Raw genomic sequence first — 72,089 nt, 5'->3', positions numbered from 1 at the left:
AGAGTCCTGTATAAATAATTAAATGTATCTAACTAATATAATAAAATTTTAACTTAAAATAAATATATATAACGTCTTAATAAGAGAAATAGAAGCCAATATAATAATTTTTCAAAATGTTGCATCTGTCTGTTTGTTTTTAGGTATGTTTGTTCTGACATCGCGCAACAAATACTGCACCAAATCGAGTGCAGTTTTGTATTCCTGTAAGTTTAACTTAAAAACTAGTATGTGTTTTATCTTGATACGTTATCTAGAAATGGTCCGTTTAATTGATTTTCCCACTTCTGAAATCCTTGCGTACAAAGTAGCACGCAAAATTCTAATTAATAATAATAATGTTACTGACCTTTTAAATTGTTACATTTATTGCGTAACATGATAAAGAGTGTAATTATTAAATAATTACAATCCATTTGTTTTAATCGTAATGCACTGTTAATTGTAAGCGGAGAAAATTCACCCAACTAGTCAATTTACAGAGTAATTATGAATAGTAATAATTACTAAGTAATGATAGAGGACTGGGTTTGATTAAAACACCGCCTATATCGTGTGTTCAATTTTATAAACGGTGTTATACTTTGAACGTAAAGAATATTTTATATAGATGTTAAATAATCAATTTAATTTACAACGTTAATTTTCCAGAAATCGATGTCACATCCACCGTTTTCACCAAAATACATATCAGAAACATAATTTATTTTGTGGCATGCAAGTAACACATGCCAGAAACATGTTGTTCCACTAAAAGTGAATACAGGTCAAATATGACGTGATAAAGTCATCAATCGAGTTACTCTAGTAAGGGAAAAGAGAGGGGCGAATCGGATTATTTCGGATCTAGTGACCAAGACATTACGGATTTATAAAACGGCTCATATTGCGTAGTTTGTTAGGATTCAGATATAGTAACAAATATAGGTACTATTCCCAACTGATAGGAAGTATTGAAATATGACTTTTTCATGTATATTATACGAATACCTAAACTATTAAAACCTGGGGGAAAGGGATTGCTAATAATAGAGTCTAACAGTCCTATTGCTAGCAATATATTTTATCAGTTCGACCTCCACGCGTTTCCGCCTAAAAGCCATCATGGTTGTTTATTGTTAAATTCGTTATGTGGGACCAATTATCCTGCTTTTATACTCTATCATTACTCACTGGTGGCTTGCCAGCGTATACCGATAGCGCAAGCGGAGTAACCAATCCATTTTCAGCCATAAAAAAATCCTATCTAAACCAAGAACTTTGTAATGTATGCTTTTGTGATTTCAACGTCTCACAAATCTTGAGTTTTACTTTATTATAATAATAATTTCATTTACAGTAAACCACGTTTTTGAAGTAAAGATTACATAAGTTATCCTTTTGCGTTCATACACCTGGCAATTTTGGTTAATTAATAAAAAATAAATAGTTAAATTAACCATTACACGATCCATTTATTATTAAAGATTAAACCATCTTTTTGATATTACAAATGCTCTTTGGGAAACTTGGCTTGATAAACCAATAACACCTTATATAATAAAAATATCCAAAGAATAATATTTATTTATATCAAGGGTACTCGGTAAGGAAGACCGACTAAGCGAGTAATGGACAATCCAAAAATAGGACCAGAAGCGACCATCCGATAGAGCATCGCCGTTCAGAAGCTGAATCGTTCCAACATTTTACCGGTGAAATATTCTCATATGTAGCTTTGCTGTAAGTCGTATTGGTAATGTATTCCGGGGGATATCTACCACTATTTTATGTTTTATTACTTTGCAATGGTTGCTTGTAGCAATATACTACTATATAACTACTTTTTAAAATGCATACTTTTACAAAATGTTTTTTCTGCAAACACTTGTAATACTTATACGGACATAATAAATGCATTGCAGACTCAGAAAAAACCTCTTTGCTTCTTAAAAGAATGTATATATTATATGGAAAAACCTCGGCAGACAGCACAGCGGGAAATATTATAAAAACTTAATTATTATAGAAATTAATAATAATAAGTATTTTTCTACCAACTTCAAAAAGAAGAAGGTTTTTAATTCGGTTGTTGTCGGTTAGTTGATATTTGTTACTTCATAACGTCGTAGTAGTACAAGTTGTAAACCGATTTGGATTTTTTTTTATCTGAGAGGATATTCTTATAGATTGGCCCCATAGAAATTGTATGGTTCTGTAGTTTAGATATTTATATCAAAATAACTGGTTAGCCACAATTGATGACGGTTTCCTTTTGTGGAACATAATTTAATTAATTTAATTATTGGTAATACATAGAAAATTGCATCTATTTTTTTAAATTAATATTATAAAATATTATTATTTCCATAATTCTATAATATTCTAAGCACATGTGACTAAATAAAAATAAGACATTGTGATACCCCATGGTGAAGGAATAACGTAAACGAATAATATGCCTAAACATATTTGGATATTTATTTGTTGCCAACTCACGTTAAAACGGCGGCATGGATTTCAACTATAATCATAGAAGAATAATAACCTGCATATACAGTGCACACACATAATGCACATAGGCAGATTAAAGCTAGTACATAAATATTTGTTAATCAGTTGAGTGTGAGGTTATCTGAACATTCAATGTAAAAAAGCAAAATATCGCTGTGGTGAACATTTCAGTAAACCGGGCACGTACACATCTTTGAACGTCAACGTTGGGGAAGACGTGACGGGGTCAGTGAGCATATTACGGACTTATGAATAAAATTATTGCATGCCGACCACATATATATAAAATATATCTATCTCTATATTAATAGAGTTAGTATGCTAAATAAAATTTTTAACACATATTACCACAATATTGTATAACATATGAAATTTGCTTCATTACTTACTTAATCTGAGCTTTACGTTATAGAAAAATGCATTAACTACACTCCTCGCAAAAATTAAGGGAACATAAAAATTTTTGAAATTTTTGGGTGATTTTCAACAGGCTGTATTTCAGTGAAAAATAATCGTACAGGAAATTTAAAAAAAGGGTTTTGAAGCTTGAAAACTCTAGTTTTCAGATTTTTTGGTGAAAAAATTTTTTGAGCTCCGGTTTCCATGCAATTCTTAAACAAAGCTGAAAATAATTTTTTTTCTAACTCTATGGGCATGGAAAAATTTTTTCGAGCTACTCCATTATAGGTCTCTTAGCGTGTTTATTCAGCTTCAAAAATCGCTTTGGATGGCTCAATTACGACCATTTGTCTCCGAGATATCGAACTTTGAATGCAAAAGCATCCTTTTCCATTCAACTGCTAATATCTCTGGACTTATCTGCATAAAATTTCCAATTAAGCACAGTCAAGAGTTAGTGAAGAAAAAATTTTTTTCCACCTTAACATTGAATTGAAGAAAGTGGAAAAAAGTGACTTTTTCTAACTTGGCTGTATCTTCGCTAATATGGGCAGGAAAGCTAAGGTTTGAGGAAAATTTTACAGTCTATTGTATATTTTTCCCGGACCAATTGATTGAAATTTTGGAAAAAATAAGGGAACAAGGTTTTTGTCCCTTAAACTCACCCTAATCCATTCAAAAATCAATAATTTCATTTGTTTTTCACTTTTTACTCAATTTTTTGTTTTTTAAAAATTATCAAAAAAAAATCGAAAAAAATCAAGAAAATGTTTAAGAAAAATTTTTTTTTGAAAAGTCGAAAAAACTTTACAAAAAAAATTTTTTTTTTCGTTTTTAAGGAAATCAAAGTTTTTGACAAAAACTTTGATTGATGATCGATTTACCGCCGGCATTAGCGTTACCCAAAGCATACCACGTGGAGGTTGCACGGTCGGATTTACGTGCGTAAGCACAAAAGAAGCGTAAAAAACAAAAAATTGAGTAAAAAGTGAAAAACAAATGAAATTATTGATTTTTGAATGGATTAGGGTGAGTTTAAGGGACAAAAACCTTGTTCCCTTATTTTTTCCAAAATTTCAATCAATATATCGCTCCAGGGATTTAGGGGTTCTTTAAGGAACAATAAAAAATTTTCCTCAAACCTTAGCTTTCCCGCCCATATTAGCGAAGATACAGCCAAGTAACCAAAAAAGGAGAAAAAGTCACTTTTTTCCACTTTTTTCAATTCAATGTTAGAGGTGGAAAAAAATTTTTCTTCACTAACTCTTGACTGTGCTTAATTGGAAATTTTATGCAGATAAAGAAACTCGGCGCCCGCTTGCTGTGCGACCAGTAGTTCCAGAGATATTAGCAGTTGAATGGAAAAGGATGCTTTTGCATTCAAAGTTCGATATCTCGGAGAAAAATGGTCGTAATTGAGCCATCCAAAGCGATTTTTGAAGCTGAATAAACACGCTAAGAGACCTATATATATTTTTAGAAAAAAATTATTTTCAGCTTTGTTTAAGAACTGCATGGAAACCGGAGCTCAAAAAATTTTTTCACTAAAAAATCTGAAAACTAGAGTTTTCAAGCTTCAAAACCCTTTTTTTAAATTTCCTGTACGATTATTTTTCACTGAAATACAGCCTGTTGAAAATCACCCAAAAATTTCAAAAAAATTTATGTTCCCTTAATTTTTGCGAGGAGTGTAGATGGTAAATCCCCCTTTTGTTAAGCCATGCCCAGTAGCAGGTTAGTTATGACCATGGCTTTACCTAGGATCTCAATCTCGACTACATTTTGTTGTATATTAGAAAAATCATAAAAAATAAAATATATAAGTGGTAAATAAGCTTGGAGTAAAGCCGCTTTGGCTTACGGATGTAACCCAGGTCAAGCCAGATTCAATTGGGTATATATTTCATTTTTCAAGATATTTTCAAATAATATTGGGCAGTCAGATAAATTGGCCATAGTATTATCTGCCTATATTTCACTGAATATTTTCAAAATATTTTCAAAATTATTATTATTGGGGAGTAAGTAGATAATAAAACCTGATAGTCGAAAAAAAATAATATGTATGCCTCCATACGCTTGACACGATAGGTCTTGCTGATATTTTTATATGTAAGGCTTTGTTATTTGTATATAAACTTTTTGTTATTTTTTGTATCATCTTTATATAAAAAAATGTTCCATTTCACTGATAAAACACTTCCTTAAAATGGTAATACTCGATAACTAGACTTTTTAAATCAAACCAGGAAACCACTGGGTTATATTGCATTTTAAAATGGATTTCTGTTCAATAGAAAAAATTGCAGAGTACGGAGGCATAAAATAGTCTTACCGCATGACGGGGAATATGGGCATCACAGTGTTTTCTAAAATATCCATGTTACTACTGTTCAAGTGAAAGTGTAAAAAATAAAATAAAATTTGTTTCAGTCACTAGCGACATCTCGTTAGTGACATGTCAACATCACGGTCCGCGTCCCGCCGTGAAACGTGATGTAACATCGTTTACGTTTCAACGCAACAGGTGAGTTGTTTGTAGTCGAGACAGGGACGAGGCATTGTGGTCTGTCCACCCACGTTTTTAGGATTATCAATTGTAACTGATCAATCAAATAGACTGACTTGATAAATTTTATTAATGATATATAATTTTTACTGGGTATTATTTAGTTTATCTTTAATTGTACGGTTATTACCCTTATACATTCTACAGTTTTCTTTCAGCTTCTCAAAGGATGACTGTAAGAGATCCCTTTATGGGATAAGTCCACCATTGTATATTAAATCATTTATCAGTATTCAATGTGAATTATGTACAATAAAGATTTTACAATATAATACAATACAATATTTTTCTACACTTAATTAAGAAATGTGGACATGGAGGAGAATGGAAAGGATAAGCTGGACAGAAAAACTAACGAACGAGGAAGTCCTAAAAAAAGTAAACGAGAAGAGAACATTGATTAAAATAATAAAGAATAGAAGAGGCAAAATGCTGGGCCACCTTATACGACATGACGATTTTTTTAAGAGCATAATAGAAGAAAAGATAGAGGGCAAAAGAGGAAGAGGAAGACCGAGGATTAACTACATGGGACAGATAAAGGAAACACTAGGCGTCAAGTCGTATAGGGAGATAAAGGATATGGCCTGGGATAGAGCTGGCTGGAGGAAGATGCATGAATTAGTTGCACCGACAAGAGGAAACTCTTAAATGAAAATGAATTAAGAATTGGGCACTCTACAAGATCGTACACAGCGGAAATACATTGCTTTCGAACCTGTGCAACTACTTCCAGGTAGTCTCAGCTTAGACCGGTTAATAGAGTGACCGGGTCTTTTAAAAGATATGTTATAGAGTAGTATAAATCTAACAATATCTACACTCTTCTATTTACAAGCGTTATAGTGAATTTACTTAGCACAAAGGCATTTTAGTCTTCAGGAAATATAATAGATGTGAAGTATCATAGGCGTCGCAGTGTACTATGTGTGCTATTATTGTCTATATGCGATGGTTATCGCTTATGATTAGATAGTTTTCAGTTAGTTTATTTGTTACCTTAAAAAATTAAAAAATAATTATATACATATGTATTTATTTATTTATTTTTTGGGTATGTACCAATATATGTTGTTATTTATTTACTGTAAGTAACGCAAATAAAGACAAATTGATGATCGAATTTTTGACCATTGATTTCAGTATCTGATCATACTATAATTTTACATACATCTTTGTTTAAAAAATAAATTATAAAATTACGAGGGCTAAATAAAACAATAATTATTGATTAACATAAAGCCAGATTTATAATGAGTGCTCTTTTACATTTAAATAACAGACACACGCAGGTGAATACACAAAGAAATATATATTTTTTTAATTTTTTAATAAAACCATGCTTATTTTTTGCATTTTATATTTTTCCTTTCATTTATTAAAATTTGCCTATATTTTGTTTTATTATAATGGAATAATTCTGAAAATGTTGTTTGCTCATCGAAATTTAATTATAACCATTTAAGCTGATTTTTAAGTATCACATTCTAAATTTATCTCGGAAATTTTACATTATAATTATATAATTATTCAAATTGTTTCTAAAATTATTACTAACTTACTTTACATTGCAGATTTACTTACTTGAATTAAAATAAAACATACTGTATATATCTGGGATATAATCTACCTGCTGACTTTTCATTTAATTGTATTCAGCAATATATACATTATTATGCAACAAATATCCAAACAAGTACATATTCGTTTTTATAAATTTTCTCATTTATATTATAATATTAATAGGTATGGTACTATATTGCACTTAACCAATTTTCTTTGCACTCCATACAGAGTGCGTAGACAGATTTGGCAATCAGACGAAGGCGTCGAATAAAATTGACAATTCAATCTCAACTGAATTCTCCCCTGTAAATTATTATAAGTAACTCCAAATGTGCGTAAATACTTAAATTTATCTAAGCACATTATAATAATTTGAATTAAAGTATTTAAAAAAATATTTTATTGAATTTTATTATTATTAATTAGAAATATATATTATATATAAAGCTAAAAGTCGACTTCTTTCTCTACAATAAAAGTCATCAAAAACTAAGTGTCAAAGTAAAATATTTAGATATAAGCTTTAGATTAAAACATAGCCGAGGATTACCTAGGAGGAGGATGAAAATCGGTAATATAAGGTATAAACTCGATTAGATATAATTTTGTTTCAATATAGTTAATAATAATAATAATATAGTTTAAACCGTGCGAAGCCGAACGAGATCGCTAGTATTACATAAATAGAATTTATCATCATATTTTTATATATATAATATCATATTTTTAATTATATATAATTAATCGCACGAGTAGACCGAATTTTCGAAAATTATATATATATATATATATAGACATATTACTTGCTGATAATGTAGCTTTCTAGTAGATAATAGAATTTTAAAATCGGATGAATAATTTTTGAGGTTACGTATTACAGACTACGGTATATATGTCAAAATTAAAAATGTAAGATTAAATCTGAACGCATTTATTATTATTTTAAATGAAATTTAATGTTTTTGCGTACTTGTGTTACATTTCAACATCCAGTATTTATGTTGTTTTTAATCGAAGCCGCTTCAAAAAGAAAAACTCAACAAAGCAGCAGCTCTCTTTACATGTACTTTTTTCTTTATATATATCATGTGATATTTTCATTATCTAAAAATCGATATTAATAAATCTTTTGGAATCGACAGAATTAACATCCATATTACTCCTATATTAATTTTATTGCTTTAAAAATTTATCTTAAACAAAATCTTGATTATTATTTACAATAAATCAATAAACTTAAAATTATTTTACAGCTTTCGAATTATCCTCAGTAAGCTATAAAATCTACTATAGCCCCTAAACGTGAATTCGTGACACAAGATATACTTAAAGGTAATTTTGCTGAAGATGAGAGCGCGCCGTTGACAAGATCCAACAAACAAGTCAAGGAAAAACCGTTACTCTAACAAATATATATTTAAGTTTTAGCTGATTGTTTAGGTATCTTATATTATCCTTACTAGTACATAATTGAAATGTAAAAGTGATATTATTTGTTACCTCTTGGTGTCTTAAGAGCTCAACCAATTGTAAAGAAATTTTATATGCATTTTTTTTTTTTTAATGTACAAGGACACAGGCTACTAAATATTATTATCATTCAGACGTTAACTGTGCACTACTGTACATAAGCCTTCCCCATTAGGAGGATTTGCCAGTAGTTGCTACGCTTGGCAGACGAGTTGGCAACCACAGTTAGGTTTTTAAAGATGTTTAAAGAGGGGCGTTACTGCCCATCCCTCACCCTCCCTTAGTCGCCTCTTACGACACTCTCGGGAAAGGAAAGGGTGGCCCATTCTATGCCGAGGCACACACGGGCAACTACTAACTATGGTCTAGTTTAAATGTTACTGGTTTCATATAGAAAAAATATTTTATCTTCCAAACTGATTGACTTAGTATTGTGATTTACTTCAACTTTTCTTGGTCTTTTTTGGGATAAAATACTTTGTTCCTCCAGTTTCCTCTTATGATATCATAGAAAGGAGATGAAGTATATTTGTATTCTTTCTCGAACGTCTACATGATTATAAAATATTTCAAACTAGACGACCCAGTGATCTTCGTATCAACTACAATGTCCTCTATTAAAAGTACTCCAGAGCAGCGACTCCTATACAAAATTATCTACTTTTATTTTTAACCTTTCTGTTGAACTTTAGGGATTTTCGACTTTTTTTTCTTTGAATCAATCTCTGTATTATATTGAACGCAATAAAAAATAAAAACATTTAAATCAGTCAAGTTCTTTTAGCGAGTCTAGTATATATGATCAATTGTTATTAATTTTTAATAAGAATTTTGTTTGGGCTAGTTTAATGATGATAATCCGATACCGGTTGCATCGTACGGCTTAAAGATCGTTTTACCACACAAGATAGTGTCGCATCGCACCTGAGCGTCACTATGTTCAGATTGATAAAAAGAAAAAAAAGTAATATGGCGTTGGCGCGAAAAAGTGATGATGTGTTATTAGCAGTATACGCTCTGTTTTGTGTATTTATTTTATAATAAAGGACATATAATTTAAATTCATAGTTTACTACGACGTGGTTTTGTGTGCAACTTGTTATATTTCATAATAAGACTAAGTTTCTATTAATGGAAAAATTTATATGTGTATCATGGACATGTGAAGTACCCGACATCACGCCACCCTATTCAAATACAACATTTGTGCGTGCTCCGAAACCCGTGAGGATCCATAGCTGCGCCGTGGAGAAAGACAACAAACCCAGGAGGCAGGTGAACCAGCACATCAAAGAGGTACGATTAATTTAAGTTGTTGCGAACGGCATACCGGTCTAGGAAAGTCATTGTTAACCGCCCTCTCTGCCGACCCTTGGACTTTTAGTTTTTCGCCCATACAAATATAACAAAAATGCATTTAGAAATCATCGTTCTTATTAAAACTTTTTAATATTTAAAAATTTTACAGCATTCCTGCGAAAATTGTTTAGTGTAAAAGTGCTTTCATAATACAATAAACTTATTATATGTAAAATGTAATAAAATAAAAAATCTAAAAAATAAATAATAAACTATTTTATTACGTTTTATATATAATAAGTATATTGATCAATACTGTAAGTTACATACAAAGTTTCAAAAAGCGGTAAATATTTTCTAGAATACGACTGTGAAACCGGAGGGTATTCGTGTCCGACTCCTATCCATAAATTTCCGTCACCTCCATACGATCGGATTATATATGATCATGTTTTCCCACTCACAAATAAAGCGTAGACTTCGTATTAACGAGAACCCTCTAATGGTACATTCAATTTAATTATGGAAGAAGATATAAACGAAATTTAATAAGCCAGTTGTAAATTAATAGTAGAACCAGCATAGAATGGACCACCCCTTTGTTTCCCGTGGGCGTCGTAAGAGATGATTAAGAGAGCCTAATGGCCGAGGGATGAGCAGCAGTGCCCCTTTTGAAACATCACCAAAAGCCTAACTGCAGTTGTCAACCCGCCTGCCAAGCGTGACTATTACTAGCAAGACCCTAATGATGACTATATTCAACAAAGTACAGATAACAGCTGATATAATTATGATGAAATTAACATTAGGAAATTAAAAATTAATACCAGAGGTGTCGCTCTCTGGTATTAATCTTTAGGACAGTGTTTCAGATGACAGCTTTACATGGTTTCAACAAATTTTCCACCGAAATCGATTAGTCTTTTTGCAATCGAAAGATCATAGGATCATAATTAATTGTGACAAAATTGAATTTGAATTGAAGTGAAATTTTTATAATTTTTATTATTTAAAGCGTTTTTTGTTTGTGCAAAAATCTTAATATTTGAACCGAATGCGTATATCGTTACTGAATCTATGTATGTTGAAATTTTATTTTTATAATTTATCATTGATAATAATTATGGACACTATAAAAAGGACAACATGATAACCTAAAAGTATAAGGAATCAACAAGTGGCTCTAAACTTATTCATATCTATAGACAAAAACCTTCTGCTAACCTATTACAATAAACATGCCTTGCTCCGTTCTTGTATATTACAAATTTACCCTAAAAAAAAGACAAAACATGTCATAGCTTAAATAAATTTATTAGATGTTTATTTAGATATTTATAAATAAGGTAATCATGACAGGACTATACTCTGTAGGAAAATATGAAGAAAACTAATTCTCGTGCTATAGAGGGCGTTAAAGGGTTAAAGGACTCTAATAATTGAATTCCCTCTAGTTATCTTGAGTACACTTAAAATGTAATGACACTGTAATCTTTTATGTTTATTGTCTGAACGCAAAACGCAAAAGTTATAAAACGGTTTTGTAATCCCCACCATATGTCATTTTATACAGCGTAATTATTGTTGTTAGATTTAATAAAGCTGTATATTTTATCGCATTGTACCTACTCGGAAATAGAAAAGGCAAGCGGCTGTGTGTAATTATCGTTTCAAATTCAGCTTACATTTCGCCCGTTTCTATATTTAACCAAAGTTTAACTCATGTGCATATACATACTGCCATGTTAGTATTAAATGCTGTATTCTAATGAATTAAATAAATATATAAATAAAAGTTAAGTATTGATAGTTTTAAAAAACTATAGTATCATTTTATCATATTATTACACAATTTTATCTGATTGTAAATATATTACAATTTTAAATAATTTACATAATTTACGATTTTTTTTATTGTTAGGATATTATTTAATAAAATTAGAAAAAAATACAACTTCAGTCTTTCCAATTATATAGATATTAATTCCTGAATGATACCAGAATGACGCAAACCGTTCATACCTTTAAAGCTCAAACAAAAACATTTTACAATACACTCGACAGTCGAATACTTATATATATATATATATATATATATATATATATATATATATATATATATATATATATATATATATATATATATATATATATATATATTTACTTATATATATCTTCTGCATACTTATTCAATTAATAATTATATAACGATCAATTATAATTTATTATTTATCATAGCATAGAAACCCTATAGATACTTTCTACTTTCGGGTTCTAAAGATTATACGGAAGAAATCTCTTCAAAGAATAAGTCAGCTCGTGTACATTTTCATCTTCTTTATAACTTGATATCCGTATTAAATGTGAATATACAATAAAAATTATATAAACGAAATTCCTAAATGTTTGGTTAGACTTCCAACTTAACTGACTACTTGTCAGATTTCGGATGTGTTGGGATATTAGATATGTAAATTCAAAGACGAGCAACTTGACAGGTAAAAGAATCATATATGTATATCAATATACGTACATAAGAATAATGCATATTTCTGTATATAAGTATAAGTCTATGGCTTAGTATTAATTGTAGTGTGCATTATATAAGTACTTACCAAGCTAACTGCCAATTAAATGTCTTTAATTTCAAACTCGCTTATAAAGCAAACGTAGATAAAGAATACGATCTGTATCCACGGGAATACAACAGAAAATACAACATTATTCATAATCATACATAATCCCATAGGATAAATTGAAATTGTTATGAACAATGAACAAATTACGCTGGCATTATTTATGAAAATTTTGTTTGATAAAAGTTTCATTTCAAATCCCTTAATATAGCAATGATGACTTTAAGCATAAAGGGGCGAAAATAGATTTCATTCCCTTTTTTGAAAAAAGTGCTCGCTTAATCAGAGAACATTATTCTCAAAGAAGTTTGTGACAATAAAATGACAATAAAATATTAGTATAGGACTCATTATACATGCATTTATAAATGCATGTTTGTTTGCGAAAAATATTTACTTTCACTAGAAAAATGTTCGATTAAAATAAAATTTATGATTTACGTTATCTCCTAGCATATTTGTTCAGTTCAAATTCAATAAATATTTAAGAAGACACTCGAGTCTATTTTCCCATCATCTCCAAAGCCCTTATATCACGGTAGCCACATGTTGCTTCCGCGCGGCAGCGTTTATAGATGCATTTGAAAGTTGGAACGGTGCAGATCGAGATTGGGCGGGCGGCGGGCGACTGGGAGATCGGAGGCTGCGGCGCCGCGGCCCGCCCAGTGGCTGTTCGACCGCCGAGCTGAGCGCACGCCGCGCCGCGCACTCACACCACGCACCCGCCGGTACGCGACACGCTCACAAACACAAGCATGCAGCCTCGCAACCCGCACCCCACACCGCGCACACACAAGCCCCCTCCCCCCTCCTGCCGACACCCCTCCACCAAACCTCGCGACCTCCAGGTGGATACTTATTGCGCGTTGCACAGTCATCTATTAACACTTGCAAACAAACGAGTTTACACCAAGAAAAATTTAATTTAAAATATTAATGAAATTTTTTTAAACTTTCATTAAGAAGTAAATTACTTAAACTTTTATTATCGCAATATGTATTCACTGTAGGCCTACATGTCGTTGTTGTTAATTGCATGTATGTGTTTTGTATCAAAGATATATTTATGTAAACATATTTGTTATTGTTTTTGTAGTGAAATACTATAATTCTTATTATTTACTATTCCAAGTAAATATCTATAGTAATGTGAATTGATTAATAATAAAACCATCGCGTCTGTTCATGATAGCTTGACACTCGAGACTCAATTCTAAATACTGTTTTATTATTCAGTATACACGCTTCAGCTTTTCGAAACGTAAACCGTTCCTAGCTTAGTTTATTATTCATAAGGAGGATTTTTTTTATTATTTATTTTGAAATACTTTTATAATAAAATTAGCATCTAATAAAAATTCTGATTACACTTAAAACTTTACCTCAGTGTTGCATAAATAAGCCTCCGATCAAAATATCTAAAAACAAATATTTCCTTAACACCTCCCATTTTAATAGGAATATTAATTTATAATTATTTCTCATCGTTAAAATAAGAAATATAATTAGAAAAATTCTAAATATACAATATCATAATTTCGATTTGGAATCAGAAAATTTCCGATCATCGTTATCTTTGTCTGTAAATGTCAAAAGTTACCTAGCTAATGAATTATGAATTATTTATTACTAGACAGCTATTTACTTTCACTCAAATCCTATCTACAGTACCTTGTGGGCCACAAGGCTGTGGTCGACCTTGAAATTTTATAACCTATAAAAAAGACAAATTTTAATATAATTTGTCTCAACCATAACATTGAGATCTTTTGTAAGTCGTTTCCTAGAGAAATTAATAATATACAAGTATATATCTATTATTCTATTCCTGGAATAGCAAATTCAATTAACGAATATTTGAAAAAAATGCTTTACATTCCGGGAAAAATAAAAGATTCTTATTTGATTCTTAATTAATAGAAATTGTACTATCCTAGATTAATAATGAATATGTAGATCTAAATTATATGCCTATATAAAATCGCCGCCGGCGGGAAGCACTTTTCATTTCCTTCCTCAACCACAAAATTGATAGTCCTAAAATTGTTACTCGACTGAGTATTAAAACAGTTATTAATTTATCTAATTTATTTTGCTGGAATAATCCTAATATAAGTTACCGTTTTATTATTTATACTTTATATTTTTATTTTTATTAATGTTAAAGATATAAACGTAGTGAAGATAGACATATCAAATAAATATTTAATCTAAATAAAATGTATTAATAATTGAATACTTACGTATATCAGTGTCAACTTGTGTTATGAGAAACAGTGTAACGAAGATCTTAGGGGCGTAACCCAGAAAAATAAAACTGGTTTTTGTCTATGCAACTTAGAATGGCAAACAAGCAGACAGCCCACCTGATGGAAAATGCTAACCGTCGCCTATATACATGAATAGTATCATGGACATAATAGAGTATACAGTTTGGTTTATATTTGAGAATACGGATAAAAAATTAAACCGATGGCAAAAATATACCTTTATAATTTTATACTGCGTTTCATAAAAGATTAAATTCACAATCTTCCCTAAAATTAATAAATTCCTTTTGATTAAAAAAAATAATAATAAATTCTGTTAAGAATTAACTAGAATATAAATTAAATTGTGAATCAAATCGTGGCTCTTGATTTCTTGCTGGTATTATTTGTTAAATATATTATAAGAATAAGAATTATTAAGAGATATTACGGTCGATTACTATAACAAAATTAACATGAAGAAATCATATATAAACAAGTGTTATAAGATATTTTGATCATACCAGAGGGAGATTTTGTACAAAAGTCGTTTGGAAAAGTCGTTTCGCTTGGACACCTCTATCCGCGTCGTGTTTCTACCGTGAAGCTTTCTACCGTGTTTGCTTGGCTGTGTTTCGGTTTGAAGGGTGAGATATGGCAGTGCATTTACAGGGTACAGAGGAATAACACCCCAGTCCTCAGGAATGGCAACGTATGGGGGTATCATGAGGTATCATGGGCGAAACAGTATACTCTGTCATGTCCATAATACTGCATGTACATGGTATAATCAATATAAACCTATTCCTTATTAATTTCTTTTCAAGCCAACAATTATTCAGTTACCTAATTGATGTCGAAACAATTTTAACATTTTTCTTATATGACTCTAAGATACACGTATTTAGATACACATCATCTCATACCTCAAATATTGTAATATGGTATTATCATGGTTATGGCAGTGAAATTGCAAGCTACAGAGGCACCATAGTCCTTAGGAATGGCAACGCATAAGATCTGTCATGGGTGATACAGTTTACTCTGTTATGTCTATGGCACTGTTTATGTCTATAGGCGACAGTTACCACTTTCCATCAGGTTGGCCGTCAGTTTATTTGCATAAAAATGAAATAAAAAAGCATGATACACAATATCATGTTTTTCTGCACAGGTTTTTAACTTCAAGAGAAGTAAGTTCTCACATTTTAAGTATTTTATGAGTATATTTTGTCAGTTCTGTACTGGATTCAATAATTGTTTTTTTATTTTAATAATCAATAGGTTTTACTAACGTTTTGGTCCCATATTAATTTTATCTTAAGAAAGTGTTTTTATTTATACAGCAAAATCTTACATTTTGGTCAAAATCTTTCAATAATTCATACATCATCTATGTACTTATAAATGTATATATAGACCTTATGTAATGCCACTTACATGAGTACTTATTATATTATTTATACACTTAAACACACTATATTGTACATAACTATAGTTAATACATAATTTTGATTAAAAATGGCTAACTTAAAAAAAAATAGGAAAATAATAGCTAACATTTTAATTAAAAACAAAACGAATCTTTTTATTGACCAATTATATTATTAGAAAATTTCTTACGACAATTTTATTAAAAGCCGCAATTATTATGTTAAATCAAATGACGATATTTAAATTTCGCGATTAAGAGCGGGCAAAATTAGTTTCCGATATACTTGTAATTAATGGTCTTGTTTAATGAACAGTAAGTAGATTAAATTATGATTTTAAAGCTGTAATAAATTATTTTAAATTATTACCTAATATATACTATAATCTTATACTTACTGTACGTATATAGGACTGTAAATAGGCCTGTAAATATTACATGACTAGTTGACTCGTCAAACGTTGTTCTGTCAAAAGCTATCTTAAAATGTGACAATCCGTTTACAAACAATTTGTAAATTGTTAGTTTTGCATTTTTTTCAAATTTTTCCAACTTTTCTCTTTATAAGACTTTTTCTCAACGTTCAATAAAAAAGAATTATCATAATCGATTCGGAATTTATTAAGATAATATATACAATGGTAATACAGTATAAAGATATATATATATATATATGCTGTCATCGTTCCTAATGTCACGCATGACCACCACAAAATATCAGCGCTGTAGCAATTAATTCGCTGCGGCACATGCTGAATGGCGGCCACGTTGCCAATAACAAATGTAAAGTTTATTTTCTATTGATAATTAATGTAACTCTTTTTATTGTTGGCAATAAATGTTTTCTTTCTTTCTATATTAATATAATAAAATATAATATTGATCCCTTTTTTATTTTTGAAATAGCTTAAAAATAGTATTTCTAAGCTACTTTCTAAGCTACTTTTTCTCATTTGAAATAATAAATTAATAAAAGACAAGTTGTACCCGTGACTTCATCGGAGTAACCGAAACAATTGTTTGACCGGGATAAAGTCAATATATATCCTTCTCTATGTCAAATAGGCAATTAAGTTCCATGACGAAAGCATCAAACAAACATCCTTACTTCCTTAACAACCTCTTATCTCATACCACTATATGTATCGTATTTATTGCTTATGTTCTCTTATATTTTACTTTGTATGAATAACGCAAATAATAGTATTTTTTATGAAACTTAAAACGGCAAACAATTTGACGGCCTATCTGATAGTAAGTGGTAACCGTCACCTATAGACATTACAGAATACTCTGCGATGCCCATGGCATCCTCATGCGTTGCCATTCTTAATGTTATGCCTCTCTATAATTTCACTGCCATATACCCTTTCAACTAATACAATCCTGCAAGCACACCTGCTTCACGGGAGATACATGGATGGGATGGAGATACCCATTCAGATGACTTTTGTACAAAGTCTCCCGCTAGTATCTCTTCCTCCTCTGTCTTTTTTCCCTTTAGTATACTTATTTTTTAATCAATTTTTTAACCAAAACTGTCGGGCATCCATAAAAAGATAGCTCTTACTATAACGCTGGTCAGGTAACTTCAAATAGGGTTTTATTTAGACTTTTACTTCTGCACTGATATGCAAATCACAACCTTACTATTCTATTCATCATCATATCAGCCTTTAACTGTCCACTGCTGGACATAGACTTCCCCTTTGGAGGGGTTTTGGCTATAGTCACCACGCTTGGCAGGCGAATTGGCAATCGTAGTTAGGCTTTGTTTGGAGATGTTTTAAGAGGGACGTTGCTGCCCATCCCTCGCTCTCCCTTAGTCGCCTGTTACGATAGCCACGGAAAAGGAAGGGGTGGCCTATTCTATGCCGGGACCACACAGCAACTACACACTACTCTATTACTTACACGCTTATTTATTGCACGCTACTACGTACGCGGTAAATTTGGAAGTAGATAACCACTTGTAGATAGAGTATCAAGATAAAATATACACGAAATATTAAATTAGATCTTAAGAAATACAACTGTCAAATCTGTATTCGATTTGAGCCAGTAATTTTGTATAATTCCAGAAAAAAAAACACTGATTTAAAACTCTAAAAATTATAGTTTCTGCTTCTATTAGCTATATCAAACTCCCTCATGTAATTTATTTTTAAATATCTTCTATATACAGAAATCAACTTCTTGAAATTTCTGTAAGTACTTATTATACTGTATTACTTCTCATAATGATTATAATATAATCCGATATGTTTAAATGTGTAAATCATTATCGGTTTATCGATTTCATGTTTTGAGAATTAATGGACTTAATTATGCTTAAATTGTTATGATTACATTTCTATAACACATTCATGGGTAAGATGGCGGCTATAAATCCAAATCATGTTAGCGAAATGAAAAATTATATTTTAAACCGTACAACGCAGGCTGAGAAATATGTCCATTATAAGGATTGTGAAAATATGATATTCTCTGCCTCTACCCTACCTAATGTTAATGATTATTTAAGGCCTTTAATTTTGAAAATTAAATATTTATTTTGGGTAGTCCTTTCATTTTTTATCATTTTTCGCGTTTCATCGTGAAAAATATTAGTTACTAGCTTTTACCCACGATTTCATTCACATAACCGGGATATGTTTAGATACAGATCGAAATAAAAAGTAGCCTATATGCTTCTCCATCCCATATAGTACGGGTGACCCAAATTTCATAGCAATTGGTTAAACAGTTCAGAACACTATAAGGCAACAAATAAACAAACACACTTAATAGTATAAAGTATAAAAAATATTAACTAAATCTTAAATACAACATCGTCTAAATGTTTATTACTTACATAAATTAAGAATTAATTTTAAAACCACATTACGTTTTAGTTTCATTGTATTCAAAATAAATCCAGAATTAGGATTTTTTGTAACTTTTATAAAATTTTGTCCGTGTTATTTAGAAATTATTACCGATTAACGATCCTTTTGTAATTATTGCTTGTTATTGCATATTATTACTTTATGTCTATTTTACATTTTAAATGACTAAATGCACTAAAAAGATATACTAGGATTGTTTATTAAATACACCAAGTATACAAAAACAGATGATATTTAGTTTTGTTAATCGAAAACCTATATTTATACGTACGGTGAGAACATCCATAAGCAGATAATAATAGAAAACTAACAACTGGAACACCCAGTTTCCAATTTGAGGCCGAGAAATACACTTAACCTACTCTAAATAGCTTTTGTTTATGTTAAGTATAATAACAAAAAGTTTAAATTTGGTAATGTTGCTTTGATAACTGCAAACTAAGTACAGACTTTGGATTGATATTTGTTTTTAAAACGTATAATATAATGAGCATATTATAAACAGGAATAATTTATTTTTTTTGTTTGTAATGGAAAAACACAAAAAATACTTACCCGATTAAAAAAAATCTTTCACATTTAAAAAGCTACATTATCAGTAAGTAGCATGATATTTTTTCAAAAAAAATGTACAACGCTGTAGCGGGTCGCTAGTACATATTTAATGGAAATGTATACTTTCACCTAAAATATAAGGAATAGTTTTTAAAGTAGTTTTATCGCATTAAGTAATTCTTACATTTTATATAAGATATAATCTAAGTATAATAAACAGTATAGAATACTGTTCTATAATTTAACAATTCTTTTGTTTCAAAATCTAGTAAAATAGTTAAGGTTTTTGCCCAACAGAAAAAAATCATTAGCGTTTTGAATATTGTAAATTTATATATATATATATATATTTATATGTGTGTGTGTAAAACAATTATGTATATAAAAAAAATAATATAGGTGAATTATATTATTATATTATTTCCATATTTAGAACTAAAAAATTTTTCATCGAGCTGCCTCCCAACCAAACTGTTTATAATTTCTATCCAAAGTTATTAGGTAGATTTGATGCTGGATTCAATATAGCAACATTGTTAAAAATAGTCTTTTTTATGTTTATAACACAGTAATTATTTATATTTATAATTATTTTCTATTGTAATCTTTTACCCAAACTTAAAGTCTGCCTGACTAAGATATGTTCAATAACTAAAATAAAAAAAGCGTATATTGTTCTTCATACAGTATGTATATACTGAAATTCATACTAATTGCTTAAGCTGTTTAGTTTAGACGCTAAAAGATAATAAACAAACTCACTGTCACAATTTATAATCTTAATAAAAATAAATTGAATTAATGTCATATTAAAGCGATCATTTCCATTAGCCAACCTCTGGAGTGTCATTCGACGTTTTCAATTTGGTCGTGTTTTTTACCTCATAACTCCGTGAGTTGTAAATTAATTTGAAAAATTCTTTTTTTTTTTTATCTAAAAGGATCTATGTCCAGTACCAATTTTATCAAACCCGATTCAGTAGTTTAGTTTTCAATTTGAAATAACTGGTTTTGTCACAATCGAAGTCATTTCTTTGTGGAACAAAATCTTAATCAAATATTTCGGAATTGATTGTTCTTAGATCTCAATATTCGAATTGACATATTATTACATCGCACAATAATTTTATGAAAACGACCGAAACGTCAGCCGTAATAATTTCTCAGAAAATCTATCAATTCTGTAAAAGAAAACAGTAAATAATAATGACGTAATCATTTAACGGCATTACCAAGATAAACGTTAGATTTTTCCCAAGATCATTATCAGTCTAACTTAAAAAATCTAGATTACGTATTCAATATTAGATTTCTTACTAATATTATAAATGTGAAATTGAATTTGTATGTTTATTTATACGTTAAATTGTTTGTTACCTCTTGGGATTTAACCTCAAGCAATCGTTACCAAATTTAACTTTTTATCTCGGTCAATATAACCCGGTTACGTGAACAACGTCGCTGTTAAAGATTATAATTATTTAAATACAGAATATTTACGAATAAACTTTAATTACTGTAAGGTAGCGAGCAAAATCTAGTCTGAAATATAAATAATTCGATACTTTTTCAATACCGGTATCATTCACGTTGTCACCTGCTCTTCAACATCATAGTAAGGAGTATGATGATGCATGATTTATAAAATAAAATGATTAGTTTTTAACTTTTGCTTATTGACATATATTTCAATTTATTTATTACTAGCTATTACCCTTTACTTGGTACGAATGGATTTTGAAATTAGGTAACTACTTCAAAATGACTTGTCAAGATAAAACTTACACCAGTTTTTAAATTTAAACTTCAAGAATATAACTTTGAAAATCGAATTTAATTTGGCCCAGTATTTTTGCATGATGCCTGAACAAATACACATACAAACAAACAGACGAAAATTCTAAAAGTTATAGTTTGAGTTTCTACTGATTTTAAGGCCGGCAACGTACGCGTAATACCTCTGGTATTACAGATGTTCATAAGCTATGGTAACCACTTACCATCAGGTGGGCTGTATGCTTGTTTGCTACCTCAGTGTTATAAAAAAAAATCTTCTCTTCCTTTTCCGTGAGTGTCGTATGTGGGGACTAACAGATCTTAATGATCGAAGAATGGACAGTAGTGTCTCTCTTAAAACATCACCAAAAATGTAACTGCGATTGCACATTCCACCTGTCAAACGCGACAACTACTGGCAAAACCTCCCTTTATGGGGGATGCCTATATTCAGCAGTGTACAGTTAATGGCTAATACGATGATCATGATGACGGTGTTATCATTTTTAGTTTAATATCTCCAATGTACATACATCGTCAAATCACAATATTATTATTTTAGTAAAATTTAAATAGCCAACACATCACAGAGACGCAAACGAAGTTGCGGGCTAAGCTAGTAATTAAATGTATAAGTGAATAGCATAATTATGAGTATAATTAACAGTTAATTATCAACTTTGAAGCATTTGTTTTAATTTCTGTGAGAGTGGGTGGCTTGTCTAGATGTAACAGATAAAAGCTATTAATTGTCTTAAAGATAACTTGGTGTCTATCGGACATTTTAATTAGTACTAATCACAATTTTATAAGTTTCAAGTACGAAAGTAACGTTATATATTTTTTATATAATAATAGAATGATGAATACTTTGAATGCCAAATAAACGGAATCTATGGTATACATGCTACTATATTTGTTAATTTGGTTTCATAAAATCTATTTTACTATCGATTACATATTATACTATTATAATATTTTTTTATACAACTTAAAATGGCAAACAAGCTGACGGCCCACCTGATGGAAACTGGTAACCATCGCCTATAGACATGAGCAGTACCATGGACATAACAGAGTGTACTGTTTCGCCCATGATACCCCCCATGCGTTGTCATTCCTGAGGACTCAGGTGTTATTCCTCTGTACTCAGTAAATTCACGCCATATCCCACCCTTCAAACCGAAACAGAGCCATGCAAACACAACTGCTTCACGGTTAAAACACGAATGGAAAATTGTAAAATTAACCTGGATATAGTGTCGCTTTAAGAAAAATTTAATGAAAAATATTATATACAAGTGATACCTATCAGCAATTAATGAGGATTGTCGTGTCCAAAATGAAAATCTAGAAAATCTAGAGAATTATTGAGAGACATGTTTCACTATCTTACTATCTTAATACAAAAAACTCTCTGCTTATCCTAATATTATTATAAATGTAAAAGTTTTTAAAGATGTATTTATTATATTTATTTTTTTTTCATTTTTTGGAATATATATTACATGCAAACATGCTAAAAAGCTAAACAAATTTGAATGAAATTTAGTACATAGATAGAACAGATCCCAGGATATTTTTATTCTACGAGTAATTCATATAAAAAATGCTAAAAGTAACTGGTTTTATCCATAAAGGCTTCGTAAAATATTTGCTTTAGTTTTGTTTGTGTAGATACGTATCAGTAAACACTCATAACTTCGCTTGGATGGATTAGTATAATCCGTATGGAAGGTATATATGGTTCTCAGGGGATCCTTGTTGAATTATTATTAAAAATAAAACTCAAATACACATCTCTATGTATGCATATAACAAAAAATATTTGCATCTCAGCACTTAGGCTATATAGCGAATCAACCTCGTATTCCATAAATATATATATATATATATATATATATATATATATATATATATATATATATATATATATATATATATATATATATTGTGGCATTAAAGTTTAAAGAAATAAATATATATATTTTTTTATTATTTTTAAAACTTCTATTTTTAAGGTTCATTTTTAATACTTAAAAATATAGTTATAATACAATCCAAATGAAGTCAAAATAATCGTCCGAAACGGCAAAACACGTTGAGTTCGTTAAATTTCCCGTTATACACCATATATACACACATATATATCGATATACATTTATACCGATTGTTTTTATAAGGTTATAATATGAAATAATTTAATACTTTATGTACTTATTCACACATGTACATTCACACACCGCAAAATATAGATAGTCAGATATATTTTTTTTATGCGACTAAGAATGGTAAACAAGTTGACGGCCCACTTGATAGAAAGTGGTAACGGTCGCCTATAGACATAAGCAGTATTATGAACATAACAGAGTCTACTGTTTCGCCCATGATATCCCATGATATCCCCATACGTTGCCATTCCTGAATAGTAAAGTGTTATGCCTCTGTATTCTATAAATTCACTATCATATCCAACCCTTTAAAGCGAAACATAGTCATGCAAATATAACTGCTTCACGGTTGCAACGAATGGGACATAAGTACCCAAGTAAACGACTTTTGTTAGTCTAAGTTACTTTGGTCAAAATTAAAAATTCTTGAAATGAAACCATTGATGAGAGATATATGCGATAATAATTCTTAAATAAAAATAACATACCTACAAACGAAATAAGAAGCTATTTCTTATGTAAATTAAAAATAAATTGATTTACACCTACAGACTTTAGTTTCTTACAGTTTTATTACATTACGTAGTAATTTAATTTTCACTTCTCCGAACTGCTATATTAGTGTAGACCGACGTAGTAGTATTATTATTTGTTTTGTTTAAACACTGGCTTATTTTAAAAACACCGGCACTATTACGATTCTTCCTTTTTCGAATATTAAACGACTTTCTAGAACGTTTGACTGAACATTCCATATTTAAATTACCTAATGAATAAAAATCCGTGACATTCTTTATGCACGGAAAAGTCTAAATGACTTTTGACATTGAATTTCTTTTCAATCGATTTAATACTTAGTTTAGTTGTAAAAAAGATGATTAGTGATAAGTTCAATTATCAAAGTAAATACAAATCAAAATTAGCTATTATCATCATTATGTCATCCATTAACTGTCTGCCAATGACCCTTTAGGTATATGTATTTGTCACGTTTAGTAGGCGGATTGGCAACCACAGTTAGATTTTGGTGATGTTTTAAGAAAGACGCTGCCGCCTATCTCTTAACGATTAAATTAAAATTACCTTTATATAGGTAATTTATATACATACATGTATCTTGTATTTCACTGTTATCTAATAATAAAAATCCCCCTGAAAAAAAAAACACTATTTCAATATGGAATAAACCCAATGAGTTATCGTGACACTATCTATTGAAACTAGCAAAGTTATCTCATGGATGAATCTCATTGGATTCAGAATATAATCAAAGGATTTTGAACCCTAGATAAAAGAAGGTTTCAAAATTCTCTCGAATGTCAGTCTGAAACGTAATTTTGTGTTATCTCTTTTCTGTATATCTATACTTATAATAAATCTGTAGAGAGGTCAATTCTGTACATGAAATATATTTCCAAAATAGCTATTATTGATGTTTATAGGTGATCGATACTGATGCCAAAAATGCAATCAGTAAAATTTTTGTCTGTCTGTCTGTATGTTCGTTATAGAAACAAAAACTACTAGACGGATTTTAACGAAACTTGGTATAATTATTCTTCATACTCCTGGGCAGGTTATAGTATACTTTTCATCACGCTACGATCAATAGGAGCAGAACAGTGAAGGGAAATGTTAAAAATGTCCACCCGTGCGACGCTGGAACTGGCCGCTAGTATTTAATAAAACAAACAATATAGGGATCTAATTCGCCGTCACCTGAAGGTGAAGCATTGGTATAGCATTAAAACCGCTACACCATGAAGGCCATATGGTATTATGAATAACAATCTGATATCTACATATTGGGTTCCTCTGGACATTGATGGTGGTAAAATGTCATCAGCTACTTCAATATCGCCCATATCTATCGGATATCACCAGAGGGAGACTTTGTACAAAAGTAGATTGCTTGTTACCTCTGTCCTATTCGTGTTTCTATCGTGAAGCAGTTGTGTTTGCATGGCTGTGTTTCGGTTTGAAGGGTGGGATATGGCGTGAATTTATAGGGTACAGAGGAATAACACCTGAGTCCTCAGGAATGGCAACGCATGGGGGGTATTATGGGCGAAACAGTACACTCTCTTATGTTCATGGTACTGCTCATGTCTATAGGCGAAGGTTACCACTTTCCATCAAGTGGGCCGTCAGCTTGTTTGCCATTCTAAGTTATAAAAAAAAAAATCTATTTTCGAATATGTTAAAAGTCTACTATCCAATATTATTTTTGGATAACATTAAAATGCTCGTTACTGGACCAGTTTATAAATATTGTAACTAAAATATATAGATATTTCTATATATTACCCACTTATACTAAGAATAATATCTTAAGATATATCTATAGGTGCAATATTTTCATATTAAATCTATTACTAATACCTAATAAATGTGAAAGCGAGTTTGTTTGAGTTACCTTTAGCACCTTAATAAACCAATCATAATAAAATTCGGTATATACATATATGGAGTAGAGAAGAATATAGGCTTCTTTTTTATTCCTGTCAGTGAACATATCCCCGTCACATGGACAAAGTCACGGGCAAAACTAATCTCTTATATACCAACAGCCTATATGTTTGCCTATGCTCTACATAAGTACATTGTATATATACTTATTGATTTCGCCATCTTTTTCCTCGACAATTATGTTTGTATAACTTTTTTTTTATCAAATCACTTCTAAAATAATAAATATATCATAAAACAAATACATTTTTATGTAGCCACTCAATTCGATATAAAAGCGAGTTTCCCGATTTAAGATTTATCGTGTCAGTCCTCACTTTTTGGTTTTAGTTTAGAACCCTTTAGCTTCGAGCGTCCGATAGTCCTTCGATAACCCTCAATCTTCCCTTTGGTCCCTAAATTGTTTTTATCATCTATCACTTTAATGTTAAGAAACTATTTTAAGATATGTATTTTTAAAAATAACGCTAATTCTGTATTACTTTCCCTTTAGTAACTTTTTATAATAAAAATAATAAAAAAAAATATACAAAACTATACAAAACCTTTAATCAAACTGTAGTCGATAAACACTGACTTTTTAAATTTGTATCCGTTGTTTCGTTATAATTAAAGATGTGAAATTTATAAATAACTAGCGATCCGGCCCGGATTCGCACGGGTAGATAAAATTTTCGAAAATAATATATAACTTATGTTACTCGCTAATGATATAGTTTATATAGGTAAAAGAATTATTAAAATTGCTTTGGTAATATTTTCGTTTATCCATTACAAACGAGCAAATAATCAAATCATTCCTTTTTATAATATTAGTACCATATTAAAATCACAATTCCATTATACACTTCATAATTTGGAAATTATAAGTCTTTTAAGACATTTTTCAAACAATTCGAAATAAACAATTTATCTATAAACATGATTTTGTGGAAAGAATATCTAATGAAAGACTGAGATGTGAAAGTTTATATATCATACACATATATCAAGAATACCTAAGTTGAACCAACATGATTAGTTGGATCATACACCTACTATTTGAAAAAAAGAATCAATAATCTCCATAACAAGCTAGTACGCATGAAATGAGTAGTATAAAAAGGATGAAGCAAAAATTTTATATACCTCAACACTTATAAATCTATTGTCACTTAGTTCTCTCTACCTACCTAGATACAATACGCCGGGTACGAAGATAGAATCACAGAAATTGCTAAACTAAGTTAGCTATCACCTAACGAATTTCATCTTTGAAATAATTCATTTTCGTGTAGTTGTAAATGGATAAATTAGCGAGCAAACTCCGCTGTCCAAGTACACTGACTTCTGAAATATTCACTGTCACGTTCACAAATACAGAGCTAAATTTGTTTTTACGAGCACTAAGTTTGCGCTCCGTGAACATCAAACGTTAGACACATAGTATTAGGCAGGTGTATTTAATTACGTTAGTACAATAAAAAATTAATAGCTCATATACGCTATGTGCAAATTCATGAAAATAATCTACTGTTCGCAGCTAATAAGTCAGCTTGTTTTAAATGTATGTTTGGAAATAAATGGCTAATTTTATAATCAATGAAAACTCTTTATTGTTTATCTACTTGAAAGATACGCAAACAAAAAACAAAGAGATAATTTGATAGTTGGCAGTCTTACCGCTAAAAAGCGACCTCATCAAGGCAACCTTATATAATATAACCTTACACTGGAGAAGAGTAATTAGGTGTTAGTCTCGCAAGCGTCTGGTTAAAATGTAACAAATTTAATAAGTAATATTGATAAATGTAACCAAATTAGTTATGCATATATTACAGACTGATATATTATTTATACATAAAAATAGACGAAATAAGAACTATATATATATATATATATATATATATATATATATATATATATATATATATATATATATATATATATATATATATATATATATATATATAAGAACTTCATAGACTTAAGGAAATAAACTACATTTAATCGCCATAAAATTAGTGTGAAAGTAACACGTAATTTTACTTCAAAAACAACGAATTACCATATCATGATAGAGCTAGTTCAGCTAGATATGAATTAGAAACTGTACTAAAATGATAACAGAATATAAAAGTGACGATTCAGTACTTTTAAAATCATTGATTAGACACAAATACATGGTAACTTTTTACCATGTACGAGGTTTGTCCGGAAAGTACGTATAAAAGTTTTTTAAAAATTTTATTTTACAATTATTCAGGTAAATCAATTTTATCCCCTTCAAAGTACTCCCCCTGTGAGAAGGCTCCTTGAAAGTCCTCTGGTTGTAGGTTTCTCAGCTGCCCCGTCGTAGCTTTTTTTATCTCATTTATGTCCCCCAAATGCCGCCCCCGAAGTACCAATTTGGTTTTTGGGAACAAGAAGAAGTCACAAGGGGCCAAATCCGGCGAATAGGGGGGGTGTTCGGTCACCGTAATGGAATTTTTACTCAAAAACTCACGGACAACAAGAGAGGTGTGGGCATTGTCGTGGTGAAGAATCCAACATCGCGCCATGGACGAACTCGTTCACGAGCTTTGATCTGAGCACATCGACGTAGAATTTTCCATCAACTGTCTGGCCTGGAGGGACGAATTCTTGATGGACAATCCCCCGAACATCGAAAAAAACAATCAACATTGTCTTGACATTTGAGCGGGATTTTCTTGATTTTTTTGTTCGTGGTTCCCCGGATGTCTTCCACTCTTTGCTTTCACGGCCATTCTTGCCGAGTTTCGAGAGAAACTTGATTACGACGCGCTGCTCTTCAACGGAAGCGGGCTTTTTTCGTTAAAATCATGGCGTGACAAGCCAGTACGGCGGTCAAACCAGAACTGAAGCATTGTTAGGGACATAAGGAAGGGGTCCTGCGCTTACCTGGCCTCCCCACTCCTCTTTCTCGCATTCCAGAACACTTTTATACGTGTGTGTGTGTTTATAATGTCAGATTTTTTTTTTCTATATCAACGGTTTTGATCACATTTATTTTCACTGCCCTTATGTTTTTATCGTCTTTTATATTCTCAATTTAAGCAGTTCATGAAAGATTCTATCACGCTCCAGCCATTTTCATATAGACCCTAATCAATCAAGTTTGTAGCTCGTAACCATTTTTTTGGGTAAACACAAACTATTTGATCTGTGAACGTGCTCCCGTAAAAGTGGTGCGCTCGGATTCATTCCGTTCAATTTATGGGAAAATCAGATCAAAGCCATACAGCTATTGAATACGTAACATATTACAGCTATTAACATATAAAGTACTAAAATAAATACAATTTATCCACCTATACGTCATAAAATAGAAATAATGAATTTCTGTTCTACATTCACACATAAATGACTCGACAGATTTGAATGAAATTTCTCACGAAAGCATAATCTGGAATATCAACTAGTGATATGACTTCCAAGACAGACAAACGTAGTGTAGGAGTACTTTTTACTAATCTAAGCGACGATCTCAAAGAAATCAATTAATGCAGATGGCTTAAACCTTTCATTGGACTCCCTGTAAGAGTACTACGTCCCACAAAGGAAATTGAATAACTTAAATTATAATGGCGATAATTTTACTCTGGCCCCTGTGCACAATAGAAGTATACAAATAAAAGTATGTATTTAATATATGGATTGGGTTCTTTTTTATGCAACTTAGAATGACATACAACTATCCATCTGATGGAAAGTGCTACTAGTCGCTTGTAGATATTAAAAGATTGGCAACACAAAAAATGCGTGTCATGTCATCATAGTACCTCTCTTGCGTTGCCATTCCAGAGAACAATGGCATGTATTTTATTATATATATATATATATATATATATATATATATATATATATATATATATATATATATATATATATATATATATATATATATATATATATATATATATATATCCCTTTATTTTTTTAATTTTGAACCATTATTTGCAGAGCTGATCAAAGAGGTTAACATGGGATAAAACTCGTATAAAAGTTAAATTAAGTACTACCCGTTATAGTCCCATATGAGACCGAACTCTGTTCCTCTGGGCAGTTTATTCTGACAGTTATTTTTGAGATTAAAACATGTTATTGGTCATTTAAGGGTCTCATAGTACATTTAATAAAACCTTTAATTCCATAAAAAATAACAATTTTAATCGAGTTAAAATTAGTACGGAATCTAACCGTTTTCGATTACAAAAATAATTATTAAAATTGGTAAAGATTGAATGAAAATTTGCGAAATATCCGGTTTCCGGAACCGATGTACGCATTACATAAGTTCTGATGAGTAGACAACGATAGAAATATATGGAAAGGATTTCTTTTTGGAACTCGGTTATTATTATTCGTATAAAGAAACTATTTTAACCTCTCTACCTCTATAAATAAATGGGTAACGAACTTGTCAGTAAATACGTTTTCCTTACTGCCCTCATGAGATTTTTAGTGTGTATATGTAATTTTAGTATGTATGTATATCAATAATTACTAGTACCGCATTCGAGTATTCTGACACTTCCCTATAGTTGACTGGGAGAGAATGCTTTTAGCATTAAGTCCGCCATGTACACATATTTGTACTAATAAATAAATAAATGAGAAAGAAAAAGACACTGGACATCGCTGTCTCGTGTGTCTCATGCATATAGTAGCAAAATATATCTATCGATAAATCGTTTACAACCGTCTAGGAAATCAGAAGTTTTCGTTAAATAAAGCAATCAAAATTTATTATTAATGTTCTTATTAAATTATCTTGACTATTATTATGTAATAATGTTAATTAGTGATCCATTATATTGATATCTCCTAGTCAAATTCTCACCATTCAAATCACACTCGATCGTTTAAGTTAAAAAAAAAAAAAACAAAAAGCTAAAGCTCGTAATTGCAATATTTTCTATTCACTGTGCCACCTTTTAAGCGCAAATTGCCTAGACGATCCAGTCATCAGCGTGAAAACTCCATTGACAAGTTTTAATTAAACATAATCAGCGATCTATATATAGAATGTTCGTTAACGAGAATATTGAAAGTTGATTCGTGTAGATTTAAGATTTTGCGCCACAATAAGAACCAACTTCCTTTTGATCCTGTCTATTAAATAAAAATGGAGAAAATCGGCTCATAATTAATGCAGATATTAGGAGCATTTCCTTTATTTATACCATTTGAAAAGACAAAACTATGTTTCCACGATTTTGTTTACGTGACCAAGATAAAAAGTGGCGTAAATCCCTCTTCATCTTATATTTTGGTTTATGGCGACCACCTGTACCAAAGATATCAAACATATCATAACATTACTAACATTTATACCTAATATTAGTAAGAAATTAAGTTTATTTTTTAAATAACCTCCAATTCTGACTGATGACATTTGACTTAAGGAACCATATTGTTCTACAAATACTTTTGTGTACAGATTTGTAATATTTAAGCATAACTATCTTAGCTCAGATATCGCGTATTCCAAGAGATATCAATCATAAATATAACATATACCTAAAATAGTAAAAAATAAAAAATACTACAAAGCAAGTGTAATATTAACAATGGTTGCCTATAAAATTATTAGTACCCCTTTATCAAAATATTTGTTTTATATATGGTGTTGTAGATAATTCACATTTAAGTGTTTCATATAATAATATGTTGCAGCTCGTGTCATAAATAAATCATAAGCGATTATTAATATTTTCGATAAAATGAGCAGAAAATCGATCGTTCAATATTCAATGTAGGCAATTCCACAATTATCAAAGAAACGTGACGTAATAGATAATTTAACAAAACTTATTTCTTTTTTAATTTAAATATCTAACTACAATACATTTCATATTTAGGTACTTTACGGCTAATTTACTTATAGAATAAAATGTATTTATAAATATTAAATTAATTTACTTATAAAATACACAAAAAAGTATAAATAAAAATTCTTGTCTATAAATCGTACTTTCAAAAATAATGTATAAAATATTACTCCAAATAACATGTAAATTTGGTGCTGATAAACGCTGGCGGTTTTACGGTTTCGTGGATTCAATAAATCTGATAAATGCCGAGTCTGCGCCCCGACCAACAGACAGATTGACTTAAAATTAACTGTATATATATGTATATATATTACAATTAAAATTTTCAGTGGCCTGTGGCCAGTGGCCTTCAATGAGTGTAAAATAGTAGATTATTTTTATACGAGTTAGAATCACGATTAAATAATCTTTAAAAATGTACTAGGGATACATAGATATCATATTCTTTATATGTGTATTTAGTTTATACATTCTAATATAAAACATATGATGTCAATAATCCTGTAGGATGTCATACTAATAGGCTATTAAACAATAGACAGTAAAGCGAGAACACATAGTATTATACACTATAAACTCCTTAGTTCGCTTACTTACGTTATTATTTTTATAAAATCAATTCAATCGACTCACAAAAATTGTGGCATTGATATCAAAATTACAGTATGTTGCATAATCAATTATAAACCGACGAACTCTCCCAGCAGAGTGAACTACAAGCACGCGAAGTAATCGTACTAGCTAGTCTCTCATTTCCCACATTTTACATTTAAATATATACGAAGACGTGTGATTAAGTGCTAACACTTGTTAGCACTTAATCACATGTTGTCAAAATTATAGTTCTACACATACTAATTACTCCTAAGCAATTCCAACAAATTACCACTTTAAAAATTTATCTTTTTTAATTACTAACGCTTTGAGAATCTTAAACTGTATATGTAACTTACATTGAAATATTTAATTTTTACTAATATTATAAAGGTAAAAGTGACTTTGTTAGTTTGTTTATTCTTACTTTCAAGCCAATCCTAAAAATGTACTAAATTTATGCCGAATTTTGGCATAAACGTAGGTAGTGTATATATTTGATATGAAACAGCACACAGGCTACTTTCTATCCCAGTCACGCTTACGAAGTTGTGAGCACAAGATTTAACAATATAATTTAGGGAGTTTCAGGGATTTAGGAAGGTTGAGAAATTTTCCACCTAAAAATATTCATTCTGTGGTGTATATAAGAACCTTAGATTATATAGACAGAGCCTCGAGTCTAAAAAAATGGGTCAACTTTTTGTCAACTAATTGTCAAATTAGCTGACTCGTTTTTTTATCATTGTTCTATATACTTACGCATACAATGTATCTTGACGTATTATTTAATAAATAAAATGAGTATTTACGCATTAAAAAGATGCAGAAATAATAAGAGAAAATAAATATAAAAGTTATAAAGGAATCACCCGTAACTATTTATCACATAAAATTCTATGAAAAAGTTGGTTCGCTTTTCTGGAAGCATTTGTATGGTGACACTCTATCTACAATTTATGATCTAACAAAGTAACCTACATTTCTTAGCCCCGATAGCTAAACAATCTGAGTTCGTATCCTGAATCAAATTAAAATACATACAATATTTTAAAATTGTCTCTTTTTAAGTTCAAAATGTCCTCCTCCCCAGGCATAACTGTACACCTGTTGAAATAAATTCAAATATTACAGCAGTAATAAAATGTTTACGTCTTATTAGATCTCATCAGAATCTGCTATTTATTATGGCAAGTTATATAAAAAGGGCAATAAACAATATAATATCAGCCTGAATTCATATTTTATTTCCTTTGCCGAGTGAGCTACGTCGTACGTCAAATTAGAGCAGGTTTATACTTAATTTCAATGTTATTATTAATATTGAAGTAACTGTTTTATTTTTGGTATTGTTTTTTATCAATGCTATTTGTTAAATAACGCCATTTTTGTTGCTATGTTCCATATATTTACTTTTAACCACCAGAGGGAGACTTTGTACAAAAGTCGATTGCTTGGGTACCTCTGTCCCATTCGTGTTTCAACCGTGAAGCAGCTGTGTTTGCATAACTGTGTTTATTTTGGGATATTGAATTTTTACAGAGGAATAACACCTGAGTCAAATGGCAACGCATGGGGGATATCATGGGCGTAACAGTATACTCTATTATGTCCATGGTACTGCTCATGTCTATAGGCGACAGTTACCACTTTCCATCAGGTGGGTCGTCAGTTTGTTTGCCATTCTAAGTTGTATAAAAAAAAAAAAAAAGTTAAGAAATGTATCCTTTATAAAATAGAAAAATCCCTCCTAAACGAAAGGTTGTTAGTGAAATTTTTAAATATTTGTTTTTTATTCTAAATTTTGATCCACACTAAGAACCATCAAAAAGACATTGAGTAACACATATATATATACGTTACGGTGAATTGTTGAATTTACAATCTATTCAATTTTAAATTTGATTGATTTGATGTGTCCTTTTACCGTAATAGTATGGAATAGAAGGAAAAATAACACTAAATACATTCAAATAAAAATTGTACTTCTGCCCATACTATTAATAAAAATAATAATGCCACGATCATAGTTCTAACAAACCTAGATATTTATTATTATGTCTTGATCGTAAACAAATTTCCATCACTATGAATAATGACATTCATCACATATCATTACAGTTGTCTATACAATATTTACATAAAATCATGAAGAGGTAGTATCAAGAATAACAGGCGACGATGCCATAATCAACATAACTGTGTATATATTGCGACTAGGTGCTCTCATTTTGTGTGCATAAACATATTATGTTTATGTTGGTTTAGACTTGAATGCACAGCTTGAGGCACATCGTATTCCGCTAGAGGCATGCAACAGATTCGATATTTAAAACTTTATTTCTGGTATTAATATTTCTGGTACTAAGCCCAGTTCAGTAATAATTCTTTTTTTTTTTTATTTTTATGCTTAATAATAAGCGTTAGAAATCCGAAAAATAAAGTGTAATAACGAAATTTTTATTAGTTACATTAATGGTACCTACACTTATTTATTCAAGCTTAAAATAAAAAAAAAAACAGGCATATTTATTATTCAGCATATATTATTCAAAATATCTATTTTGATACTATTTAAACTCAACTATTAAATCTAGTTAGTCAACTTACGTCATCTGTGGGATCGAACGACAGAGAACCTTGTTAGTCAAATTCTGTTAGGTTGAAATACAATTTTGCATAATAAATTGACACATGTAGTGTTTAATTGGAAATAGAGTCAAAAGAAACAATAGAATAAAAATAGGTATGCCTAATAAACAATATAAATTAAAATTATTTTTATTGTCCAACTCTGAAAAATGACGCATCAGTTAAAATAAAATATCTCTTTTAATGATCTATTTTTACATCAAATTTCCTCATAGCTCCCTAATATTTTATTCCCTATTTTATGGTAAAGACGCACTCTTCGTTGCGAAGAGAAAATTGTAATCATTTTAATTGAAAAGAGACTTCTATCAAGTTTGCAGCCGTCATTTGATTTTCTGATTGAACTGCGTCAAATTAATTTTTGAGATGAAAGATTCTTCCGTATCTTGAATAGATATAAACAGGATAATCAATATGCTCAACCAATAATAAAAATATTATATTGGCAAATTATTACTATTTTTAAGGCAATTAATAACATTATGTACATATTACTCAGTGCAATTTGGATAGTTTTGGTACCAGTACCATTATCGATACCTATATTCGGTATATTATCTTATCCTAGCAATATGATAACATTACAATTAAGCAATATCAGTACCTAGGAGATATTTAAGTGAAATTAATTTGGGGCTCAGAGAGGAAAAAGCTATAGAAGCTAAAACAATATTTTTAGAAATTTTGACTGTCTGCCTGTCTATATGTTTGCTCTAGCGTCACGCAAAAATTTTGAATGCAGTTTATATAATTGTATTCCTAAAAGCCTCACTTAAAATTTGGTGTACGTTTTATCTGACATACAGATGATCACATACATGCAAAATCCACGCGCACGAAATTGCGATCAAAAGCTAGTTTGTTACATAACAAAATTAACGGCAAAATTTCAATATTGGAATTTCGTGGTATAAGAAACCAATTTTTTTCTAAAACAAGCCCAGCACTAATGTATTTCAAGCCAGAATTTTCCTCATAATATGTTATTGGAAATATGAATAGCCCGGCTTCAGTTGCGAGAAGTATTAAATTTTGAGAGTGGCTCGAAGTTTGCTTTGTATAGCACAAAGTTAAAGAGTCCTACCTCCTACCTCCTCTTTAATAACTCTTTTGTGATAAGGTTATTCTGAGTAAGTAATGAAATATGAAATGCTGTGAAACTTTGTAGACATATAATTTTGACCTACTTAGTTCCAGTACCAGTACATTTAGAAATATTGACAAAAAGAAAACTCGTTCACGTATCTTTACAATAAAAATAGCGAAACTGTTCACAAAACGCTCTCGATGAGCACTCTAGTAAATGTGAAACTCAAACATACAATCTTACGGTGTTATTTCATAAATAATATCATTTTTAGGGTTCTTTTAAAAATATATTACCAGAATGGTATAACTTTACGACAACGATGGTATCTTGAGCGCATAGCCTCAGTATTATTGTGTTAATACACGGTTTGAAATGGCAAACCGATGCTCTATGTACTTAATAGAATGTGAGATACACTTATTGCAAATAGAATGTGATACATACTGCAACAACTAAATAGTAACATACATCCTTACTAAAATTATAAATGTGAAAGTGAGCTTGTTTGTTTGATTGGTTGTTACCTTATATGTAGTATCCCTACCGTATCCCTTAACGGTAAAATCCAATTACTACGAAATTTGGTATATATATACTATATGGGATAAAGAAGGCTATAGACTATTTTACCATAAACATATCTCGGTTACGCAGATTAAGTTACAAGTGAATATTTACTTTTTACACTTATTAATATACTTATACTTAATATATGAAAATAAAATTGACTTAGAATAGGCACGAAAGGTAGTGTTATCAGTAATACCGTCTATTTCAGAAAGATCAATATTGTTTAATAGTTGGTATATTCAATTTAATTTAATGCTTTTTTATGATTATCCCTTATTTCAGACACAATTGTACGTTGTTTTGTTGAATAAATGACTAATGATCTTTGTACAGCAAATTTAAAATTGAGAAAAGAAAAACTTATTATATATCTCGCAAGTAGGTAGGTACTACTTAATTTTTTTTTTGTTTTCCTTATTTTCATATTTTAGAGATTATTTTTAATACTGAACCTTCGGCCCTGGTCCGAATCGCACTCAACTTGTTTTTACTGTACACGTAGAAATTAAAGCGAGATATTTTCGCGGTGCAATTACTTATCTTTTCTAAACGTTTTTCTTGAAGCGTAAAGAGGTGCTTCACAATTTTATTCACCTCCTCGGGACAGGAATATATAAAGGTATAAATCCTTTCGCGTTTAAATTATTTTACACGGGAAATTCTGTAGCATTAAGGATTATTTGTGTCAGCATATAAAAGATGCGATCCTCAATTACTGTGAGATTCCACGATCCGGCGTCGTAGTGTCTCTGAGGGATTCTGTAATCAAACGTGTAAGTACTTTACCATTAGGTATTTGAATTTTCATCCTTTGAGATGATAATCAAGGAAAATGTCACAGATAGGTATGTGTACCATTTTGTTGGGTTAAATATATTATAAATAAACAATGTGTATAATAATACTATTAATACTTCTTTAAAAAAAGTAAACATTTACCTTGTTTTTAAATTAATCGTCACAAAATTATTCTCAATCTAAGAAATAAATTGGTTCCCGCTGCGCTATCGAAGACTAATTATTGAACTAAAATTTATCTACGTTTCGAAATACAAATTTACTTTACGTCAGATTTCTTACAAAATAAATAGAGAAATACATATTAATTAAGAAATTTGCTTCTTCCGACACTTAATAGACACTTGCGGAATAAATGATATATACCTATAAATGTATCTATTATATTTACTCATATTATATATGAATCTTACTATTATTATTATTTCAGCCGTTAACTGTCCACTCCTGAAGCCTCCCCTTTGGGTGGATTTTGTATATGAAAATATTAAAAAATATATATATCTTATTAAGACCAACAGAGATCAAAACAATAATTTTTAGAATGCATGTCTGTATGCATTGATGTTAGCATCACTACATCAAATCGGATGCAATTGTAACAGTTGTGTTCCCGAAGGTCTAACTTAAGACCTAGTAGATATTTTATTTTAATACGCCATCTAAAATCTGAGACCAGATTTTCATAGTTTTTTCCTACCTTTGAAATCAACACAATCGGAATAGGGGGTAAAAAGTTAGTATGAAATAAATTTGTAATTGGTATGGCATCGCCGCCAATAAATCTTTAAATTGCAAAACATTGCAATTAATCGTTATATTGAAATTGTAATGATATTATCTATATTAATATATGAAAAACAATAGGTTACAATATAAGCAGAACAATATAAATGAGACAATAAGGTTGACAGCAATACATTCTCGTGCATGTGTAATATCTACCCTTTTTTAATACCCCATGGCCAAAAATTCCTAATCTGGGTTACTGAGCTACAAATTTTCAGTAACATTAGAGATTTAGGCAAAATTATAAGGGTAAGATATAAGCCGTCATATTCAAATACAAATTGAAATCATCTTTGTTCAAATAAATTTGTTTATTTTAATTAACATCCAAGAAATATAACTTATTTAATAAATAACTTTATACGAATTTCGTATTGTTTCAAATTATAAAATCAAATGGAGATAATTTTAAATAAAATTACTATTTATTACTAAATTTACTATCTTCTATAAAACTTACGTAAATTAAAAATGGATTGAAAAGAAAAATCCAAAGCTGTAAAGCTTTTTTTTTATTAAAAAGTATGCCTTTTAAAAAAAGTATTTACTACTTTTGAAATGCCATACATATCCTTTTTGACATATCTAATATGTTAACCAATGTCGAAAATATATTTTTTTGAACTTTTTTATTTAGGGTCTTTTATTCTATAAGTGCATGTGTATGTATTTCAAGACATATTTAAATAAGTCATGAAATTGATTCGTATAAACTATGGCGTGACGGGAGGTAAGAAAAGATTTTCAAAGATTCATCCCCTAAAGGGTTGAAGTTTCTATGAAAGTCAGTCAATTTTAAACTTTGTAACTTCAAACTTTCTATTCAAGCCCTTAATGTAACGAGACGTGTTTTAACATTTTCAGAAAATCATTGAAATTTGGGGTGAAACTTTTTATGAGAATTTCGTTAGTTAGAAACTCAATAATGTATATTTTATTTATAAAAAAATATAAAAAGATTATGTTATATAGCTGTACTGAGTAATCAAACGAATTACATTTCCTTTTTATTATTCTAACACCACTTCTATTTCTGTATTATTTCGCCTTATTAAATAAATATATCCTGGTGGCAAGACACTCAGTGACATATTGTCAGTAATCACATACGTGACTTCTCTTTTATATTATTATCACGTAAAATAATCACCGACCCTGAATATAAAGAACTAATGGAATACGGGGATCCGACGCGAATGCTTTCACATTCACTCAAGCAAAACTGTAATGCGAGCGACGCACTGCCAAGTCTGAAGAGCCACTTAGAGCTGCTATGTGAGGGTCATCTCCTAAGGTTTTTAACTATATTTATTTTATTTTTTTAATTAATTTAATTAACCTTAACAGAACCTCAAGTCTTAATTAACTCAAATACTCGTGCGTGTGAGTGTTTGATATGAGGATACATCTCTACGTGGTCGTTTCTTTTTATATTCTTTCATTTGGAATTTAATTGAATAGTCTTCTCCATAGGAACGGTAATAAGGAAAGTTCCTGAGCCACCTGCATCCACTGACTCCCTGCAATGCATTTGAGGCCGTCACTCCATGTAGTCACGTGTAGTGGGGGTCGTACTACACTGCATTTACTTATACGAGGTCGCCACTCAAGAACCTTTCTTCCTCATTGTTTTGGGATATTATTATTATTATGGAGTATGTACCTTTATGATTATTCTTTGGAAAAAAGTACTTAATAATAATATAATATTAGTAAGGATCTTTTAATCTGAAATGACATTGTTTGTTTGTTATCACTTAGCACCTTAATGGCTTAATCACAGAGCTTAATCACAGATAAATAGAATGATAACCTTGCCTGCGCTATCAGTATACGCTATTGGGGCACCAGTGAGAGGTAATAACCTATTATGTCACGATATGACGATATAAGAAAATCAATTAGTTCATTGTAACGAATTTCCCAAAAATTAACTACTATGGTTATTCCGGTCAATCAACATAATCCCTAGTCACGCAGACGAAATCGCAGGTAAAAGCTAGTACATGTGAATCAAAGAAATACACATACAGTACACAGACAAAAAACAAAAACTTCCAATAATAAAAAGCTAAAAGAAACCATTTCATTTAGTTTTATCTTTTTTTTATTTTTTTAAAAACAAACTGTCAGTACAAGGCGTGATGTAAAACACACTAAGCAACTAAAAATACCATACAACAATTTAAAATATCTTAAATTTAATTGACCCCCTTATTTAATACTGGATAATTCGATATATCAGAGGGTAATCGATTTACCAGAAGGAGACTTTGTACAAAAGTCGTTTGCTTGGGTACCTCTGTCCCATTCATATTTCTACCGTGAAGCAGTTGTGTTTGCATGGCTGTGTTTCGGTTTGAAGGGTGGGATATGGCAATGAATGTACGGAGAACAGAGGAATAACACTTGAGTCCTCAGGAATGGCAACGCATGGAGGTACAATGGACGAAATAGTATACTCTGTTATGTCCATGGTACTGCTCATGTTTATAGGCGACTGCTACTACTTTCCATTAGATGGGCCGTCAGCTTATTTGCTATTCTATATTGCATCAAAAATTGTAGTTATATTAGTAAATTTAGTTAACTAGAGCACCATTATTCTGAATCACAGCCCTCAGTGTTTACAACAGAAAATTCATATTCACCTATATATCTCTTTAATAGCTCATATTTAATTCTTCAGACTGTTACATAATACAAATACCTACAGCGGCCACAGTTACGTTAATTATTTATAAATAACCTACATTTGCCGACAAGTAAGCTTGGGTTTAAAACTCATTACCTTCATTAATATTGTAAAATTGTATTATGTATTTTTTTATTCTCATTTAACCTAAACCCTGACTACTAAAGTTGTTACGATCAAATTTACGTAGCAATTTTTTTGTAAGTAACTATTTTTGAAAATTTCGAAAGTCATTTTAGAAAAATCTTCTACTTCTTGTTGAGGTAAATTAAAATTTCACGCACCTTCATCCATTCAAAAGGACTCCTCTTTTCTGAAATCGATTGATAATTTAATTTACTTTATGAAGAGTTATATTATTTTTAATCGAAAAAGTTTGGATAGCAGTAATAATAATATAATAACATACATAATAATTTTTATAGGTGCTGTTTTTTTTTCGAGAAACTTTAAATTTTTAATCTAATAACATAAGTTCAAGAATTTGTAATTCACTAGCCAAATTAATCCTTTTAGGCATGAGAGATATTGGTACCGTACCGTTATATCTTATATACCGTACTTATATTGGGTTCCAGTAGATTTTTTTTTTATGGGTGAAAATGGGACGGTAACCTGTGGTTTGTACTCTTAATGTTGTCATTAACATTATTATTCTATATATTACATTATTATCATATGGCACTTCTGTCCCATTCGTGTTTCTACCGTGAAGAAGTTGTATTTGCATGGCTATGTTTCGGTTTGAAGAATGGGATATGGCAGTAGATTTACAGAGCACACAGGAATAACACCTGAGTCCTCAGGAATGGCAATGCATGGGAGGTGTCATGGGCGAAACAGTATATTCTGTTATGTCCATGGTACTGCTCATGTCTATAGGCGACGGTTATCACTTTCCATCAGGTGGACCGTCAGCTTGTTTGCCATTTTAAGTTGCATTAAAAAAATATAAACATTATAAGGCATCCTGACAGTAGCTCTACTACTGGATCCATTTCTAATAGTGATGTATAGTTAGATATGTTAAATGTCAGAGGATATTATAAAAATACCTAAATGCACTTTTCCACGACCCTTGTTTTTATTAGTTTTCCACTTCAATAGTTTAATTATGAACACGATTCAATAACTTGATTGAGATAATGATATATATAAAATAAAATAACCTGGCATATATTACATAGCGCCATCTAGTTCGTACAACGAGTACTAGGTAACTGATAGAAATACTCTTCAACCGACTTAAAAAAAAGTTTCAAATTCCGACTTAAAAAAATCAGTTGAAGTTGAAATTTTGTGTTTGTTAGTAAATCCGTCGATTTTTTTATGGGTGAAAATGGTATGGCAACCCCGCCCGCGCTAACGCTATACGTTTGCGCAGCACCAATGAAGAGTGATAGATGAGAATGAAAACAGGCCAGTTAGCCCATCATGATGAATTCATCAGGAATTAACCATGATAGTTTCCAGGGAGAACCGCGAGGAGATCGACCTGGTTGGGTATATTGCTAGCAATGAAATCTGTCGATTATAAACCGATTCGGAAAATTCTTTTTTATCTGAAAAAACTTATTTACAAATTTGTCCCATAGAAATTGTATCAAAACTATTTCAGTTGTTTCGTTTTGAAATCAAATTAACTAATTTTACCACAATTGAAAATGTTTTTTTTTTTAATGCAATACAAACGTAACTAATTCGTAAATACAAAGATACAATTATTAATTAGTACTTTGTAGGCTTTTTTCTTTTATTATATTTCTCATTACATACGTACGGCCAGACCAATACTATGATACAATAATAATAAAAAAATATAATATCGTCATAGTCGTAGAATACTGACGGATCTGACAAAGATTACATATAAAGATCCGTCAGTATTCTACGACTATGACGATATAATAGAATACTTAAAGAATTTTTATAATATTCATGTGAATGTGTATACAGTCTGTTCTTATAGGATATAGGCTGCCGTCACTCTCACGCACCGCATCACCGAATTTGTTACTTCAATATAAAGCTTTGAACTCATAAAACAACTGGCTTAACACTTGAAATACTTTATACCCTCGCAATAAACTTATCACACTCAATGGATCCTCCCCACATTCTCATTTCCAAAGTGCTTTAGCTTAGCTTTAGCTTTGTGCCAATCGTCTCACAATATAAACATGTGTAACTAATATTTCCATAAATGGAAATTGATGGAATAACAATATATGACAACCATAAGAGATTCGTAACTTTCGAATCTTCTAAGTTCAAATTTTCTTGTCCGTTATTCAATATTTTTCTACGTTAAGATATTCGAAGTTAATTTTTATAATTATTTTTGTAACCGATACTGTTTACTCCCCCATTGATCCCATATTAATTTTTATATAATTAAACTTGCTGGATTTTCTTTACGGTACTAAATTGCTTGTCATGAAACAAAATCTACTTACACAAAATTGCATATTCTCTAAATTTAAATAAATATCTATATCTATCTATACTTATAATAAATTTGTAAAGAGGTCAATTCTGTACATGAAATATATTTCCAAAATAACTATTATTGATGTTTATGGGTGATTAGTGATCGATACTGATGCCAAAAATGCAATCAGTAAAATTTTTGTCTGTCTGTCTGTATATTCGTTATAGAAACTAAAACTACTCGACGGATTTTAACGAAACTTGGTACAATTATTTTTCATACTCCTGGGCAGGTTACAGCATACTTTTCATTACGCTACGATCAATAGGAAAAGAGCAGTGAAGGGAAATGTTAGGAAAACGAGAGAAGTTACTCCATTTTTAAGCTTCCGTCGCGTGTGTAGCCTTAATGACCACTTTTTAAAATGTAAAAATGTCCACCCGTGCGAAGCCGAGACGGACCGCTAGTTCAATATAAAATTATAGCGAACTCCTTACTTACTCCTTACACACAAAAAAGGAATATTATGAAAAATCTATTTTCAAAATATTCCTTTTTTGTGTATTTTTTTTTTTAAAACTTAGAATGGCAAACAAGCTGACGGCCCACCTGATGGAAAGTGGTAACCGTCGCCTATAGATATGAGCAGTACCATAGACATAATAGAGTATAACTGTTTCGCCCATGATACCCCCCATGCCTTGCCACTCCTGAGGACTCAGGTATTATTCCTCTGTGCCCTGTAAATTTTTAAGCGACTGCAAAAAGAAAATGGTTATCAATTTGCTTATATATTTTTATGTTTGTTACCACATAAGTCCTCCGTCAGTTCTAAACTGATTCAGAAAATTCCTTTTTTATAGGACACAATCTTTAATTATTTAACATTATATATTTCACCGTCATCATGTAGTGTTTACTCTGAATTTTTCTATAAGAGCATAAATCTCTTAAAAGCCTTCCATTTAGCTACTGATTCACTTCCTCCACTTCAAAGACATCATTATAAAAGGGTTTCGTTATTGACCTTCAACTCAGGCTAAATAAGCAACCTGAAGAAGTGATACTTGTTGTTTATTCTGCAGGATATCTTACTAATATAATAATATAGTAATAAAAACAGTGAGAGAATTAAAATATATAAAAAATATATAATAATATAGTAACTGGTCGTCTATGTACACATAAAACATATTAAATATGGGGGCAGGCACATAATGACGGCAGATTTGCATTGCCATGTTTTTTTCATTTGTACACACACACACACACACATACACAATCTGTTTATATAATGCACCAAACAAACACTATTGGCATTGCATTACTATTCAGTCTACATTTAATAGCGTTATTCAAGACAACAAGGAGTGTGGAGGTGGCGCTTCACGCCCTATGCCTCCCTCACTTCAGTGATATTTAACGTCAGGCACCATTCCTCTCCTTATTATTACATGGCGCCTTTTTCTTTAACTCCGCAGCATTTTATTGCTTTTATTTTTGTCTAATTTCTATTCGTATCTTTAATTTAAACAATTGTTCTTTTGAAATATTTTTGGGCCTTTGAAACAATCCTATTATTAATGCTTTTTACGTTTGATCCAGCTCAAAGACTATTATACCGAAGCATTTGTGCACCAGAATACGGTCTCCGTTTTCTTTAACTCCAATGAGTTTGATTTTTATTCGAGACTTCGTCTGCGTCGCTGGAGTAAGTTTTTTTTTTAACGTATAACAATGGAATAATAACCCCGCCTGCGCTAACGGTATACGCTGATGGGGAATTAGTGAGGGATGAGAATATAAAAGCAGATCAGTTAACCCATCGTGATGAATACACCTGGAATTCAGCACGATGGTTTTCAAGGGGGAAGGGATCACGTAGAGATCGACCTGACTAGATATATTGCTAACAATGAGACTGGTAATCCGCATTACTACCGATTCCTTAAACCTAAACTAAGCCAGAATATATTAATTATAGTATATGTATACCTAATTTCATGACTATTAGTTAAGCTGTACCATTAAGACGCCAAAAAATGGCAACTTAAACAAACTCACTTTTACGTTTTTATTACTAGCAAAGATTATATCATATATATAATCGTATATAATGAATCCTGGGCCTGTAGATAGATGCCAAACGAATTCGTCGATAGAATCAACATAAAGTGAGATAGAATGAGAAAGCAAAGCTAGATGATACATTCCAACTTACAGACTCGCTAGCGATGTCGATTCCATCGACGAATTCGCTTGCCACTTATCTAGAGGGCTTGATAAATATTAGCTTGATTAACATACATTTAATCAAGATTTATATGAATGAGCCCCAACCCAAAAACATTCCGTCGTCATTTCAACATTGTATCAACATACTATCCAATGGTCAAACACAGTTATCTACTTTTAAGTATAGTATAAATAAACACCATTCACTTCCTACGTTCTACAGCTGATAAGGTCCAGTATAATAAATAACAAAACAGAAGAGAGACGCTTATTCGTTTCGATGCGGTCCCTTTTGTTATTGTTTGCTATAACTTTAGCAATTACTTGTTTATCGAAAATATCTATTAATCTCACTATAAGACATTAATACATGTTTATATTATACCCTTATAAATCCAACTAACTAAAACTTTACATATTGATTTTCGTCGCATATTTTGGACAAACAACTCTACTTGTGACCTTCTGATAATATGAGCTAAAATACGACTTATACTTATTACTATACTGGCTGTATCCCATAGCTTTGTCTGCATGAATCAGCACATAAAGTATCCTATGTATTATGTTATGATATACCTACCTACTCGTATACCAATTTTTTTTTCAAATCTTTTCAATAGTTTTTGCGCGAACGAGTAACAAACATCCATCCTCCTTACAAACTTTCGCATTTATAATGTTAATGGGGAAAAAAATATTTACGTTATCAATCAATTACGTATTTTAGTATTAGTTATATTTATTAATTTGAACGTAAGTTGTTTTCTAATTTTCAACGTTCGACTTACAATTAATATCTACCACTATTCTGTAAACATTATCAATCATTGCAATTACGTACAGGAACCGTTATTTTTTAAAATATACAAAATAAATCAAACCATGTAAGAACGGAATTTAAGAAACAAATTTTAAATTTTCTTCGTTTCATCTTAATTAACAAGTTCCGGTATTTTACCGGATTTAAATGATTATACTTATACATACTTATCAATAATAAGTTGCCAGTTGTCTAAAGTATTAGACTAAACTTAGGACAAAGAGCTCGAGTTTCTTGAGTAATATTTAATGTTGAAATTAATAATCGATATCAAATGGGGTCTCATGATCCATAACATTACGGATGAAGGGATCCAATATTACGTACCAACCTATGAACCGAACGATTCGGGAAAACTGAACGGAAAAGGATTGGGGCATTTATTTTATGCGAACTAGGGCTTTTCAAGAATAAATACTTCGGTTCCCTACTTCGAAATTGTTGCTAAAGTAATTCAACAATTGTACTAAATAAATACGGAGCTTTATATTTGGCGTCTACTAAAATAACAAGAGAAATAGACATTTTCAAATGCCAGGGAACTGAAATTAACTAGTGACTGATAGAGCTCTCTATATTTTCGTTTAATTTGCCGTTTATCATAACTTTGTCTGCACGAACTTGTTACACTTAGTCTCTATATTTATACTATATTATATATATAAATAAATACGAAACTTTCATGTAAATCCCGTAGTCCAAGTCTAGCCGTTCACAAGTGATACCAACTAAGACTTTAAAGCGGTATGAACTTAGCCCGACGACCATTAACTAAGGCCCGGAAATCTTAAGATCAAATTACCTAAATCTCTGAATTTACAAATTTACCTTTGTTACTACCTACTACTACTTTACTACTTTACCAAATGTCACTTACTTCAACCAACAAATGCATTCCCAAAGAGGATTGACGTCTGGCAGGTGGCCGGTCGTAAAACTAAAAACCAAATCTTTTTGTAATATGGATAAAATCATATTACGCCGACCCCAAATGATTGGGATAAAGGTAGGAAGATGATGATGTCACTTACTTCATACTTCTGGGGTCTACCATGAAATAAAATTCCGAATTTTTGGGCTCAATTTCGTGTTTTTGTTCGTACCGAAATCGTCCCTGTAAATGAAGCTTAACATTTCGTTTGTCATAACTTCTACCATAAAAGTCCAAAGGAACGATTCTTTAGCATTTATGATATTTTTAAACGGTATGTTTCATGTAATTTTAACATCAAATTTGTGTTTCGTTCGAATCCGAAATTTCGGAAAACATTTCATGGTAGGCCCTCTGAGGACACGTAAAATCGTCGTCAAACAACATCAGTGGTCTTCTTTATCAACGAACACAACCTACAATCTGACACCAGACTCTTGTTAATAGTATGTAATACTAGTACAGCACCAAATAAAAGTGTTTATTTTTATTTGTATAAATTTCTACCTGTGTTTCTTGTGCGTAGCTGGTCGTAGCTAATATGTTTTAGCTGGAGGAAAAGGGATCGTTTGTAATTGGGATTTACCAACTCCATTACTAGCAATATACCCTATCAGGTCGACCTTGCGCGGTTCCTCCTGGAAACCATCGTGGTTAATTGTTGTAGAATTTATCACGATGGGCTAACTGACCAATTTTGATTCTCACCTATCGTCCCTCAGTGGTGCCCTGCCAGCGTACCGATAGCGCAGGCGAGGTTACCATTCTATTATCCCACATTCCACAAAAAAATGTTTTAGCTATGTTACGTTTACTAGTTTAATTTTTTAAGCACTATCACTGGAATTCAGTGAATTTGTCTTGTTTACAAATCTTTTATTACACCTTGTATAAAAGATAGAACGTAATAGGACACAAGCAGAGTTTGTATATATTTATTTATTGTATTTATTTATTCATTAGTACATATATGTGTACAGGGCAGAGTTAATGCTAAAAGCATTCTCTCCCAGTCAACCATAGGGTAATGTCAGAGTACTCGAATGCGGTACTAGTAATTATTGATATACATACATACTGAAATTATATATATATATATATATATATATATATATATATATATATATATATATATATATATATATATATATTATTTATATAATATAGTATATGTTATATACTTACACATATATAACATATACTATATTATATACGAAATGGAGAATAATATAAAGTACTTATACATAATGCTTAAACTTATGTTTATGTCCTGAACAATGTATTTAATAAAACGTTTTCAAGGCAGTCGATACGTAATTATCGGACTTACAAAGTAGAAGCTATCATTACAATACATCAATTATCGGTTGACCATGTACATAATTGAAAAGGCGTTACTTGTAATGGCATGTTTATACAGAGTTACATGAAAATCGACTGTAAAGTTCATTTTATCCTTCGATCTAAATGGATATGAAATAGTTGTGACTCATGAAGTACAGAGAAATGACTCTTTTTTTTATTATACTGAAGCAGAAATAAATAAAAATTAAGATTAATTAATAATTATGAACATAAAGTCATTGCCTCAAAAATTATACAAAAATATTTATCGAATTATTAGAGATTTTTCCAGCTTTAATCAATAAGCATTTCAATGAATCAAAAGAAAAGAGCCAATTTATTTAAGAAATTACAAATAAAATATGTGAATGGGCGTCATATATAACATATAGATTCATCACTTATTTCTGTCACAAGTGTCACAGAACAATAAATGTACTGTCATGTTTCAGATTTCGGCATGAAATACAATAAGAATATACTTTAACTTACTTTAATTTTAGTTTTTAGTGTGTATTGCTTAAAGTGAACATTTTATTTTGCATTTCATTTATTAATGTTTTTCTATAGCCTTGTTTTTAATTTATTATTTTTTATGTGTTGATTTTGTAGAATGAAATTGATAAATTGTATATTATACGTAATTTACCTATTGTCTACCTACAGTGTGCTGATGTCCTCTGTAAACTAAAGGCATTCTTGTATAATAACAATAATCAAATAATGTAACTAGACATTGGAATAGTAAATATCTAGGATAGATTAGTACTTATATACTACTACTCGTAGTACTTTCAACAAGCGTCCATAGGCTACAATCACCTCGTTTACCATCAAACGGGTCGTATGCTTCTTTGCCAATGAGTAGCATAAAAAAAATATCGACAGTAAAGCGACCCAAGTGTTAATCGAGTTATTTGGACAAAGCAAACTACGAAAACCTTAATTTACAACAACAACAGTTTAATGTAGAGATTCTGTTGAGATATTGTTCGTAACAAAAACACAATTAGGTAGAAGGTGCTTTGTAAATTCCTTAGTTGGGAGCCCTCGAGACTTGGAAATTAAATTACAACACCAAAGTACATGATGCAGCTGTCTAAAACTATCTAAAGTGGGATTAGGGGAGAATATACTGTATTCGCAAACTAATAGTAACAAAGCCGTTACATTGAACCAGTATCATAAAGTAATACTTAGTAAGTACATTACTAAATCTAAAAGAATGTATGTAATCGAATACTATACTATGTGTGTTGTACATTTTTTATTATCTTAAATTATCTATTCTACTAATATTCTAATAATATAATAAAATTGTAACTAAACAATGTCTGTATATGGAAGATATTTAATAGGATATTTATAAAAAGATTGATGAATGTGGAAGAAGCGAAAGAAGTTTGTTTGAATCGAAGCATTTGACGTTCCATTGTTTCTGCCTATCCTAATGGAAGGCAGGCGTGACAGATTGTATGTATATATTTAATAGGTTTGATTAGGAGCAATAGAAGTCAAAACATTTTTTTTTATTTTGTCTGTCTGTCTGTCTGTTAGTTCCAGAAAAAACAAACGCTTTTGCACCATATGGTGCAATATGAGATTGAGTATTAAGCCGAATGAGGTTTTGTATATGTTAATTTGATACGTTTTATTTTATTTGATATATATATATATATATATATATATATATATATATATATATATATATATATATATTCTTTTCTTTTTTGTTCTTCAGGCCAAAAATCCATTTCTGTAATCCGTTGCAGCTTCACCTAACATAAAATTATTCTAAAGTCCTGTGAAGTTAAACAACATTTTGGATATCTATTTTCATTCTGTTAACAGCTGCCTGTTAGATGCAGGTAGTGATTTCCTGCTCTGTATTGCATATTAAGTCCCCCGGGCCGCCGGTGTGGGGTAAATTCGAGGTCACAGAACCAGGTCAGTGCCAAGGCAGCCTTGGCCCAGCTGACTTGTTGATATAGAAACGACAGCGTGCTCGAATAGATGTGACCAATAACATTTCTGTGACTCTAAACTTTATATAACATGATCATAGGTTCTAACAGCTTTGTATTTAGCAATATATAGTATCAGGTTGACCTACACGTGGACACTCCTGGATACTTCATTTCTAATGAATTTCTCACGATGACCTAGCTGGCCTGCTTACTTGTCATCCCTCACGGATACCTCGCTAACGAATTTAGCGCAGACAGAGTTACCATTCCATATTCATGCCATAAAAAAAACAGAACAATAATGACCAAGTAAACATTTACACTCTACTTCTCTATAAATAAAACTGTCTTCTTGTCAAAGTATCTGATCGTGTGCCGATTGTACTGTTAGCGTGGGCTTTTAGTTTAGTTATGAGACCCTCTCCATCTTTAATATATATTATGTTTTCTTGCCACAAATATAACATCTGTCTATTCATATATGTATAGATATATGTATTATACATGCTGTCTGATGCAGTAATATTTTCCAAGTTTTATCAAATCTTATTTCACAGTTTTAATTTTTTTACGCATTTAGAATGGCAAATAAGTTTACGGCCCACCTGATGGAAAATGATAATCGTCGCTTGTTAGCCATTCTAAATAGCATAAAAAAATATAGTTAGATAAATACCAAGAGCTGAAAGAAAAGGGTCTTAGTTCATTTATTTTTTATATTATCTATGTTTTGCTATAACTACGTCAATTTTGAAGAGATTCCGATTATCGATGTCTATATTCTTTTCTATTCTATTCTGAGAATAATATAGAATCTAATATATACCTGTACTAAATGTCATCCAAATCCGTTACATATTTATAAAGTTTCACATTCATAATATTAGTAAGGCATCTTTCCTTTCACATTTCACCCTTTAGCCAATCACTAATTATCTATTATTATAATTAACTATTATCATTTTCATAAACGAGGTATTGTGATATTAAATATCCATCCTTCTCTATCTGTTCTTTTAATCCATTGGTTATTGGCAATTTTGTTTAAAGAAAAAAATCGAAAAATTAATTCATTTTTTCCTGCTTTATTATTTACCGCTTTGCGGAACACAAAACCACTCTGACAAAAGTCAGTCAGAGTGTATTTCCGTTCCGCTTCTGTCATGTTACACTGTTTCTTGAAGTTATTAGAATTAAGTTCAAATTAAGTATTTACTATAGGCAGTTTCATTTTAGTGCTGTCGAAAAACAATTTTACAACATTTTTTCTTAACGTTAAGTAGTTTGCATTATTTATGAAATTACAAATATGAAATTATATAACTAACTTGATCTTACTACAATACAGAACCCTCGGGGACGAAGTACTACTCGCACTTAAAATTTTTAGGTTTTCATATCACATTGGTAAAAGTGCATTTTTTTTTAATCGCCCATTCATTTCTCGCATCCTATTGACTGTAGTATATTATTTAAACAAAAAACAATTTTCAGGAAGATCCTAAATCCCAAAGTCGAATTAGATACTACCTATTTCAAATATATCTTATGAAAAGTTTATTTTAATTCTTTTGGAATTGCTTTTTATACTGCTTAGTTTTTTACTTATGATCAAAAATATAAAAAATATATCTATTTGCAATCTATTTAATATTTTCAAGTTATGTTTGTAAAAACTAAACCTGGATTTATTGTTCAGTTTACGTATATAAATTACAGTAAAATATTTTAAAGATCTTTCTGCCTTTAAACTGAACCTAGCTTATTAATATTCCACACTAATGACGATAAAGTCCACGGCGTTTTGCATAAACTGGAAAGTTAATTTAATTTTGCGTAGTTTCTTGGTCTCTAGAGTAATGAGATAACTTTATTATTAATAAGTTATATCCATTTCATTCGGTTGAGTATATATTTTTCGTTAAATTGTTGCAGTAATGAGTGTAACATGTTACAGGAAAATGTATTTTGTGAAAAATATCAGTTTTCTCTAAGTAAAATAATACGATGAAAGCTTTCATTTATCGAAGCCATACAAATAGAAAATTTAAAAATATTAACATGAGAATAATGAAAACGAAAAATGATATAAAATATATAAAAATAAAACGAAAATAATAATCACATTTCCGTCTGTATATCCTATTTCCTAATCTTACAATAAACGCTAATTTTAATAATAACTTTAGAAAAATATACGGATTTGATTAGAATTTTGTATACAGATAGGCTATAGCCTAACTTAGACCTTGGGATACTATACGATATTCTATACTACATATTGATTTACACAAGCAAAGCAGCGAGATATAACTACTAAATCATAACTTAGTTGTCGTCTTTTACTATCATATAAGTTATTATCTAAATACTATACTGTTATTACTACTGATACATTTGATTAAAATTGTAGATATCAACAATCAAAACTAGCAAACTTATAGAAAGAACAATTGGGCCAGGTTAATTATAAATTCAATTAATAAGTATTTTGTAATTTATAAAATTAATTTTTGTGGATCTAAAAATTAATTTCTTGTATATTACTTTATAACTTAGGGACAAACAAGAATACGGCTTACCAGATGGTAAACGATTATCGCTGCCCATAGGCCTTCAGAACATCAGAGAAATTGCAAGTCTATTGCCGGCCTTTTAAGAAAAAAAAAATGACTGTATAAAAACAGTAAATTGTGGCAATAATAAAAAATATATAAATATAATAAACATTATACGTAGTAGAGCATGCGGATGCAACCACAAGCGAAGATTAGTATAAACTAATCTTCGCTTGTGGTTGCATCCGCATGCTTTATTTCAAGAGTTGATTTATTTCAAGAGTTCCAGAATAAATTCATCACAACCGTTGTTCTGATTGGAAATCATTTTCATTAACCAGCTTTTTTACATTACGAGTACTTGAATTAAACGAAATGTCTCCAGAATAACCGCTATCTGTCACTGTCAGATATAAGCTTAGTTCTTGAATACACAAGCTTGTTCAATTTACCCAACGCCTAGTGATCTCTGGAAGACAAAGGAGCTCAATTAATTTATGTATTTATGGATCTACCGAGTTAACATTCTCACTGACTCGAAAAATGGAGGAGCAATTTAATTTTCTGTTATTTTTTTTCTGTGCTACTCATTATCTTCGCCTATTGTGATCCGATTAAATACTTTTTTTTTTAATTTTTATTAATAAGGTTTACTTCGTAATTGATTCACTATAGACGTAGTACAACGTAATCAAATTCACAAATAAGCATATCTCATCGCCCCGTGACTGTATATTTTAACTGACTTCAAAGAGACTGAGATTCTCAATTCAGTTGTATATATGTTTGTTACCCCATAAATACGTCTCTTATAAACCGATTTGAGAAATTCTTTTTTTTATCTGAAAAGATTTATTTACAGATTTTTCCCGTATAAATGTTATCAAAATCGGTCCAATAGTTTGGTGTTTAAACCAAAATAACTGGTTTCGCCACAATTGAAGTCGATTTTGTTTGTGAAACAAATCAATCCTAATTATTAGTATATCTTACGCAATATCTTTATCACATATTAAACTGTAGGGTATCCAAATTCAATTCAGAATCGAACAAATTTGAAGATTATTTTTTGGAGTAAATTATCATTTAAAGAAAATACAAACAACAATTATGTTTTAAGAGACGTCAGAGACTCACTCAAGTCTTGTAGTTTATTATTTATTTTCTTCTTATTATGGGCTATAAATTTAATTCCACTTATCGCTAACTTGACGACCTTCATTATTTGTATTTTATAAGCTCTGCGCCGTTCGTCTCAAACGAGACTTTATGTTTAAACTATTTTAATAATAAGTATTATTAATTATTATAAATATTACTAATTCGTTCTTACCCTTACTTTTCCTCTCGATCCTTATATTTGATAATTTATTTCCTCATTTTTTACATCTTAGCACCCTAATCACTCAAACATACATCATGTAATCGAGGGAAAGAGATTGCTAATAATGGGGTCCAATTGCTAGTAATATACCCTATTAGATCGGCCTCCACGCAGTCCCCTCTGAAAACAGTCGCGGTAAATTACTGTTGCATTCCTCACGAAGGGCCAACTGACCTGCTTTCATTTTCATTTGTCATCTCTTACTAGTGCCCCGACAGAAAATACTAATAGCGCAGGTGGAATTACCATTCCATATTCACCCATTTAAAAAAAATCGTCGTAAAATTTAATTATATACATAGTATTCGGTTTGGAAAAACATATAGGCTTCTTCTTATTCCAGCCACGAAATGTTGTATAGAAACTTGTCTGAAACATACATATGTATGTATATACATACATATATATATACATACATATCTAAACATCTTTCTATTCTATGAATATTCTTTTGGTATCTTTCTATTTTACAAGTATTCTCTAATTTGGAATGTATTAACCATCGATTACCATTATATCAACAAAGCATTAAAAAAATACGAAAACCCATTTCAAGAGTTAAACGAGGCCTTTGTAAACAGGGCGTTAATCTTCCTTTACAATACCCATCAAACATCCCAGAATAAAGATACACTGATCGACAATATATTTGTACAGGGCACAATTGAGAATACACAATATATAAAAAGTAAATACCTAAATACACGAGAATAAATTTACAACTCGGATTGTAGGTACTCATTATCTACTTTTTTTATACTTAACTTTAACTTAACTTAGAATGGCAATCAAGCTGACGGTCCACCTGATGAAAAGTGGTAACCGTCGCCGAGTGTTATTCCTCTGTACCCAGTAAATTCATGCCCTATCCCACCCTTCAAACCGAAACACAGCCATGCAAACACAACTGCTTCACGGTTGAAACACGAATGGGACAGAGGTACCCAAGCAATCGACTTTTGTACAAAGCATAATATATAGGAAGATTGCAAACATATTAGACCATTTTTGGAAAACGATATAGAGATGAGAGGGCTCATGTTCCAATGAACATGGCATTGGCAAGAGAGGTCAATACCTCTCTTGCCAATGTCGATTGAAACATGCTGTTTTACTCAAGAACAGTCACATATACTTTAGTTTTTTTTTTTTTTTGCTTTTTATTAACACCTAATTCATTTATCATCATAAAATTTCTTATCTCGAGACTTCTTCAATGAATTCTTTAGTATAATTTTTACTAGAGGAAGACTTTATAGAAAAATTTGCTTGGACACCTGTGTCCCATTTGTATTTCTACCGGAAAGCAGTTGTGTTTGCATGGCTATGTTTCAGTTTGAAGGGTAGGATATAGCAGTGAATTTACAGGGTAGGAATAACACCTGAGTCCTCAGGAATAAAATGTAAAGGGGGATATCATGGGGGAAACAGTATACTCTGTTATGTCCATGGTACTGCTCATGTCTATAGACGATGGTTACCACTTTCCATCAGGTGGGCCGACAGCTTATCTGCCATTCTAAGCTGTATAAAAAAAATAAGCTCCCTTCAACCTAATTATTTTTATTTGTTACAATCAATAGAAATCCATTTGTGACCCGCTAATTCACTGGATCATTTTTCACCGCACCAGTGTAATTAATTAATTATATAAAACAAATGTAATTAAAAGTATTTCCAAATGAGATTACACAGTCAAAATTTATTATCATTAATATAATATTAAAAATTCTCAAATGATAAATAAATTCCTTCATCTTGAACTCTAAAATCTTTCATCGCACCTTTCAAGATGTTGGGCGAAAAGTACCCTATAGGTTTTTATGACCAGTCGGTGAACTGAGTGCGCAAATTAAGAAGGTAATAATGTGTTTACATAGTCATACCTTTTTTATAGCTAAGCCGGCTCAAAGCTTGAATTGTTCGAGTGTAACGTATATGCGCTACACTACATTACATTATATTGTAATTGTTTGTATCATAGTAAATATACATAGTATAAAACAAAGTCACTTCCCGTCTGTCTGACCCTATGTATGCTTAGATCTTTAAAACTACGCAATGAATTTTAATGCGATTTTTTTTATTAGATAGAGTGATTCAAGAAAGGTTTATATGTATAATACATGCATAGTATAGTAGAGAAATACTGATAATTTTATCATACTTATAAATAAACGTTACGATAAATTAAAAAAATATATATTCAAAATTGTATTCTGTAGTATATTTAGAATCAGAATTACACCCGTGCGAAGCCGGGGCGGATCGCTAGTCGCTACTGAAGTAAATATATATATATAATATATATATATATATATATATATATATATATATATATATATATATATATATATATATATATATATATATATATATATATATATATATATATATATATATATATATATATATATATATATATATATATATATATATATATATATATATATTAAATTACTGATTTCTATTCTAACATTTCTAAAGATTTTATCAATTGAACACAAATTTATTACTGAATCGCAAGAAATATTTTCCTGAACGGAGAATTCAGAATTAATTTGTTTACTTCCATTTTAGCAAACTTAGTAAGAGCGATTATAAATTAATAAAATGATAGCGGTTAACAAGTGAAGACAAATTAAAGGGTTTCCTCGGACTTTTGTAAACGGTTTAAATTTTAATACCTGCGCTTACTGACTTCCATTAAGTAGAAATGTTTTATGCTATCTTCATTGTATATACAATCAAATAATTTTTTATATATATATATAGAAGAATATATATATATATATATATATATATATATATATATATATATATATTCAATATCAGATAAGTTACCATGACCATATCAGCGGTTAACTACCCCATTGCTGAACAAAGGCCTTCCTCTATTGCGGGGTTTTTCCAGTAGTTGCCACGCTTGGCAAGCAGGTTAGCAATCGTAGCTAGGTTTGGTGTCGTGTAAAGAGGGGCAATAATAATAAAATAATAATAATAATAAGTGAAATTTAAAAAATAATAATAATATAATAAACAATAAAAAAACAGCGGAATAAAAACACACTCTGGGTTTATCCGTCACTGCCCAAACATAGTCTCTCGCATAGTCACTTACCTACTTAGTAAATAGATTTAAAAAATTTTCTACATTTCTGAGAATGTAACATGTTATATGTATGATCATGAATGATGAATACAATTGTGAGCATACTCAATAGTAGTATACTCAGTAGTAGTAGAGTATCTTTAATAGTTTTAAATTTCATCAAAATGACTGTCATCCCGTCAGTCACATTTTTGCCTAAACTCAAGAATTCCAGACATAACTAAATAGCTGTTTTGTGTTTTAAATAAGTGACTCATATCTCTGTCTTTGCCTCTCAAGATTATAATGACTAAAATAATTTTAAGTGTTATTTATATTTACCTTACCTTTCCTATTTGTGACGCTCGTCCTCTTACATCTTCGTGTAAAGTTTCACGAAGGTCGGGTTGATGCTGCAAAAGTTTCTTTAATGTGATGTTCGAACGCGTTTGGCCTCGATCTTATTTTAGACTACAAGTTCAATGCTGTGACATAAGAACAAACTAATCTAACAAGTATATACATATATCATTTTAACCACGCACACTTGGGGGGAAAAGGGATTGTTAGTAATGGGGTCTAATAGCCCCATTACTAGCAATATACCCTCTCAGGTTGACCTCCACGCGGTTTCCCCCGGGTTGGTTATCATGTTTAATTCTTGTCAAATTCATCATGGTGGGCCTACTAACCTGCATTTATTCGCATCTTCCACTGGTACCTCGTCGGTGTATACCGATAACGCGGGCGGGGTTACCAATCCATTTTCACCCATTAAAAAAAAACCACGCACACTTAAAACTTAACTGTAAAAAAATGGTTATAATTTGTAAACACATTTAACCTAGTAGCTCATTGTCTTGCATGAAGAATGCGTAAATGACATTGTTTTTCTTTAAACAATAAAGCTTCACAATGATTTCTATCACCCCTGAACCAGGCGAATTTTGTTATATATTCTGAGTACTATATATTCAATTATTCATTCCGCATAATTATTATATACTTTTTGTGTAAATAGCTATGATGCGGCGCGGGTCGATGGCAATTGCCGGCGGCGGCGAGCCGCTGATCGTGGTGGAAGAGAGCGGGTCGGAAGATGCGGAGTCGTCTCCCCGCTCGTATGCACCAACCCGCGGTCTTTCCGTCGACCAGGAGTCACCCCCAGATCCGTACCATCTGTCTCCGTGGCGTGATACACGCAAGCACTCACTGCCTACCCCTTCGTGCACCACTGGACCTACAGCTAGCCAGGTTTGTATAATTCATCATCATTATCATCATATTAGCCATTAACTGTCCACTGTTGAACATAGGCCTCCCCCATAAAGGGAAGTTTTGCCAGTAGATGTCACACTTGGCAGGCAGGTTGACAAGCGCAGTTAGCCTTTGGTGATGTTTTAACCGAGACGTTGCCTATTTCTCGACCATTACGTTCCCTAAGTCACCTCTTACGACACCCATGGGAAAGGAAGGGGTGACCTATTCTAATCCAGGACCATACGGCATTTAATTTACATAAAAGAAAAAGACTGTACTATTCGCTTTAAGTCTTCTTTAAGTATTTCTTTGGTAGGTAACTTATTTTCATGCTATGTTTCAGCTTCAAGTGTATGATCGAATAATTATCATCAGAGCCTTACAATCTGTTGCAAATATTTACCATCAGATAAACTATATTTTTATTTTAGAATTTAATTCCCTTTACTTACATATTTTAAAGGAATTGTATCAAAAAATTATATTATATTATAAATTATATAAACATCTATAAGATGTACTAGAAGATTTGACATTGCGATCTAAGAAGAGTTTAATAAATACTTTAATAGTGAAAAAAACTTCCTAGTGGATTTTTCCGCAATATAAAATTCTTGATAAAGAACATACTAAGATTTCTTCAAAATCGGGAACATGCATGTAACATCCACATGTTACGGACGACCATTGACTGCAGTTACTGTATAGTTGTGTTAATTTTGTAGTAAAAACAAAAATATTTTATCGATAAACAGGTCCGGCGACTGTCCGAACGAGGCGAGAGCGCTGCTCGAGAAGCCCGTGAAGCGGCTTTCCTGGCCACTTTAAGTCAAGTTACGCCGCAACCAGGCGGTCGAAGGTAGAAAGCTTATCACCACTGATACTTTTATATGCCATATTGAGAGAAATTCATTTCTTTTTTCTTTTTAATTAATTATTGTTGTATCAGCCGTTAACTGCTGAACGTAACCTCCCTCGTAAGGAGGGTTTTGCCAGTAGTTGCCATGCTTGGCAGGTGAGTTGGCAACCGCAATTTGGCTTTTCATGATGTTTTAAGAGAGACGCTACTGCCCATCGCTCCACCATAAGCACTTATTATTATTAATTCAGACACTAGATTTAATTATATGAATGAAGCTTGATATTATCTGTTTATTAATACTTTATTGATCAACCTTACAAAAACGCAAGATCCAAGACAGACTTAATGCTATACTTGTATAACATTCTCTTCCAAACAGCTTTATTAACGTGATCGCTTATTGTCACTTTTATAGAGAGAGCGTTTGACAGTAATATTTATCAAACACTACTTTATGATCTATGATATATGGCCTGGGATAGAGCTGGCTGGAGGAAGCATGAATTAGTTGCACCGACAAGAGGAAACTCTTAAATGAAAAGAAGACTTTATGATCGTCTCCTTTTATTCAATAAAACTATGAAAATACCTACATGCAGCGGTATTTCATCATTATTTTGGTTTGTTCTCAGACATTCCGTAGTAACAATATCGCGAGTGCCCCAAGCGTTGTTCGGTCGGGGCCGCCGGGAGTCCATAGCTGCATTCCCGGCTTTGGCGCGTCGTAGAGATTCTGGTTCTGGTTCTAAGAAATGTAAGTAACTATGAATCTAATCTTACTAATTTCTAGATATTTAAGAAGAAATTATGTGAGCAGTCTTAATAAAAACAATAGTAGCCATAACAATATTTTTTAGAAATTTTGTCTGTATGTTCGTTCCGGCGTCACGCGAAAACTACTGCACCAAATTGGTTGCGGTTTAAACAGTTGTGTTTCTGAACATCTAGTTATAAACAGTATATATTTTACCTTGATACACTATCTAAAAGGGGTATATTTTATTGGTTTTCCTACTTCGGAACTCCACGCGTACGAAGTAGCGGACAAAAAGCTAGTCATGAATATAATATATGTATTCAAAGACACTTGTAAACATAGTATTCAAACAACTGTATAGATTTTTATGAAAATGACACTTTTAGCCTAATCCTATCTATTTAGTGACATGTAACAGAACAAGTATACCTTTTTTTTCAACATTCTTTTTCATCCTCGAAATTTTATAGCATTATTTTTGGGTGATTAAAAGAACAAAGTAATAGTGCAAGAGAACAATAATTTTATAAATTTTATATTTTTTCGCCTAGCCACCGTCATAATCGTACCTATATCATCCACTTATGAGAAACACATATCCAGCAGTGAACGGTGAGATATTATTGAGTTGTGATAAGTTAACACTCGTAGATCCTAACCGACGTGAATATAGCCGTGACTTAAAACTAGTATGATTTATAAAAATAATTATAAAAGAATACATTGATAAACTCAATTTAAATCCATTCGAATTCAATTACTTTAATATTCTTCAACAGTATCGACAAATATCGATGAAAGATATATTATGTCATATGGGTTGTTTATCTATTATATATAATTTATATCAATAAAAACAAATATTAAATTTTGTATATTTTATCATCTGGAAGTTGTTAAATAATTACTTTAATATACTTCACGAAATACAAAAATGAATTAATTAAAGACATATTGATTGAATTATCTGGCATTTGTATATTTTCGTGGTATAATTAGTTATGATAATAAAAGTTAAAATTTTAGTATTTAGTATTCAAGTAAGATAATGAATCTATATGACAACATAACATTAGAAACAACCTGACATGTAATCTAACTTTTGCAAATAAAATTGAAAAGAAATTGGAGTATGACGCAAAAATAACGAATAACAGCACTCTGATTTTAATTAAAATTAATCAACGCTCACCGCAATCTGGTTGGCTGAAATATTGGAATAGACCAAATGCTTTCGTTTTACATTATCAATTAATTTACAGGATAACGATGTATTTTAATATCGTCAGTATTGTACTAAGTGTACATTGGGTAATTGTTTTAACTCCATCTATATTTCAAGATTGTCCTAAAATATTATAGATGTAAAAATAATTTATAATCTACTATTTCGTTATATATTGATCGCAGGTCCACCAGCCACAGACACGCTTGGCAGTACTCATAATCTACAGCTTGATATTATGGACGACATTGTCCAAGCTCGGAAAGTGCGTATGCGTTTGTGGAATACTTCTAATGAACGCGTTTGCGAAGTACAACCTCTCGACGAGCGATCACCGATGAGTGGCTCCGTAAGATATACAAACCGAGGACGCAGGCATTCAGATTACGTGGGCTCGCCGTTGCCGCCGATTCCTGCACGTCGCCGCGCGTCTGAGATGCCTCCTGCACCCCCCATTCCACCACGGTCGGGTGCGGGTGTCGTGTGCACCGACACAGACTTGCATCACATGCTCAACGCTCTCACATCATCTGCCACTGAGATAGATCGTTGCGGAAGACCTGAGCGAACTAGGCGTCTAGCAGATATGCGTTCAGTCAGTTTTGATGCCTCCACGCTCCGAGACAACCCCACAGAGTCTGGTACTACATGGTTCACAAGACGACACCAAACATTAGCTACTAAAAAGAAAGAAAGTGAGCCGAAAAAAGGAAAGGTAACCTTCGCCGCAGATTCAAAACAAGGCCCCGGAGATGTTGCTGCTGTAGTCTGGGATAAACCGTCTGGGTCGGTTGTGGACGCCAGCGCTCTCGGGAGTGCAATAGAAGTATTTCTTAGAAAGAGCGGCGCCGTGATTGCCGATCCTAGTGCCTCTTCATCAGGTACAGCTACTGTAAAGGAGCCAGGGGAGGTTCGAACTAAGCCACGAGACATTCCAGGACCGAGCCGACGCTCTGAGGGGGAACGCTGGTACACAAACAGACCCGATGAGGAGGAAACGGCGGAGGGTTGCGACGCAACTCTTTGCTCATCGTTAAAAGACCTTTTCGTGTAGACGCTATTGTAGCGTTTAAAACTCTTGTAAATTATTAATTACCTATAGTTGTCAAATACAGGCTCGTTTCTTAAAGAGCGAGTAAGAGGTAGGTACGATCGTGTTACGTACCAACTTTATGAATCTTTCAATGTGATAGACTACGCGCCGGCGCCGGTCGTCCTGAGTCGACTCACGACCGACGCCTGCTCTGCGTGAAATTATTTTTAGAGTAAATTCTATTTTCATTGTAAATTTTTTGATATTAGCGATCAAAATATTGACTTATTGTTAGATAGAGAATTATATTCGTGATCGAAGGGCGCGCGTTTTCCACGCCGAGTGCAATCTCCCACCGCGCGCCTCACCCCACCCCATCTCGTTCGACAATCTGTGTCTTGTAATCCAGTGTTACCATTAAAACAATTAAAACTTTAAAATATAGCAGAAAAGTATGGAGGAGACGTTGGGAGAAACGTACGCTTAATAGAAAAAGGCGACTTCTAGTCGTCTTTTATCAATAAAATTTTTATCGATGTTATTTGGCATTTTCATTGCATTATTACTTTTCCCTGTAGCATTTCATTACAAAAATATAAGTATGGAGCTGTTATAATTGTAATAAAGTAAAGTAAAATTAAATTATGTAGTTGTTTAGTATACCTACAATAGTCCTCCATACATTCCCTTTAGAATTCCATACTGAAACTAATACTCGTATAAAATGGTTTTTCTCGATGTTTTGTATCATTACGGGACGCGCTGATAAGATTCGCTGTGAGCTCATTACACAAAGCGTATTCAGCATATTGCTATTTACAGAGATGACAAAGCCCGTTGTAAGCAAAAAAATCTACGTCATTACTGCAGCTGAAAGTTATTCTCTATATGTGCGTATCAACTCAATTCGGAAAAATATTTACGATTGTCCAAAGACTCAAGTTCATAATAACTTTTCGGTGAATAAGCACCTTTGTATTGTAACCGGTTTGATAGACACTTACTACTAGAACTTTTCCAATTACTTAAGTCTAAAGACGAATTCCCATAACTACACTGTATTCGATACACGTATGTCATATTATTGATTATCAATTCCAAACTCATATACTACGAGTATAACAACAATTTCTGAAACTGATAGTTGTGAGATTACTCAACTTCACCTTAATAATGTTATACTAAACACCTATGAAATATATTAATGGAATCAATTATTTTTATTTTGACTCTGTTAAACGGCGGTGCATTTGTTTTCCATATACATATATATATATTGATTCTACCATGTACTTTATTTTACGTTTTGTTTTAAATAAACAGATGTATAACATGGGTTTGTTTCTTTAAAAATCTTTCATAAATAATAGAATAACCTAACTTTTTATAACTTTTTAGACCGTGTAGTTAAATATAACCGAATCCCCAGGTCCAGTAAAATAAAATTGTGCAATGTCTTTAATGATTAGATCTCTTTAAGATATTCTTAATAGAGTTGATTTAGTAATGTAACTGAATACTTAATACACAGGAAAAGGAATATTTTTATAAGATAATAACATTAATAATACAATTTGTATAAAATTATTAAACTATAACCAAAAAATAATTTTCATAAATCAGTTATTTTCGCTTGCTGATTTGATTTGATTTGATCGCTAATTCGAGTATCGAGTTGATGATTTGACTTCAAACCCAGACAATGCTCTTCTTCGAAGAGAAAAATCGCTTCTTATTGGTAGTGGCATTTACTATTATCACTTTAACCAGTAATAGCAACGTATGAAGAATACCTACTGTTGAAGTCACAGTGTATTCTGTGATGTACGTAATGCTGATCATACCTGTAGGCAACGATTACTACTTTTTATTTTTTTATTTAGATGAACTGTTTATTTGTTTGCATTCTGAGTTGTTTAAAACAGTAACTTGGCCATGCACTAAAGAAAATCAGAAAAAATATAAATCTTTATACAATAGTCTGCCTTTCTCTGTCCCACTCATATTCCTGCTCAAGCACAAAAACGTGTCGCTGTGTTTTCATTTAAAGACAATGAAATTACATGGTACAGAGGACATACACAGACATAAAGGCAATACCTAATACATAATTCCTTAGAATTGCAACATATGAGACTCCATAGTTTTTTTTTTATTTATTATTATATTAGGCTGTGGCTAGAAGCTATCAGACAAGTGCCATAGAGTAGGTAATTTGTGATATTTATGATGAAGTTTTTGTGAGGTCTTTCGTTATTTTTGTTCCAACTTTTAGTCATCAACTAGGTTGTTATTCTAAATAAAGATTTTCAAAGAAATATGTTTTACTTTTTAAACATGCCAAAATAAAAAATACTAGTTATTTTATTCTCTACAGTGTTGTTTTTTTTTCAAGTAAGAATACGAGTTTTTTTTTTTTTTATGGGTGAAAATGGTATGGTAACCCCGCCTGCGCTAACGGGATACGCTGGTGGAGCACCAGTGAAGGCTGATAGATGAGAACGAAAACAGGCCAGTTAGCCCATCATGATGAATTCATCAGGAATTAGCCATGATAGTTTCCAGGGGGAACTGCGAGGAGGTCGACCTGGTTATATATTGCTAGCAATGGGATTCTCAGTCTCCATTACTAACAATCTCTTTCCCCCCAGTAAGAATACGAGTAGTGTACTCTCCAATACTTTGGTATGCATGCATGTAATGAAATGGTACCAGTGGAAGATTAAACGATGAGGACAACATGAGATCAGCTTTTTTACTTTTTTATTAATGGATTATAATAGAATGGTACCCCATCTGTGCTGTTGGTATTCGCTAGAATAATGAAAAATAAGGATGAATGTAGTTCAATTGGCCCACTAGGACTTCAATAGGAATTAATCTGAGGTATCAGGAATTTCCGGAGTGATCACATGGCGGTCATCAACTTGACAGGGTTTACTGTTAGCAATGGAGCCTGGAGCCGCTACTTTCTGTTTCTCTTCCCTCACAACAGGTAAGCTAAACTATTGTAATATATTTAATAAGAATTAACCATGATATTTGACTGAAGAGAGAGACTGTATGAAGATTGTCTTGATATTACTGGCAATGGTAACTAGAAACCGGCCTCTCCCCTTCCCTGTAATTTCAACTTGGCGAAAATATAAAGGTCGTTGATTTTTACAAATAACTCATTTTTACCCGTGACTTCGTCTGCATAACCGGGATATGTTTACTGACCGGGACAAAAAGTAGCTACATTTATGTATATACATACCAGATTTCATAGTGATTGGGTAAACGTTAAAGTGCTATAAGATGCTAGTGCAAACAAAGAAACTGACTTTACATTTATAAATAAGTGTAAGTATCATCATCATCATCATCAAATCAGCTGTTTAAAGGTCATTATTATTATTATTTCAGCCGTTAACTGTCCACTGCTAAACATAAGCCATCCCCATAAAGGGAGTTTTGCCAATAGTTACCAAGCTTGGCAGGCAGGTTAGCAACCGCAGTTAGACTTTGGTGATGTTTTAAGACGGACGCTACTACCCATCTCTCGACTATTAACTTCTCTTAGTCGCCTCTTACGACACCCATAGGAAATGAAGAGGTGGCTCATTCTATACCGAGATCACACGACAAGTGTAAGTATATATGTACATAATTAAATAATAATACCATTGCAGTTATATCATTAAAACCAATGTTAAAATATGAAAATTCTAACCTATAAATAAGCCGAGTGTCTGCCGCATACCATTTTATATCATTAATATAATATTCAGGCTCTTTGTCGGGCCCTTTCTCTCACTCCGCTGAAGCTTATTCCGTTAATAGAAACCCTTTTAGTTATATAAAACTCCCAAAATAAAATTAAAAATGTATGTAGTGTCTCATGGGTTCAAGTATTTTAAAAAATTTATTCCATCTAAACATAATATAATAATAAAACTTATATAAATTGCAATTAATTTTTTTATACCACAAACAAGCAAGCAAACAAACATACTGCCCGTCTGATGGTAAACGATTACTGTAGGGAAAGAAAGGATTCTTAGTAATGAGGACCAGTCCCATTGCTAGCAATATACTCTGTCAGGTCGACCTCCAGATAGTCCCCCTGGAAACCATCGTGCTGAATTCCAGGTGTATTCATCATGATGGACTTACTGACCTGCTTTTTCATTTTCACCTGTCATCCCTCACTGGTACCGCGCCAGCGTATACCGTTAGCGCAGACGGGGTTACCATTATCATCCATTAAAAAAATTACATATTTATATATTATATACGTATATGATGCAGCTTTTATCTCTTTTTTTATACCACTGAGGTGTATATCTGCATCATATACGTATACATATCTAAAATGTTTACTGCCAAGTTAAATATTGAAGACAGAAGTTAAATATGCAAACTTTTAAATAGATCAGATAGTTTAGTTCCTTCACAGAGATGCTCAGTATACTAAGTTGTTTAAAGTATTCTAGTGAAGAAGTAAATATCGTACAGCCCGGGCACGAAACTATATACCGGTGGTAAAGTTTATAAAGCGCTTCAAGTTTAAAGTCAATCTTGGAAGTATACTGTATAAATAATAAATTGCTACCTGAAATATGTAAATATTTTAACTTCTGTATATTAAGTATCCTATGTGTTAAGACATTGATGGGCATGTTGTCCTGGCAATAGAATAGGCCACACCTTCCTTTCCCGTGGGTATCATAAGAGACGACTGAGAGAACTCAGTGATCAAAGGATGAGCAGGTGTGTGTCTTTTAAAACGTCTCTAAAGCCAAACTGCGGTTGCCAATCTGCCTGCCAAACGTGGCAACACTGGCAAAACCTCCTTAGGGTGAGGCTTATATTCAGCAGTGGACAGTTAAAGGCCGACATGATGATGATGATGATATATTAAGATAAAATTTAATCTACCCGTGTATCAAATTGTATACATATTATTACAGTTGTTTAAGTGTGATTGACTAACAAACATACAAACACCTAAACATCTTTATAAACTTTCTGTTATACCACTGAGGTGGAAAACATGCATACGGCCCATCTGATGGTAAGCGGTTGCCGTAGCCTACGAACGCCTGCAATACCAAAGGTATTACGCGCGCTTTGCTGACCCTGAAGAAACCCCTTTTAAAGAATCCTATGCTGTAGTCTCTTGGGAAAACCTCGGTAGGAAGCTCATTCTATAACCTGAGTCTTCGTGGAAGAAAACATCTCTGAAACCGCGTTGTACGCGACGATTTAAACAGTAAACTTTCATATTTATAATATAATAGAATAATATTAATGGAATTTTATCTTGTTTACATTTGAGAAGCATTCAAACAATTTGATTCATCTTAAATGACTTACCTGCTGGTAACAAATTTACGACGTACGTATTCCTTTTATTACCAAGGGAAAACCTAAGAAAGACCAATAACCATTTGCTCCGTGGGGCGTTGCGTTTTAACAGCGACTAGGTACTAGGTAATAAAACTTTATGATCATTCCAACTGTTGCAAAATTACTTATTCAATCAACATAATTACATGATGATATTCATTGGTGACTGTTATTTTACTGATTCTATTAATCTATTTTCCCATCCTTACACAGAGAACAAGTATAAGTTTCTATCTATAGATAAATCTTTTTCTTTTTGCACACAGAAATAATAAAAGATAAATTAATAGAGAAGTAATATATAATAAGGCGTGATTTTCCCTTAAAAAAATCATTTTGTCCCACATCATCAATAGAAATCAGACTACTATTTATAGGTATTACTACTATTTACCTGTAATCGCGTCACATTATCCCAATCCTGAATTCAAAATATACTAACTATGTTAACAACGTGCAAATTTAATCACTTATTCCATTCATCATACAGCCACGACACAGTTATTTTTAACTAATGTGGCTGTTATCGAACACTACCCTACAATTGTAATTTTTTATGGTTCCAATAAATACAATTTAATTTTTTTTTAATTTTTAATCATCATAACTCACACCTCGTACATACTTACATACCCGAACAATCTTAGTTTTCTACCTCAGATAATGCATTAGAATTTTTTAACAATCCTACCGTATATATATATATATATATATATATATATATATATATATATATATATATATATATATATATATATATATATATATATATATTTATTTATGAGCCAGCAATTGAGTATCAAATATATAAATAGTCAATAGACGAAATAAAATTTTAAAAGGTTTATTTCATCAATTCACTATTTATTAGATAAAATAACATTTCAATATATGTATATTTTGTAATATTTAGTAAATAGGCCGATATTTATGTTAAGAAAAATTATACAATTTCTTTTTTGTGCATTCGATATTAAAATTCTGTCAATGCAATAATCGTAACAATAAAATTTTTACTCATTTACATCATGAAATTTCTACTCATTTACATCATGAAATTTCTACTCATTTTTATAACCTTACAATTGAAATTTTATTCCACAACAAAACTAGTTCAATTATTGCAAAACCAGTTATTTTTATTTAAAAACTGATCTACTGTACCGATTTTAATAAAATTTCTATCACCAATAGAACCAATCTGAAAGTGCTTTCAGGTAAAAAATAATTTTCCAAATCGCCTTATAATAACGGAGATATGAAGTAGCAAATATAAAAAATAACAATGTAATTATTGTGTACAATAAAGTAGAAATAAATAAATACATCCGAATTTAGAACTTCCTTCTTTTTAGACGACGGTTGAAAATCAAAATTATATTCTCTGCACATAATATTCATTTATTAATATCGTATCTATCCTACATGTTAAGAGAAAGGTCATCTTAGGAGTGGAAAGGGACCCAGATTAAACCCTCGAGGTACACCTATTCCCAGATGACAAGAAATTGTACGCTGTATTAAGCATAATACGTAATAACATAATACTAACCTAAATAAGCAACGCATTTAACCAAAGGCCAAGGCATTAAAGAAGTATTATATAGAATTCTTATTACAGTAGATTATATTAATTATTATTATAGTAATATTAATATTGGAAGACTAAAGTAAAAAGTTAGGATACAGGTTTGACATGTACTTTACAAACTTTTATAAAAACAAAAATAGGTAAATCAAAACAGTAATTTCATGGAGACAAAGTTAACTTTTTTTTACAGCATATTGATTGATGCAGTTGGTAAATAAAAACAATAATATAAAAATATTACGTTGTCTCAGGCCTTACGAGAATAGTAGACGGGTAAGGGGCGCAGGAGGAACTATATACCTAAACGCGCACACATCAAATTGCTAAATAGGTATTGAAATTAGTATTGTATTGGAAGCACTGTCTCTCTTAAAGCATTACCTGCGGTTGCCAACCCGCGTGCCAAGCGTGACAACTACTGCAATACCCCCCTTTTGGGGGAGGCCTATATTCCGCAGTGGGCAATTAACGGTGTTATCATGATCATCATCATGATGATCAATATGAAATAAATGCTGCAATTATAAAAACAGAGACAACATCGGGTTGGGGTTTATCCTGCTTTGTCCAAATATAATTTGTAGCATTATCGCCTTTTTGGAAAATACCTATTAAGAAGATATTATAAAAACTATTTACTAACAGCAAGCTCCCTCCTGCACTCTATCTAAAATACCAATACTATACTGTAATTCATGTAAGAACTGCATATATAAATTTACAGGTTATTTAATTATTCGGCCCAAACTGCGAACTTACAAATTCGCAGTATGAGCACCGAACGGTTAACACTAGTCTCCGAGCAACAATCTAACAATTTGCCTGTAGATGCCTCGTTTAGAGGTGCAAAACGTGAGCGAACCAAATGGCAATTGCAGAATGATGACTAATATGGAAGGTTGTAGAACTTCTGATAGTAATAATGGGAAATCGGAATTGAACGAAATAATTCCAAACTAATAAACAGTGATATGGACTTCCGCAATATAGTAATATCTAGTTCAATAAAATATACAATTAGCCAGAATTAAAAACCTTTATTTACTGCCTTCCTTATTTACTAATACAGTAGAATTTTTAAAAATTATCCCCGAAATAATATATAAATATATCTTTAAAATCTAAGTACTATAAATATTGATAATAAGACCTTAAAATATTACTAGAAGATAAAAAACTTCTTTAAGGCCACTGCCAACTGGTAGGGTACCTAGGAAACTTGCTACATTTCCACGCTGAATGGCTTAAATTTACCCTTATAATAAAAATTACACATTTAATAATACAGTTGCGGCATCTTTTTAGAATTATATTTATGGCTAAGGCTGAATATAATATTTCTCTATGGACATTGCGGTTATTATTCCGTACAATGAAAATTCTCTACATTATTGACAGGCATTGTTTCATGTTTAATAAGTTTGGGAGCGACGCTATAGGAATTTATTGTACATATCTACATACGTACAAAGCATTTATCAATAATACAATCTACGATACTACACTAATAACATTAACGATGGCAAAGTTTCGTTTTATGGGATTTACCTGCCTATTTCTACCATAACAAAGGTGAAGCGGCATCGTTCGACATATAACTTGAAATCAACATTATAAATGTTATTTCAGCCGTTAATTGTCCGCTACTTGAACATAGACCTCCCCCATAGACTACCTCAAGGAACGGTCCTGAGTCTAAACATTATAATAGAAATTCATCCCTACCTATGCGTGTATGGAAAAAGATCACATTTTGGATGATTTAAAGAAAACCGGACAATTTAGTGAATAAAATATAAGCTAATATTATAGATCATGATCCCGGATTGAATGCTGAATCATTATATATACATATTAATTTTAAAAAAAATGAAACAAAATTTCAAATTGTTTCTAATAACCTCGTTCTACGGTACTTACAAGTATAAGCTCGGGGTATAGCCAATTTAGCTTACCTATCCTTAGTTTAAAATAATCAAAACATACATTATTGTTATGGTAATTCATTATTGGTTAATATAAAATACCTAATTGAATTTTCTTCAACACGCGACTCTTTTGTCAACAAACCCCAAAGGGCCTTCAAACTTCCTTCGTTAATAACGTTTAAACTGAAAGTTAGAAACGCCTAGAATTTGAAAAGCCATTACTAATATTATTTAAATTGGCTCGTGTTGATGAAAATCGAGGTCTAATAATTACTACA

At 31.3% G+C, this 72,089-nt stretch overlaps 1 protein-coding gene across 2 annotated transcripts; it reads left to right on the top strand.

Moving 5' to 3' along the window:
* Nucleotides 1–13,013: 13,013 nt before the first annotated feature.
* Nucleotides 13,014–64,617, top strand: LOC113515564 (uncharacterized). 2 transcript variants are annotated; one of them, XM_026899821.3, is made up of 5 exons: nucleotides 13,014–13,160; nucleotides 58,783–59,015; nucleotides 59,777–59,880; nucleotides 60,516–60,637; nucleotides 62,051–64,617. In XM_026899821.3, the coding sequence occupies exons 2-5, from the start codon at nucleotides 58,785–58,787 to the stop codon at nucleotides 62,917–62,919; spliced, it is 1,326 nt and encodes a 441-aa protein (XP_026755622.1). In that variant the 5' UTR covers nucleotides 13,014–13,160; nucleotides 58,783–58,784; the 3' UTR covers nucleotides 62,920–64,617. The 2 variants fall into 2 exon arrangements, with proteins under 2 accessions (XP_026755622.1, XP_052749217.1); XM_052893257.1 differs by lacking the exon at nucleotides 13,014–13,160 and adding an exon at nucleotides 56,504–56,530.
* The last annotated feature ends 7,472 nt before the right edge of the window (nucleotides 64,618–72,089 follow it).

The sequence above is a fragment of the Galleria mellonella genome, unplaced genomic scaffold, assembly GCF_026898425.1.
Source record: "Galleria mellonella isolate WM207_F2 unplaced genomic scaffold, CSIRO_AGI_GalMel_v1 utg173, whole genome shotgun sequence".
NCBI classification, from domain to species: Eukaryota; Metazoa; Arthropoda; class Insecta; order Lepidoptera; family Pyralidae; genus Galleria; species Galleria mellonella.
Note: the sequence above shows the minus strand (reverse complement) of the source record. Positions and strands in the feature narration are given on the sequence as shown.

Bases quoted from the DNA above. Each gene is read 5' to 3' on its own strand.
- LOC113515564 (XM_026899821.3), top strand. From the start codon at position 58,785: ATGATGCGGCGCGGGTCGATGGCAATTGCCGGCGGCGGCGAGCCGCTG. The intron at 59,881-60,515 runs GTAGAAAGCTTA...GTTTGTTCTCAG, and splicing joins CCGCAACCAGGCGGTCGAAG to ACATTCCGTAGTAACAATAT. The intron at 60,638-62,050 runs GTAAGTAACTAT...TATTGATCGCAG, and splicing joins TGGTTCTGGTTCTAAGAAAT to GTCCACCAGCCACAGACACG.